The 68,781-nt window shown below is 36.8% G+C and overlaps 2 protein-coding genes across 2 annotated transcripts; one reads left to right on the forward strand and one right to left on the reverse strand.

Annotated features, from left to right (window-relative positions):
• Positions 1-2,170: 2,170 nt before the first annotated feature.
• On the reverse strand, positions 2,171-33,621 carry LOC124541761 (eukaryotic peptide chain release factor subunit 1). The gene is made up of 9 exons (XM_047119708.1): positions 33,141-33,621; positions 26,907-27,082; positions 25,745-25,983; positions 23,500-23,730; positions 21,533-21,688; positions 21,011-21,111; positions 19,696-19,789; positions 18,740-18,887; positions 2,171-2,395 (listed from the first exon to the last, which is right to left on the reverse strand). The coding sequence occupies exons 1-9, from the start codon at positions 33,221-33,223 to the stop codon at positions 2,310-2,312; spliced, it is 1,314 nt and encodes a 437-aa protein (XP_046975664.1). The 5' UTR covers positions 33,224-33,621; the 3' UTR covers positions 2,171-2,309.
• A 1,281-nt stretch (positions 33,622-34,902) lies between these two features.
• On the forward strand, positions 34,903-59,229 carry LOC124541760. Its single transcript, XM_047119707.1, has 9 exons — positions 34,903-35,336; positions 41,279-41,394; positions 43,319-43,437; positions 52,766-52,932; positions 54,174-54,473; positions 54,883-55,047; positions 56,399-56,479; positions 57,737-57,931; positions 58,331-59,229. The coding sequence occupies exons 1-9, from the start codon at positions 35,079-35,081 to the stop codon at positions 58,430-58,432; spliced, it is 1,503 nt and encodes a 500-aa protein (XP_046975663.1). The 5' UTR covers positions 34,903-35,078; the 3' UTR covers positions 58,433-59,229.
• Positions 59,230-68,781: the final 9,552 nt, after the last annotated feature.

Genomic DNA, 68,781 nt, shown 5'->3' on the forward strand with positions numbered 1-68,781 from the left:
CTATATGTGCTTAATTTGTGTTTATAATTCATCTTGTGCTCGGGGGTGAAGGAAAACATCGTGAGGAAACCGGCATGTGTCTAATTTCATCGAAATTCTGTCACATGTGCATTCCATTAACTTGCATTGGAACGGCGTGCTGGAATATGTTCCAAACCCTCTCCTTAATGGAAGAGGCCTTATCCCAGCAGTGGGAAATGTACAGGCTGTTACTTTTACTGCTTGCCTGGGTTTGCAATCATCGATCAAGATACACGTGTTCGTCACTCTGCTCTTGTTACAATTGAGCTGATATTTTATTTTGTGAGTAATAGTTGAATTTGGATCGAAATTAAATCGGGATCATGAAATAACTAGAACAAATATTTTTGTCTTGTTTGAAGGCCTCTAGTGCACTCTACATACCGAGCTGAGCTCTTGGGTTTGCTCGCAATAAATTAACGAGACTTCATTCCTTCCCATTTTAGCCTCTCATCTTAGCCTAGCCTTTTAACATACATATCCTTCTCTGAGACTATCACTATTGCACCTAAATCGGTTCAGCTGTTTGGTCGTGAACGAGTGTAGTGTAATTCCAGTAGTTCGGGATGGCCAAAATAATATTATCGTTTTACAATGATGCTCCAATCTCTCTATCTTTTGTTACAATGCCCGCTATCGTCCAATTGTTTTCTATTGACAGCTCAATCATATTTAAAATAAGAAACAGTGTTACATGCCAATATTAAATGCTATACCATATATATAATATTAATTACAGTTTTACCAATTATTGATCAATTCATTACAATAATAATTGTATATAATAAAGTAAATTCAATAGCCCCTGCTATATTCATAATATGCAATAATAATGTGATATAAATTATGATATAGAATCAAATGTCATAACACCGTGTTGAAGGCTAAGGTTACTCTCGTAACAATAGATTAATATGCTGTACCTGTACCTTCGTACGGGAAAATTCAAAATATAAAATTAAAAAAGGCCGAAATATTCCTATAAGAGTCCAGAAGGCCTAACTAACAATTAAATTACTTTACTTAAAAAGTGAGTTTCTTAAAAATGGTGTTTTGCATTGGGCATATTCATTTTTGAGCCCTAGCTGGTTTCATAATCTGGGGTTTTATTACTGAAATAGATGGATTTCCAAAAACACGTTGAGCCGTTTTCGATCACCCATTCTTGTTGACATATTAGAACAGTTCTTGATTGTAAACCTCTCACAAAATAAAAAGGTTTGATATATTTAGGAAATGTTGCAAAGTCTTTGATTCGCTATGATAAATCTCTTTCTTTCTGGACTTACCTGTTCCCGTCCCAAGCTTCTATCATCAAAGGTCCGTGAGACACAGCTTTATTTATGGAATAGGTTGGCGGACGAGCATATGAGCCACCTTTATGGTAAGTAAGAAATATTGACTATTCCTTACATCGTCAATGCGCCATCAACCTTGAGATAACCTATGTCGGATCGACAGCGACATCAGTACGATCGACAGACATCATAGGGGCGTGTTACTAGGGAGATCGAGCTAAGAGGAACACCTTTATATGAATACGTAAACCGCGAATACAGGAACACCTTTATTCAACGTTTAAAGTATTCAATACACTAATTCAGTATCACTACACAGTTGACAACGAAGCGAATGACAGTTCCTAGGATGGAGGTACTGATCTTCACGAGAGCGGAATCGTAAGTGAGTCGTCTCTGAGCGCCTCCACCGGGTAGGCTCCGTCGTAGCGCGGAGTTAGTCGCGTCGTGACGTCATGACAGTGCTGCTGCCTCGCGGGAATCGTGCCGCGCTTCGTTACGCTGAGGTATTCGTGACCGTCTCCGACACATAGTACTTAGTATAGATTAATCAGAAAGCAATCCGCCTTAAATTTCACTTCCAAAATTGCCAGACTTACCCTCATATACTAAAAACAGCTCTCGACCAATGAGATCGCGTCATTTCAAGGTCAAACTTGTCTGTTTGTCTTCGTGACTAAGGCACTAATCACGTCTAACTGTCAAAACATTTAACCAATCAAACTTCACTATAAAACATGATTAAATCAACATTACCAAAAAAGAATAATTTATTCCGACAATTATATTATATACTGTAATCGCCCAAACAAACGTATAACTTATTAATAAATAAATAAATAAAAATAAAATACGAAAACGGACTCCTTTAATACATTTCACTTTGGAAGAACAGAATAAACCAAAAAAAAAAACATTTTTTTTTTTTAATTATAAACTTTTTTTTTATTGCATAAGCTCGTTCTCGGATCGCACGGCGCCATGTTGTTCCTAGTAATCATCAATGTCGTATAAATTGTCTATTTCCTCATCGTCCAGCTGCATCGACTGGAAATCTACCTTGTAACGGAGTAGACCTGCAACACCACAGATTATATCATTAGATATATCATATGTTACATATAAAATCACCTAAACTTCGATAATATTTGTTTAGCTATATATAAGAAGTGTTAAGGTTCGTTTAGACTAGGCGAGTGAAAGTTTCGTAATCAGAATTAATAAAGGAATTGCTCTATTTATTATGCAATAGGCCTAGGTTAGGATAACTGCGACTTTTTACATCGATAGGCCCTTAAAACCATTGCGCTATTCGCTTCCATAATGAAATTCCACAGACATTTATAACTTTGCCGTTTCATAAATTTAAATTTGAAAAAATTTCATACAAGATTATACAGACGATAAAAAAGCGTGGAATTAGTACTTGTTGACTTCCAGGCTGGATATATTACATACATACATAATTGTATTTAACTAACATCTCTAGTCTAAACCCACCTTTAAAAAAATAAACAAAAATAAGTTCGATCATAATTTCCTTAATTATCACAAAAAAAAACGAGTGTTTTTATAAATCGACGTTATTCATACAACTAATTACATACAAAGTTCAACCCAGATTAACAAACAAAGATTATCGATACGACATAAATTGAAAAAAGAAATCGATTCCAAATCGATAATCGAGTTAAGATCTTCGATTATAATTTTGAAACTCGACGTCGCTACTAATTAAGGCTAATCGATAAAAAAAAAATCAATTATAATTTCTCTTGAAATCCTTGACAATAAAAAATAAAGATTAGTTTGTGTCAAACGAAAAAGGAGCAATATTAAAAAAAAAAATACCCGCCAAATATTCGAGGCGATTTTTTTTTATCATCGAAACCTTATATCTCGATAATTATAAAATTAAACGTATTTCCTGTGTGTATATATTTTCATTATAATATCAATAATACGACAACACGGCGTTACCTTTTTCCCTCGCATTTTTATTTCTGGTCTCTTTTTTAACGACCACTAATTTTATTATGTTATATATTTTTTATTTTACTTTGTTTAAATAATCTTTATCGGTTGCGACCGTATTTTTTATCGAATACTTTTTATTAAGGACGTTTGCTCCTTTTCCAAATTACTCGTGTCAATCATTAAAAAAAAAAACAATTCGAACATATCGTTCGTTTTTTAAAACTAAATCTTTTTTATGCAACGGCAACACTGATTTACTTAAATAATTTTAATAAATAAAAATTTGTATTTAGTCAACAAAAATATTAACTGTTTTAAATGCCAAAAACCGACTACGTGTGATTTTTCTTTTAATTACATTAGCGATAATTAGCAGAGCGAGTACATTGTCTATAGACAAAATTGAACATGTACCATCAAGTACTACCATTAGAAAAAAAAATCTCATAAATCCATAAAAAAACACCAACGTTTTACACTTATAAATAATAATTCAATATCTATACTACATAAATTCAATTTTAAAAAAAATCAAAGACATAATACATAATCTTTAAAAAATACACATGCTTGAAAACGTGATAAATGTAACTATACTAGGCTGTATGACAAAAAAGAAAAAAAAAAAATGAACAATGTAAATAAAATCGTAACGATTACTGACTAAAGTTATACATACGACATAAAAAATATATCACTAAAAACACTGCAAGTAATATAAAATTAAAAAAAAAAAAAAAAACACAATTTATTTAATCTGTAATACTACTTTAATCTACGACACACAACAGTGACGCTTCAAATTGACAACAATTTCAACTGATTTGACAACACTGAGAAATGTTGCCATTTTTTAAGCAAAATAACTTGATCACTAAACACTTCTATTAAGACCGATTTAATTAGTAATATTATTGTATTGTATCAATTTTCAATTAGTAATATTATTATAAGTTAATTATATCTAGTGGTCCTTGTTTGGCTTTGAAACCGTAAGGTTATGGCAGTAGTTCCCAAGCTTATTTTTCTCTTGGACCACTTTCAAAATTGTATATACAGTATTGGTTTCGGTGGAAACTGCTACATTTCTACCACATTCTTAAAGTCGCCAAAAAATAAAAATAGTGGTAAACTGAAAACGAAAAATAGTACATTTTCTTTTCTTATTAAAAGAATAGAATTACAAGAAAAAATTAATAAGGTAATGTAACTATGCCTACATATTTGCTCTTTACTATCAAAAGCAGATAAATTTTCGTGGACCCACATTAACATCTTATGGACCCCCATTTTTTGCTCACGCCTACGTAGACCCCCATCATGTCACCCGTGGACCCCAGGTGGTTCACCTGGACCACTTTCGGAATCACTGGGTTAAGATATACGCGCTCTAACCACTGGGTAATCTCGAATCTTTATTTTTTTATTTATTTATGATTCATTGCAACAACACTTGATACTACATTATACCAAAGGATTATCATTTACAAAATCTGCACGATTGCAAAAGGCGAGCTTATCAATAAATTAACAATCTTTTATTCGAATTTACTATAATTACTTATTACAAAACAATGTAGCTTACCGCTGTCTGTCCCTATTTATGCTTACCTACATCTTTAAAATTACGCAACGGATTTTGACGCATTTTTTAAATAGATAGACTGATTCAAGAGTACACAATACAAGGGCAATATAATAAAGAAACAAGAAAAAATCCTGCAGTACATTTAGAATAAGCATTGCACCCGTGCGAAACCGAAATGGGTTGCTAGTGATATAAGTTGATATTGTAACCAAGATACAGGGCACAAAGCACAACCAAGTATAAACTATTAAAGAAACAAAACATCATTCAAACTACAGAAACAAATGGCACACAAAGCTAAAAGGACCATGCACAAGCTGTGTTAGATTTACCTTATATTCCTGATTTGCTTGGAAGAGAAAATTTCATCGCTAAACTTATAATTATAAAAGTTTTCCTCAATGTTACAATTATGATATGAACTTAAAATTTAAACGATACTATTATATAATAATAAATACAATTATTAAATATGTATGGTTTTTTAACGGAATCCTTTTTTTAATAATAAATAAATATTGTACAACATCACATATTACTCTGATCCCAATGTAAGTAGCTAAAGCACTTGTGTTATGGGAAATCAGAAGTAACGATACCACAAACACCCAGACCCAAGACGACATAGAAATTTGAGAAACTTTTTCTACATCGAACTCTGGACCTCGGATTGGCGTTCCCAATTATGTATAATAATTAATACAATAACTAAATATACTTGATTTTTGAACGAAGTTCTTTTAAACGGCTTAAAGTAGTATTAGACATTTTTAACTTTGCCGTTTCATAATTTCAAATCATTCGTAATACATTGGTAAAGAAGGCATATTATTCAATACAAGGTTATACGGGCGATAAAAAAGCGTTGAATTGAAGCCTTATTTTGTTATTAATTGCAAATCTCTTACAATTAATTAAATATATATTTAACTTGATATCTAAACATGAATATTAAAATGAACTTTCCTATCCGTGTAGCGATTGGTCAGATCGTTTGACGTTAGTTAGTAGCGTTAGTAGCGAAATAGACAATGTTATTTATTAATTTATGACAACATTTTAAACCAATGCGGCGATAATTATTCATGCAATGTTTTCATCTGGATTATAACTGCAGTACCGTTAGAAAAATATGACAGTTATGATTTAAACATACGTTTAAGAGTTAATTTGCTTAATTATTTTATTGAGCTAAACTGTATTTAAAACAATTCTGTTAAAAAATGTATTTTTTTTTGTTTCAAATGGGAATATTTTGGTAATTGTTTTGTTATCATACATACTTCGTCTGACTTAGAATTAACTGACAGGTTAATATTTATTCATCATATATATTTCACTACATGTATCCGATTGTTCTTCTGACACTACTCTTTGTAAAGAAGGAAAAAAATTAGACATTACCAATTTTTTTAAAAGATTCGTTACTATTTATTTAAAATTTATTAAATTTAGTTCCAAGTTATTTATGTTAGTGGAAAGGATGGGTCGAAATAAATAAGAAAAACTAACCGCGATCGGATAATCAGCGGTTCGAGAAACATAAAAAAAATATATAAATAACCAACGCCTTCGTATTGCATTGCTAACATTTTCTTTATATATCGGAAAAGCATACAATATCAATCCAGTTACATAACTACGATACCTAAAAACTATTAATCAATATTTCGTTCAAACTTATAGCTAACAACTAGCGCACACCGGTAACATTTGTCACGGCGACTGTTTCGTCACTCTTGTCGAGTCCGTGAATATGTATGGATGTGCGCGCACGTTACGACGTGACATTTGTGTCCGCATCTGTGCAAATTCACGGACTCGACAATAGTGACGAAACAGTCACCGTGACAAAAGTTGCCAGGGCGTGCTAGTTCTATATTTAAAAAAACATTAAAATTAAAAAAAAGGAAACATCCAATATCACTCGAAAACTTAACCAATACGCTTATAAACGTCAAATAATTAAAAAAAAAATAATTAAACATTTCACTCAAAGCTATAAGCGGAGTTTCGTTTTCGAGATATACGAGTACGTACCGTGTATAATATCACTTGATTTTAATTACTCAAATCGTCTGGAAATATGAATACTAGAATAGAACACTTGAAAGACTGCGCAATTCGATTCTCTACGACAATATCCTTATCAAAATCGATTTAGGCAATTAGACATCAATCTGAATTGTCATTGGTTGTTTACGAACGATAACGTCACGGACGACCAATGAGCGTTCAGTATTTATCAATTCAAGAAACCGATGCTTTGTCTATGAAATTAATCATATAAGGCATTACAATATGGATACTAAGCAAGTACAGTCAGCAAAACAATAACTTTTTGCACTTTGTATTTGAACCTACTGTCCTTAAGAGCGACATAAAGACGGCGAGTACTAAGACTTAAGTCGAATGAAAAATTAAATTAACTTCATTAATTATGTAATGACATTACTTTTTGTACACGAATACAACGATATTGGTTAAAAAAAAAATAATATGCAAAAACGGCGCTGAAGAGCGCACAGCGTGTTTGCGCAGCTTCGAGCGATTTTGCTCACGTAAACTCGAGTAAGCGACAATATCGTTTAATTAAACATTGTCTTTCAAATGTCAGTTCGTTAGACTAATAGCTTGTAATATTAACTGTAATAATATAATTATTTCTTCAAGTAGTGTAAGTATATTCTAGAACATATTACACTACAGTCTAGTAATACAACTTTACTACATCTTGCGCAGTCCATCATTGTCTATGGTACGCGCACATAAGTCGCATTACAAATGAATCAAGAGCCATAGAGATTTCGATATTGCCAATTACGCCTGCCAATAACGCCAAGTTATTCGTAAAATCAGGGATTGTTGCCAAATATAAGTTACATGTAAATAAAGGCACGGAAAATTCATCGAAGACCTATCGGGTACCGTTACGTTACTATAAAACTTGTAATATATATTTTTATTACTTTCAAAAAATATATTATGACTTAAAATGATATGTTTGTGTTCGAAGTGTATGTGCGAATGTATGTTTACAACTGATACACAAATTGCTGTCAATAACTTAGGGCAGTTAGACTTTTTCTTATTGTCGTACATTTTAAGAGCATTGACGATGAAATTACGGCGAATTATATCTACTTTTATTTTCTACAGACATTATGTATTTATAATTGAAATACTCAAAGATTTTTGAAAAAATTACATCAAAATAATGTCATGACGGGCGGAACCCGACTGGAGGCATAAGATTAAAGAGTGAAGAGTTACTTTTTCCTTTCCGGGAAGGCATATGACTCCACACCACCTGATGGTAAGTGGAAGAGCAGTTCAGAAGACGACCAAAATTACCAACTCTCATGGATGGTGAGATGAGATAAACTTAAATATATCCATCTATCACCTCAATCGCTAAATCGAGGTCGGTCATTGGTCGGTTGCATTTGTTGACGTAATTTACAACCAATCAAATTTCTGCATTCTCATTACGAAATCTTTCAATGAATTCCAATGAAAAAATTTAAAAACTTCAGCTGTATTTTAAAATATATGATATGTTAATAAACAAGAGCGTTTCGAGTCACCCATTGGCAGACATAGAAGTGGTAAACAAAAGCTCAATTACGATTGGCCATTTAGATGCGACTCATGTGTGCGTTTACGTATACATGTATATAATACTTATATTTATATAGACGTAATTTAGTTCATAGAACGTTTCATTAAGGCATATTGTTATTGCTTTATATAATAATAATGTTAAATCATCTCTTTTTAATTAAATGATTATTATATATTATTATTATATTGATATATAGATAAACAGATCAATTATTAATACGAATAAACTACATATACCGTGTATAAACTTTAGCCTGTTAGTTGATTTGTCATTCCACTGGGAATTAAATAAGAAATGGGGAAAGGGTGAAGGGACTTAAGAAATCAATAATATATAAACATCCACGTACTATATAACGTTGATTGATCATAGTCTTATATCGATACGTTATGTAAAACAAAATACATGATATATTTTTAAATAAGAACACAGGAATCTCTTTACATCTAAACAAGACTACGTTTGATATTAAAAGTAAATGCTACATGTTATAATTTAATACAAAGGGATAAAAATGAAGCGTTCACTCGAGTAAGCGCGAAGTTATCGCGCGTAGTTGAGCAAACAAGTTTGCGCAATTACGCAAATACACTGCATGATTGTAGCACGCAAAATTTGTTTATCAATGCAATGCAAAATTTTTTAATATTCTTTTGTTTAAGTTACGATTATAAATAACACAAGACAGCGTTTTAATTATACAGAAAATTGGTAATTAAACTGACAAATGTGAAATTATAATAAATATTAACACAGTTTATTTGCTACACATAATGACACACACTTATAAATAATTAAAAGTATATATTACTATGAACTTGACTAAATTAATCGCAATTTTAATGAAGAAATCGTTTAATATTTTTTTCATCGAAATTAAAAGGACGTAACTAACTCTATTGAGAATGAGATATATATCCAATAACTATTAAACGTAGAATAAATTTAAATATACGCAAGTATGAGTTTATTTCAAAGGTGGGAGGAATACAGCGAAAAGTAAAAATTTGACCTTGAAATGGCGCGATTTCATTGGTCGAAATATTGACAAATCTTTTCGATTGGCGCTTCGAATATTGAATAAATTTGTAATTGGAACTTTGAACTTTAAATTAAAGTGGATATATTCATGTTAAATTAAAGTGACAATAATACCTTTTATATAATATGAGTTTTATATTTATTTTGTGCGAACTACCTAATCTATTACAAATATTACTTTTAATTTCACTAATACATTGCATAGTTTGGTAAATATCGTATTTGTTCCGGCCTTCTAAGCAGTCTATAATCGTAACCATATAAGGGGCATTTCACGTGTTACGTAAGCACCAAAAGGGGCCTTTGTTTATGCCTATTTTTAATATCATGATTCGAGTTTGTCTTCTATTATTTTGTCTTTGACTAAGTTACCTTTACTTGTCTATGCTCGAAAGTTGGGAGCATGTTCAGGGATTCCCCGATGTAATTGAGTATTGCTTACTCGCTCTCAAGTGGTGTGCAATAACATCAAGAACTTTGCTCATTTCCATAGACAAGCGGTAACTCTGTTTAAGTAAGATGTTAAAAGGCCCCATAGACTAGAATTAATCGATTTTCATAGTCTAGGCTCTAAATCGTCGAACGAAACTACCGTCTTATGGGATAATATCGTTATTTCCGGAGTTATCAATTTCCGTTTGTCAGCCTTATCATATAGTTATCATACTGCAATGAAAGCCTCGTGAACGCAAATTTGCAAATCGTAAATGGTAACATAAGATATATATAAATATTGGACAACGTCACATACATACATTACTCTGATCCCAGTGTAAGTAGCTAAAGCACTTGTGTTATGGAAAATCAGAAGTAACGAAGGTACAACCACCCAGACCCAAGACAAGATAGAAAACTTTGTCGGACCTCGCAGTGACGTAGTCATGAAATGATTTCGTCATCAATTTTGGGCTCAAGATGTTATGCAGCCACAGTCTGTAGTTACACTGACTCACTCACCCTTGCAACCGAAACAATTACCACTGATTGTGGTGCAAGTAGAATGTGTAGGTGGTAAGTAAACTGATAATTCATTGCTATTTGCATAATTTCTACCATTCCACGCGGTCATGATTTGAACAATTCATTTATATACACCTGAGGTCTTAATATTATTAATTCTTATGTAAACAAAGTTTTAATTATCAATGTACATATGTATTAACAATATATTTTAATTACACGAGGCTTTTACTGCAAGACGATATATTTATACCACGGGTCGAACTCCTTAGCTATGAATTAATGGCACGTCATTGGTCAATGCGCTCGGCTACAGATAAACGCAGCCAATGAAACGACTTGACCCGTGAAGGTCACGCGTATCAACCAATCAGCGCAAAGCGGCAATATCCTTTTGAATATCATTTGAGACATCGACTTCCGAAGAACGGGAATTATATTAAGCTACGTTCAGACATTCTATATGTTAATCGACGAACTTTATGCATTTCTCTTTCGATATCGGACGTAGTTATACAAAACATGTGGTACATTTCGTTTACTTTGCATAACTCCATTCAATGTCTATTCCATAAAACAATTAATCGATTTACAGACCGATCGAATCGACCGAATCGATTATTCGAATCGGAATCGTCCACGTTTAAAAATGTATATCTGTCGCAGTCATCTCGTTGAATCCGGTATTTCATTGTATGACCAGCGCGTTAATTGAATGACGACGTTCAATTAAAAGACTAAAGGACAACTCAAGTTGTTTTATGTAACGTTAAACGTCTTGACTGTGATTTAACAGTCGTTGAATGGGATATAGCTGACTTTTTTATGGTACAGGTTGGCGGACGAGCATATGGGCCACCTGATGGTAAGTGGCCACCATCACTCATAGACAATGACGCTGTAAGAAATATTAACTATTCCTTACATCGTCAATGGGCCACCAACCTTGGGAACTAAGATGTTAATTCCCTTGTGCCTGTAGTTACACTGACTCAGCCTTCAAACCTGAACACAGCAATACTGAGTACCGTTATTTGGCGGTAGCATAACGAGTGGGTGGTACCTACCCAGACGGGCTTGCACAAAGCCCTACCACCAAGACTTGGTAATGTTTGGTTTGGTTAGGTAAATTTCAGGGCGTCACGGTAGCATGCGTAAGCACCCGTGGCGGCCGCCGAAAGCCGGAGAGGGTACCGCTGTTTTGATTAGTGGGTGGGTTGGACCGGAGCGCACTCGGAGTCTATGAAACCGGGAAGTCACACACGGTGAAAAAAAAGGGTTAGTTAAATCACAATCACCCGACTGATTTTACATCCGGTCTCTTCAAAGGGCTGTTACAATCAGCTATCTAGCTGGACGTTGAGTGGCGCTCGTTCAATCAACGTTCGGTCCCAGTCATTCAATTAAATTTCTTCATTCAATTAAAGCGCTAGTCATACAATCAAATAGCAGTTTCAACTTCACTACGACATATCTATCTCATTTATCAGCGTCAATATCAAACTGATACTGTATCTTCTTTAAATTTTATATTTAGTACGTTTGGAGGCACTTTTATTTTGACCATCGTTTTCAATTAACACATTAAGCGATACACCATAAAGTATTCTATAAAATACGTTCTCTATTACAATGACATAGTTTGTTTCCGTTACATCCCATAACTAACGCATGGACCAGTGGTTAGATGCGTGCATCTTAACCGATGATTAACGGGATCGAACCCAGGCAAGCAAACACTAAATAATCATGTTCAAGGAAAACATCGTGAGAAACCTCCTTATATCTAATTTCATAGAAATTCTGCCACAAGTCTGTTCCACCAAACCCTTTTTCAAACCCTTTTCAATAGGAAAGGAGGCCTTAGCCCAGCAACGGGAAATTTACAGGCTGTTACTTCGCATTGTAATACCGTGGTGGAATTAATTCCAAACCTTCTCAAAGGGAGCCTGTCTGTAAATTTCCCACTAATGGGTCAAGTCCTGCTCTCCCTTAGAGGAGAAAATTTGGAACATATTCCCTGAGCCTCTCCAATTTTAGATACAGCGTAATGACGTCACATCCTGATCCATATACCGACATTCGTTAGTTATGAGATGTATACTATATTCATATTTCCAGACACGATTTAACTTTCAATATATGTTATATGTTACAATATTATGACCACATTCGTTTCATATTATTTAGCCTGTAATGATGCCGTTTATAACGATGGAATGATGCCTCACATTGTATATTCTGATGTGAAACAGCCATATGAAAGGAAAACCAGTTGGATCAAGAAACATGGCGGATCAACCAGCATAACTAACCATCAATATTAAAGACAAAAAAACTGGCAAATCTCTACACTAATTCTGACTAGAAAAATAGCAGCGCCAAAATCCACATAATTTTCAAACAACAATAGTAATTATACTCCTTTATTTATCACGAACATAAGATAATGGAGTTTCATTTATGTCCTCTTGGGTACAATACACTACTTTTCTGAATTGCGCTAACGTTTCGTTTTAAGCAAGTGTATATATAGCAGACCGATATTGTGTACCATGTGACGTCATCCCGAGGATATCTCCTATGGTATCCTCGGATGAGGAGGCACCGACTTTGTTCTGAGTCAAGATGTGGTCCCGTAGGAGACTTACTCAGGACGAACGTCACTTTCAAACCCAAAAGGGTTCCAACTTCAAGGCCGAGTCTAGTACTCGCCCTAACACCCAGTGACGCTGTCAAGGTCATTTGGGCCATCAGCAGACACACACACAGCAAAAGAATACCTTGTCGATGTGTGTAGATGTATGGGGAACGCTAGTGTGCGTTAGGTTACTATGAAATTAGTGATTTTATCATTGAGAGCACACTTTAGTAATGAAACGATCGCCTCCTGGCCATATCTATTCATAAACAATTTCATAATTATTTCGACAATAAAAAAGGATCCACCGAGTTTCTTTCGCCGGTTTTAAGGTCAGGGTGTTTCCTTCTCCGAACTGGTGGTACTGTCTGACTTGACCATCAATATGTAATAACAATGCTACCACATCGAATTTGGGTTTGAGTTTGAATGTGGACATCATTCCATCATTACGTTACACTTAAATTAACTTTCAAAGTTTGAAATCTTTCAAGCGTCCAATGGTTCCGTGCGAATGCGATGGCAATATAGATTCATACGCGTATGACAGAGACAAACGATGGGTCAACGCCCAAAGCTTTTCTCGCTCCGACGAGAACTATTGCGAAAGGCAATATTGGTGGTTTGACGCGGAAATGAAAGGGGGGTTGAGGGGGGTTGTTGATAATAAAGAGGGGGGGTTAGATAATTATTAGATGACGTAATCAAGGAGATGTATTTAAGATGTTAAACTTAAGTTGTTTTAGGTTCGATTTTCATTCATAATAGGTATTTTATAATGAAAAAAATCCTTCTCGGTAGATTTTACACTGCAAACCTTCATTTTATTTTTCATTTCGTGTATTTATGGCATCTCCTTGTGACAGACAGAGACAGAATGACAAATGACACTTTGTAATCCAATCAACCCCCAGAACATCTAACCCCCAAGTCAAAATCATGTGCAAGAGTGAAACGATTTTGGAATATGAAAAAGATTATTAGTCACTGATTAAAAAAAAAAACAAATAAAAGATAGACAAGAGATAGATATGAAACGATGTCAGACGAAAGTGGGGGGTTGCGTACGGGCGGGTGGAAAGCCTAATTTTTTTTTTTCATTCTATTTATCGTACAAATGTATTAACAAAATCAATTAAAAAAACACACACAAAACGACAACAAAACAAAAACTAGGTTAGTCACAATTATAAAAAAAAAAAAACAAAATCACAACTTTCTACAACTTCAGATTAAAAAAAAAATCACGTCGATAAAAAAAACCGCCGCATTCCACCCGCCCGTAGACCGCTCTAAATGAACCCCGCTCATATCAATGAAAGCGTTTCCCTTAACACTATAGTGCATTATTTTCGCGATTGACCGCTCTAGTAGTCGTCGAGGTCTACATCGTCCAGTGGTTCGTCTAGCTGAAGCGATTGAAAGTCCACCTTGTACCGCAATATACCTATCGATTTTATTAAATATAATCGATATTTAATCGATTTTTATCAATCGATTAATCCAGCGGCGTCCGAGCAGCGGAGAAATGGGAGGAAACAATATAATTAGTAAAGACATCTCTATTCATCTATCGTGCTTTGGGATTATATCGTTTTGTAATTAATTTTGAACAACACTTGCTGATTATTAACTAATTAATTAAGTGTCAACGTCCTGACTTGGAAATCGACTTTAAGAACTAACGCGCACTGGTGACTTTTGTCACGGTGACTGTTTCGTCACTCTTGTCGAGCCCGTGAATATGTATCGAGGTGCGCGCACGTTACGACGTGACAATTGGGTGACATTTGTGTCTGCGTCTGTCTGTCTCACCGTGACAAAAATCACCCGTCCGCGCTAGTTCTTATAGTCGATTTCCATGTCAGGACGTAATAACTATGACCTTCAAATGACGTCACGCCATTGGTTGATATGTTTTGTAACTATTATATGAATAATATAAAATAATATTTTACATATATCAAAACTAATATATTTCAATGGCAGATCGATGAGATAAATATCATTAGTACTAACAAATAATATATAATATATTACATACAATAAAACTTATAGAATCATTTTTACCATTCACAGTGAACAGTGTGTTGGCAGTGGATCGAGCGCCTCGAAAGATATACAACATATACTTTGATCAACGTCATTTTAAACGCAGTAAATAATTTAAACCCTTAAAACATATATACAAGACTTACTCGCTTCGTATGTTATTATAGTATAGTATAGTATACTTATTAACAGCAGTTACGTCTTAGGCAAGCCGTTTAAGTTAACGAAAGCCAGCACATTGGCTATTAATGGCCTTAATGGCTAAAAGAACATTTAAACGACTACAATGGCAGGAGTATACGTACAAATATAACCTCGTATTGACGTAACATTAGAAGACATAAATAATAATATTTATAATCTGTAATATTATAAATACGAGTTCTTGTTAAATACTTCCGTTTAATACCTTCACGTCATAACTTGGAAAGGAATTTACCGATTTCTTTTTTAAGTATGCAAACCAATGATATTATAATAAACAGATATGTTATACCCATACTAAACAACAGAAAAAAGTGTGCCGCGCCGGGGACCGTTTATTTTAGTTTATGTTACATTTCGCTAAAAGTAAAAAGGATAGCTTGATAAGAACAATAAGTAAAAGGAATAACTAGATGTTTTAATTACGCAAAACGTATTACTACGTAATCATGATGTATTATAACGTATTACTACGCAAAACGACTGAAGGCAAACGACCCAATTAGGACGTTTTCTAGTCTTCACTTTTTGCGCGTTAATAACATATCTGTTTACTAAAACATCATTGATGCAAACACTTTATAAAAGATAATTTTAACGCTAAACTTTGGAAATATTCATCAATCTAAAAAAGCCTTTATATATGTATATAAAAAATTATCAAACCCGACATATATACATTCAGGGCATGTCACAAGTCACATATAAAGATATATAAATCAAGAACTATCTGTAATACATAACATAGGAGACCTATTAGCAAATCGTATGACATATATCCCTCTGAAGTTTACATATTACCCCTCACTGCCACTGTAATGTAATATAATCCATTGTAACTTTCATTGTTATTTATAATCTGTATCGTTACATAACGCAACTCTCTTGAATACTAACCTAATTGTCTTCTAGCTCAAACTGTTTCGTTATTTTACCTATTCTTGTAACATTCATATATATTTTCATAACAAATATGACTATATATATATATACAATATAAAAAAAAACTGCCTTATAGGTTAGGTCGTTTGAAAAAAAGAAGTTTAACTATGCAAGGTCCTTGTAGGATAATGGGTCTTATTAGCGTTCATATAGGGTTGAAATTAGCAATTATTAACTGGCAAGTGTGTCCAAAAATACATACAAAATAATACAGATCCCATAACACGTCTAGCTTACATCAAAAAAAACATTATCATTACATTACATATTATACAGGATACATCATCAATGTTTATTTATACAGTAGGAACAAGTCTGAATCGCGCTATCGTTTGGTTCAAAAATATTGTATATAAGTCAAAATATTTTCAGATAAGACATGTATACTCTACATAATGTTTATAATCAAAGTTTATATATAAGGGCGTATTCGATTAACTAACTTACTGAAATAAGGAGTTATACACTAGCTGTGTTTCATGTTTGAATTTAACAAAAGAAAGTTATTATTGTAGCCTAAGTTACTCCTTATTAAATCAGTTATCTGCCAGTGAAAGTCCCGTCAAAATCGGTCCAGCCGTTCCAGAGATTAGCCGGAACAAACAGACGGACCGACAAAAATTGTATAAAAAAATGTTATTTTGGTATATCTACCATGTAATTGTATACATAGTTATGTATTGAGTAAAAAAGGGCTATTTTAATATTACAAACAGACACTCCAATTTTATTATATAGATTTAGTAACTAGTACGCCTCTTGATTATCTATTCATCATCTTCTCCGGTCAGGAACTTTATCCGTCTCCGAACCGGTGGTAAGTTTGACAAATATATATATGACATATTTAAAATGTTAATAAACACAATTCCACAAGATATAATTCATATATGTCAATACATATTATATGTATAGCAAATATACATTAACAGGTATCTCTCACCGGTCAGACATAACTCTGTCTATGTTGATATTACGTCTTACATATATATTGTTAATTGAAAACATTTTCCAACTAACTTTGATTACAAACTCATTATAGAAATGTTATTTAGTGTTGATTCGTACTTTGTAAAATAAACATTGACGATATATTATTCAAACACATACCGATACCAAGAGTACTAGATTCGATTACCGCTGTAACACTTTGATATGATTTTCAAAATAGAATCTACTTTCCGAACCGTACAAAATAAACTTAAATTCACATACAAATTAATAATCATATCGAATGTTTCACAGTGGGTATCGAATCTTCTTCCATCAAAGCAGTGTTCGATAACTTTTATGTATAACATATATTACAATCCAATTTAACTGATTAGAATATTTAAAAGTACTTCAAACTTAAGACATAGACAATATTAATAGTTGTTAGTTTTATTTATTTAAAGCACTTTTCACCCTACATTAAAGATTTATTTCTATATTGCAAACTTTTAAAAAACGTTATTATTAAACACCATTATGGAATATATCGACATATTTTTAAGTATATACTCGATTAAAAAACAAATGTTACTACAGAATCCATGTCATAAGTCAAAAGTACAGAATGTTGCCAGTCAAATATAATTTCACTAGCAAAGAGATCTGACTGCAACATATACATTGTATATATCAGATATTATGTATATATGTTATAAAATTACAATTATTTTATTACAAAAAAAATCCTAAACATTTGTACAGTTCGAAACTATACAACCCTTATGATTAAAGCAAACACACAACCCTATAATTAGAAGATATTATGTACAGTCGGGGTAAGAAAAGGTTCGTCACCTTAAGATCTATTTTCGTGTGCTCAGTACGAGCGATAATCTGCTTCACCGATCGAGAATATATGACACTGACAGACATATTTTGACAATTCAGTAGAAAACATCACATCTAATTTGAATTTGTAACGACTGATTACGTCATCAGAAAGGTTTCACGTTGATATAAAACTAGACGCAGTCCAAAGATGTTACGCTATTTTGAACCAAGTTATCATACTGTCAAATATAAGTTGGCGTTCATGTGGCACACCTTTGTTTTGCCACTTTTTTGTTTATTTTACCAATATCTCCCTAGAAAATAATTCTCTACGTCTAATTTTTAATAGATTTTGGGTAAGTTTTCTTAATAAATAAAACAAATAAGATATAAATGAATAAAAAAAATTAGCACATGTTTTTGCCACACGCCAACTTACACTTGACGCGCTATATCGTACTGTGTAAGTTAAATTTTATATGCATCTGTCAGTTAAGTGCTTTAGTTACAAAAGGTACTAAGAGCTTAAGACTCGATAAAGGATAAAGGAATTAATTTGTAAACTGAAAGTTTTCTTACTCCGACTGTGTTATACGGGGGTTGTAAAGTGTAAACAGTCAACTTACCGCCAATTCCACCGAATCCTCGCACGAACTGACTGCCCTCCTGACTCTTGTCCGTGATGATCTCGAGGGTCGCACCAAACGACTTGTAGTTGTTCGCAAGCCATTCCAGTAGCGGCTGACATTCTACCAGCTCCAATTCCACCCCGGTCTGAAACAGAGAACACACCCAATCAGTACTCTTCATTAATACAATCTTAGATAATATTTGTGTTTATAATTCATCTCTCATCAAGGAAAACATCGTGAGGAAACCTGCATGTGTCTAATTTCAACGAAATTTAGTCTGTAGTATGATTGCGGGTTCAAACCCAAGCAAGCACCGCTGATTCATGTGCTTGATTTGTCTTTATAATTCATCTCGTGCTCAGCGGTGAAGGAAAACATCGTGAGGAAACCTGCATGTGACAAATTTCATAGAAATTCTGCCACATGTGTATTCCACCAACCCGCATTGGAACAGCGTGGTGGAATATGTTCCAAAACTTCTCCTCAAAGGGAGAGGAGGCCTTTAACCCAGCAGTGGGAATTTACAGGCTGTTGTTGTTGTTAGTCACATGCATCCACTCCAATGCGGGTTTATTGGAGCAACGAGATGAAATATGCTGCAAACCTTTTGACGACCTCCTTGGTCGAGTGGTGTGTACACCGGTTTTCATGGGTACGCCACTCTGAGGTCCCGGGTTCGATTCCTGGCCAAGTCGATGTAGATTACCATTAGTTTTCTATGTTGTCTTGGGTCTGGGTGTTTGTGGTACCGTCGTTACTTCTGATTTCCACAACACAAGTGCTTCAGCTACTTACATTGGGATCAGAGTAATGTATGTGATGTTGTCTCATATTTAAAATATTTATTTATATTTATTTAACCTACTCCTCAAAGGGACACGAGCCCTTAGCCCAGCAGTGGGAAATCTACATGCTGTTAGCTACAAACATTAAGTTTATTCGAATCTCACCTCTTTATCGGTGAAATGTGATTTATCCTTCTCTTGCTCGGGCGTCAAATGCAGAATAGTCTCTTGGTTGGTGGCGTGTGATTTCAAGACATATCTGAAACAGTACAGAGTTGATTATAGTATCGGTCTGTTATTTGCTGATGTTTAGTAAAAAATATAAAATGAAAAAGGCCAAAATGTTTAATATAAAACGTAAAAAAAGGCACGGTCATCTGGGAGCCTTTATACATATATATATAATATATAGTGTCGGTTACTGTTTAAAATAAACAAGGATTGCTAAAGTTTTACATAAGGTAACAGCTGATAGGCTTAGGTATATCAGCTAGATATTGTGGATATGTTGTTCCTGTCCGAACATTACTGGAGATGATTGTCAGGACAATTGGGTTCTGAGAGTGAGGGTACACTATTAGAGTATTAATTCTTGTTCAACGTAGGGATGTATTATTGAATCTTTACAAAAGTAACAACAAGTTGATCATTACCCTTGCCCGACCCTGTATCAGATGAATCAGTGGCATTATTACGGTTATATAAAAAGTGTCTCCGGGCAAACAGTGTATCTAACAATATGTTTAGTAGCTCTTAAGTTGATATATTATGTGGATACTCAAACACAATACTGACTTCGATAAGTCAGGATATAACTCTTATCATACAATTCGCTACTTATAAGGTAGCTTAAGTTTTCTAATAGACATTTTTGACTCTTTCCTCTTAAAATTCTTTGGATGCCAAGACTGGCAAATGCACATATCTGTATACTCATACATATCTGTATATCATACAGAAACATCATTATCATGCTTATAGACTTTAATTTCAATTAAAGCTCAGCACTTTATATGATTTATGACTTAAATCAGCGGTCGGCAACCCGCGGCCCGCGAATATCTTCCTTGGGGCCCGTGAATGTTTAGTAAAAAAGTTGACAAATATATTAAACATACAAATAATAGCATCTCAAATGCAACCTCATCCCACTAAAATTTGTGTAAAGTCAGTTTCCTATTTAGGTCGTTTGTGTACGAATTAAACTCTGTATCTTTTAACAATTTTCAATAGCATTTTTCTTTTATCTATGGAATATGACTAATTAACACTAATTGTGCGTAGGTATATTGGGCTTCTAAGGTTAATATCATGACTGCGGCCCGCCTTTACTTTATTTTGCCACCTTGTGGCCCTTGCCTAACAAAAGGTTGCCGACCGCTGACTTAAATCGTTCCACGAGCTCGGGGCAGCCAAGGCATATAATTTGACTTCTGACCAACGGGCATATAAAGTCCAAAGATAATGGGTTACTCATCACCTCTGTATATCCAGATTTTCCCAGCAAATGAGCGTCTCCACAGCACCCAGCTCAAGCGCTCGCAACGTGTCGTCCACACCGAAGCAATACTTGCCGGTATCCTGAAACATTACAGTATAATATTGAATGACAATACTACCATCTAACTTTAAGCCGGTTGGATTTCTTCCATCGAGATGTCCAATGGCACAGATTTTGAAGATTTTGTAGATGATAAAAAAGCTTAGAATTAATACTCGTTGACTTACAAGCAGGATACATTACATACATATATAATTGTATTTAACTAATATGATTGTATTTTGTAAATGTTGAAAAAGAGTAACTATCAGTAGTTACTCTTTTTCTTGGCGGTTCTCGGTAGAATCTACTTTCCGAACCGGTGGTAGCTTCACTTAATTGTAAAATGACGATTCAAAAGTGCTTGTAAAACCCTACTTGAATAAAGTATCTTTTGATTTTCTTGGAACTCAAACTTGTCCTTCAGAAATGATAAAAGACTACAAATAAAGAGAGATGTACCTGTGAGATCTCATCAAAGTATCTCCCAATCAGTTTCTTCTCTTGGATGAACTTGACATTCTGCAACGATTCAGCGGCCAGCTCGATAGCTTGGTTGAAACCATTCTCACCACCGTAGGACACATCCACCAGTTTGATGATTTTCGTTTGGAGACGCTGGAATACACAAGGAATTATTTAATGATGATATAATTAGTAGCTATAGTAAAGTAAAGTAACAGCCTGTAAATTTCCCACTGCTGAGATAAGGCCTCCTCTTCCATTAAGGAGAGAGATTGGAACATATTCCACCACGCTGTTCCAATGCGGGTTGGTGGAATGCACATGTGACAGAATTTCGATGAAATTAGACACATGCAGGTTTCCTCACGATGTTTTCCTTCACCGCCGAGCACGAGATGAATTATAAACACAATTAAGCACATATATATAGTGGTGCTTGCCTGGGTTTGAACCCGCAATCATCGGTTAAGATGCACGCGTTCTAACCACTGGGCCATCTCAGCTCTTGTAGTAGTAGCTATATATTATTATTAAATACGTAAATGTTCTTTTTTCTTTATTTCAAGAGCTTTGTCGCTAAAGTGACTATGTCGCTCTGTTAGTGCACAAACGGTGTGTATACATTTCTTAGTAATAAGTTTATGGTCGTTCTATCAAAGCTTGGTAAACTATCTCATACAATTTTTTTGCAGAGTTTGAATCAGAAACTGATAAAATGCTATTACACCAACGTTCATTTGGAATAGTATACTGCTAAAAAATTTATCGCTTATTTTCGTTCCGAACACATTCCATCAAAATATGGTAGACGTCTTACAATACCACAAATGGAACAATAAGGGTTGGGAGATTTTCCCATCATATGGCGAAATTTATTTAATGGAATGTACCAGGTCTTAGGGTGTCGATCCAAGGTATAGTAATAGGTTGTAACTATATATAATATATATAACTAAGAGGTATGGTCCTAAACCAGATGCCTTTATCTTTCGACCTTTTCCTACTTCCATTAGAATAGTCTATAGCTTACTTAGTACAGTACAGTCAGAGTAAGAAAACCATCGTCAGTTTTCAAATTAATTCCTTTATCAAGTCTAACTCTTAGTACCTTTTGAATCTAAACATCGAATCACTGCGACGCAATACGTCACTCTCGGTCGGTAAAGCAGATTATCGCTCGCACTGAGCACACGAAAATAGATCTTAAGGTGACGAACCTTGTCTTACCCCGACTGTACAATAATTATATCAATAATAATTGTGAATGAATTATTGTAAATCATTATTTAAAGCCACTATATTACAACCGAATAAGAGTCGAGATATAATATAGTACATATATTACGACACAACTTAGATGTAGCATCGGCAGAATTCGTAAAACCGATCACATCCGAATTGAGTACGCTCTCCCAAACTATCAATCTTTATTTCTCATGCGAATATGATCTTTGCACAAACGTAATAACTTGTAATATTATATAACCTAATATATTCGTCAATTTGACGCGTCGATTTACGTGCAGTTGCTTTCTCTGACGCGTGAATCTATAGCGACGAATAGCGTCGAATAGCGCGATAGGGAGCTATTTCTATTGGTTGTGTAAACCGGCAGTAATCGGTTTTATTTTCATTCCATTGCATTTTCCGATGCTACATCTCTTTTGTGTCGTACACAATCGTATACATCTTATTGTTTTGTTGTCATTTTTTTTATTATGATATAGGTTGGCGGACGAGCATATGGGCCACCTGATGGTTAGCGGTCACCATCACCCATAGACAATGACGCTGTGAGAAATATTAACTATTCCTTACATCGTCAATGCGCCACCAACCTTGGGAACTAAGATCGTCCCTTGTGCCTGTTACACTGGCTCACTCACCCTTCAAACCGACAACATTAGTACTGTGCTCAGTGCACGCGAAAATAGATCTTAAGGTGACGGAAACAAAGCTCATACCGGGTCGAACATATCCGACTGACTGAGCTCAGTCTTGAAGTCAGCCGAACCGGCCAGGATGAGACCGGCGACGTTCGGCCGGTCGGCGCTGATGAAAAGCTGGGTCGCGACCTCGGCCACCTTCCGCACGTAGTTGTGACGCTTCTCCATACGGAGACGCGCGAAACGGAGGGCCGACTGACCACCACGACCGTGCTTCTTCGGCAGATCCACGGTGAACTTGTGGAGGACCTGGAATCAGTTTATTTATTTATTTATTTAATGTATTAATATTAAAGTGTATTTTATTACCTATGTCATATACGTTATTATATATATTAGGTTTGTGTGTCCATCTTATTCGATTGTTGTATATATATATATATATATATATATATATATGACGACCTCCGCGGTCGAGTGGTGTGTACACCGGTTTTCATGGTTACGCCACTCCGAGGTCCCGGGTTCGATTCCCGGCCGAGTCAACGTAGATTATCATTAGTTTTCTATGTTGTCTTGGGTCTGGGTGTTTGTGGTACCACATAACACAAGTGCTTTAGCTACTTACATTGGAATCAGAGTAATGTATGTGATGTTGTCTCATATTTATATGTCACCGTGAGATTACAAACATACTTAGATAAAAATCTATCTCGTGAGATTGTAAACTGTCGAAAGATTGTTAACGTTTATACTTACAATAAAACACAGACAATTTGGATAGTTCATAATAATTCGGTTAGGTTAGAGTTTTTATAATTTAACTGAAATTTACCTCAATAGATTACAACCTTTTTTTTTACGCACTTCCCGCACGTCATAGAAAGTGGGGGGGGGGGTGTGTGGGAGTAGTGGTCGCTAAAACACTGATCATAAGCTATACAGGTGGATCGGCAACCGTTCTTAACATAGATTAAAACATAGGGGACGCCTTGCAATGTACGTAATTGATGCGACATATACGAACAGGATGTATATCATCAGGATTTCCGTGATTTATATATTCCTAGAGATAGAAATAGTCAATTTATATAATACTACTACATACTAGAATAGTAAAGCAGAAAATTACGTAGTTATATATGGGATTTCTTAACGCTTCTCTGAGGTCAGAGTATTTCCTTCTCCGAAACCATAATAGTGTTTAATTTGGCAAACAATTCAATGCTTTCTATATTTAAAATAGGAGTTTGATTTGAGTTTATATCTTTAAGATTAAGTTGTTATATAAAGTACTGAGTTCCTTGCCGGGATTTGCGGTAGAATCTACATTCAGAACCGGTGTTCCCTTTATATTTAATATCATTAATTGTCTTTTAATCGAAAATATTTAGCTTTAATAAATATTAGTCTATTCTTGGTACTAAATAAATTTTAATTATTTATAGTTGATTATGAATTTAATTTAAGAAAAAGAACAGTTCTTCTCGATTAAAAAAAATAAATAAACATTCATAAAAACAAGCCATATAAATAACAGATTCTAAAGCGTACTAGCATAAAAAAAAAATCACTCAGAAGAATATCATTCAAAGTCACTGTGAAGACAGTGCATAGGCAAACTTATCAGAGGTTTTTACTGATCATTTTTAATTTATTATTCTGGCAAACCCGTTCTCAATACTGAGACACGTTTATATTTATGTACTGCCATCCGTAATTTATATTTTTTCCGATTATAAAATTCATCAAACATCACGAATAGTGAATATCATTTTACATGTATCGAACTAATCATCACTACATAGTACAAAACAAAGTCGCTTACCGCTGTCTGTCCCTATGTATGCTTAGATCTTTGAAACTACGCAACGGATTTTGATACATATAATACACGAACAATATAGTTAACTCACACTGATAATATAAGAATATCTAATGTGATATACGACTATATAAACATAATCTGTAGTATATTTAGTATCAGCGTTACACCCTAGCGAAGCCGGGGCTCAAAAGGGGGGGGGGGGGTTATTGTCCGTGCTTTCTCTAGTAAATTATCTTTACTAATATTATAAAGAGGAAAACTTTGTTTGTTTGTTTGTAATGAATAGGCTCAAAAAGTACTGGACCAATTTAAAAAAATCTTTCACCATTCGAAAGCTACATTACCCACGAGCAATATAGGCCATATTTATTTCTAGAAAAGATAAGGAATTCTTGCTAAAACTTAAGAAACGTAACCCAAGGCGTAAAAAATCTTTTGTCCACCCGTGCGACGCTGGGACGGGCTGCTAGTAAAAAAACATAATCTCAAACTCACCTCTCTGGTGTTACCCTGGAGTGTACCGAACAGGGCTCCGTTACCGTCCATCACGATGAAACCGAATTTGTTGTCATCGGCGAGTAACGCCGTCAGGGCTTCCGTATGGAACTTGTTATCGCAGAGGTAGAGCGACGTGTTTATGGGTTTGAATGGTTCGAAATCGATGTTCACCTTCTTCTCTTTGCCCTCCTCCGTGACGATGGTACCACAATAGATTACGAGGCCATTCGGTGGTACTGTGGAAAGAATTTATTTATTAGGTTTGCTAGCGATTTCACATTTGTCTTTCTAACACAAATATACAATTAGATGATATGCATACAAACATTATGTAAAATCATTTAAAAGCAAACACTACGTGCTAATTTAACTATTAATTACTATTACTCGCTACAACAACAAAAGTGAAACAAAAAACAATACAAAACGAAAAATGAGCAGAAGAAAATATGTATACACAAATTTTGGCTTAAATATTACTTTCATACATACACAGACATTTGCTTAGACTAGTAAAAAAATAACAAGATTAGATTAACCTCCTAAAATACAGTTATAACGGAAAATACAAAATCAATTATTTTTTTTCTTTTTTTTTTTATGGTGTAGATTGGCGGTACATATGCCGAAATATTAACGAAGGAGGATATTAGTCATGAAAAGGTAAAGTGGTCAGAACGCGTGCATCTTAACCGATGATTGCGAGTTCAAACCCAGGCAAGCACCAGTGAATTCACGTGCTTAATTTGTGTTTATAATTCATCTCGTGCTCATTGATGAAGGAAAACATCGTGAGGAAACCTGCATGTGTCTAATTTCATAGAAATTCTGCAACAGTGTGGTGAGTCGAGATGGCCCAGTAGTTAGAACGCGTGCATCTTAACCGATGATTGCGAGTTCCAACCCAGGCAAGCACCACTATATATATGTGTGCTTAATTTGTGTTTTCTAATTTATCTCGTGCTCAGCGGTGAAGGAAAACATTGTGAGGAAATTCTGCCACATTTGTATTCCAGCAACCCGCATTGAAACAGTGTGGTGGCATATTTTCCAAATCTTCTCCTCAAAGGGAGGGGAGGCCTTAACCCAGCAGTGGGTAATTTACAGGCTGTGTATTTGTATGTGTGAGGCCTCGTTGCACATAAGCCCTTTCAATTACCTTTAGTGTACAATTTCAGTCGATGCTGTACCGACGTGATGGCCCCGAGAACGGACAGACGGTTCACGCGGGACTTGATATTGGAGGCTGTACCGAACTCATCAGCTAACATCTTCGACACCCGTGAGATCTGATCCTTCGGCGGTATTATCAGCGATATCATCGATGTACCATTCCTGAAACGAAAAAAAATACATCATATACCATCATATACCTTATATTTACTTGGTGGTAGGGTCTTGTGCAAGCCCCGAGTAGGTATAGTAAGACACAAATTAGATGTAGTATCGGAAAATGCAATGGAATGAAAATAAAACCGATTACTGAAGATTTACACAACCAATAGAAATAGCTCCCTATCACGCCATTCGACGCTATTCGTCGCTATAGATTCACGCGTTAGACAAAGCAAGTGCATGTAAATCGACGCGTCAAATTGACGAATATATTAGGTCATATGATATTATAAGTTATTACGTTTGTGCAAAGATCATATTCGCATGAGAAATAAATATTGATAATTTGGGACAGCGTACTTAATTCGGATTTAATCGGTTTTACGAATTTTGCCGATGCGACATCTAAGTTGTGTCGTACTATACACTCATCAGATGTTCAACCGTCAAACTTATATAGTACGACACAACTCAGATGTAGCATCGGCGAAATTCGTAAAACCGATCACATCCGAATTGAGTACGCTAGCCCAAATTATTAATATTAATTTCTCATGCGAATATGATCTTTGCACAAACGTAATAACTTGTAATATCATATGACTTAATATATTCGTCAATTTGACGCGTCGATTTACAGGCACTTGCTTTCTCTGACGCGTGAATCTATAGCGACGAATAGCGTCGAATGGCGCGATAGAGAGCTATTTCTATTGGTTGTATTAATCGGCAGTAATCGGTTTTATTTTCATTCCATTGCATTTTCCGATGCTACATATAATTTGTGTCGTACAATCTTTGTTGTTCATATAATTATCATTATATACTTTATATTAACTTAGTACCTTGGTATTGTTACTAGATACCACCATCTCATCAGATATTCAAATCAAATCAAAATAAAGTTTATTCAAGTAGGCACAAAGGTTTTACAAGCACTTTTGAATCGTTATTTTACAATAAGGAGAAGCTACCGCTACTATTCTCACAACAGTACTTTGTTCTTTGGCAGTTTGAAGGGTGAGTGAGCCAGTGTATATACAGGCACAAGGGACATGACATCTTAGTTCCCAAGGCTGGTGGCGCATTGACGATGTAAGGAATGGTTAATTTTTCTTACAGCGCCATTGAAATATAACTAATATTTTAAATGTTAAAGTAACTCTGTCTGTCTGTCTGTCGATCTTTCGCGACCAAACCAATGGACCGATTTTTTTTTATAAGGCAACATCACATACATTACTCTGATCCCAATGTAAGTAGCTAAGCACTTGTGTTGTGGAAAGTCAGAAGTAACGACGGTACCACAAACACCCAGACCCAAGACAACATAGAAAACTAATGGTAATCTACATCGACTCAGCCGGACGAACCCGGGACCTCGGAGTGGAGTACCCATGAAAGCCGGCGTACACACTACTCGACCACGGAGGTCGTCGAATTTTCGTCTAGAAAATTTTGAAGGTATTTCGTGTTGAGCAAACTTGAACTCCAAAGAAGGCCATTGGCTACTTTTTTTGCCAAACTCGTGACAACATACACCCTGAAACACGAACGAAAACGCTGGCGACAGCTAGTATCATATAAATATAGTAGGCAAATGGACCTAATGGTGAAATAGTCACTACCGCCCATAAACAATAAACATTCCTTGCGTTACACCCATTCGTCACCGACCTTGGGAACTAAGATGTTTTGTACATTATGCCTGTTGTTACACTGGCTCACTCATATATACTAAGTATTGCTATTTAGCGGTAGAATGTTATATGTAGAATGTTCTAATATAGGCAGTGGAGGATTTAACAATAGGCTAAATAGATGCCTAGAGCGGCAAATTTAGCCCAAATTTGAAGATTCTTACAGAAATTTAAAATAAATCTGTAATTATATGCATACACATTACATCCGTAATCCGTATACTAGTCACCACATAGCGGGTTGGAAAAATAATCTAGTAACTGACAGAAATATCACCTAGTTTATAATCATACTAATAACGGGAAAAAACCGATGTAATGAGGACCATAGAAGACAAATCATAAGTGTTGCAAAAAAAAAGTAGGGGCGGCAAAAATTGAATAGCCTACTAGCCTACTAGCGGCAGATTTGTAAATCCGCCACTGAATATAGGCATTGCAAATATTTTGCTAGACGATATCTGAAGTAAAATGTCTATAGTAATATTATAAATGCAAAAATAGCCCAATCACTTCTGCCTATCCACTCTTTCACGGCTAAACAACTAAACATATTATGAAAATTTTAAACCACAAAGGCGGACATAGGACCTTTTATACCTAACACTCCCCCCCCCCCCCCCTCAAAACGTAATCGAGGACTAGTATCACCCGTAATGACAGCTTGTAAAATATATAACGAACATGAGAACGCTGTCAGAAACCTTATCTATTGTATGAAATACGAAGACGATGAATTAGTATCCAAATATTACACACAACAAACGCAAGACCTAAGACACTATCTTGTATGTGTTGAGTGTTGACATTGAGCGCATACATGACATAGTCGCGATCTTTTCAATCATCCATCACACTGCGGAACTCTAAAGACCTTGCTGCTAAAGATTTGATTAATTTGATAAAATTCACAGGAACATACTAATTAATTAGAGCTGAGATGGCTCAGTGGTTAGAAAGCGTGCATCTTAACCGATGATTTCGGGTTCAAACCCACTATATATAATATATATGTGCTTAATTTGTGTTTATAATTCATCTCGTGCTCGGTGGTGAGGGAAAACATCGTGAGGAAACCTGCATGTGTCAAATTTAATATAAATTCTGCCACATGTTCATACTACCAACCCTCATTGGAAGAGCGTGGTGGAATATGTTCCAAACCTTCTCCTTAATTGGAGAGGAGGCCTTAGCCCAGCAGTGGGCAATTTACAGGCTTTTACTTCTTACTAATTAACTGCTGTAGGCCTGTTTGATCTACATTTTACATCAACTCACACCTACTCTGCCCCCTTGGGCATAATCAATACTATCAATACTATCTATACTTGATATTATAAATGTCAACTAATACTGTTTGACTGTCTATTTCTCCTTCACATCAAAACTGCATGAAAAAATGAACTGCAATGTAATTTGGCATGAAGCAAACTTGAACTTTAAATATGATGACATAAGGCTCTTTTTGCATGACAACCAACCGCTAAAACGTGAGCTAAGTCACGTACAGCAACTAGTTTATTGTATAGTATAACTATCAATTGCAAAAATAAATTTCTCAAATATATATAAGATTGTAAATTAAAAAAAAATTAACTCCACTTCATCTTTACTATATTAATGAACATGACATATATCATATATTGCAAGTTTCTAATCCTAACATGTATTGTCGTACAAGTATACATATTATGCTAAGTCCTTTTAGTACATTTCTAAACGGATATTATTACATTACATTCCATTCAATACATGAACAATAACAGCCTATATATCTATATAGATATATATGTGATTTGTTAACAATACAAAAAGATACAATATTGCCTATCAATTACATATATTCAATGTCGTGAAGCACTTAAGCACTGTATCCATCCAATCTCCTGACGTATTAAAGAGATAATTTGGAAAATCTGCCAAAAACGTGGTCTATTGTGATCATGACAGATAGCCATAACATATCAAAAAAAAAAGTATAACTACATATAAATAATCAAAGGGAAAATGATTCAGAGGCTTTCTCTTATAACACATTGATTGAATTCATATATTTTTCTCAAATATTCAATATTGTACAATGTTATCTTATCTGCAAAACATTAAATATTAGAATGCAAACTCCTTTGTCTTTTTTAACTCATGAAAAATACATTTGTAGTTTTATAATAAATAATATAATATTCAATGTTTACTGTTTTGTATAACTTTTCCACTTTTTATGATTGTATTTAAATATTTTTTGCTTAACCGAATGAACTACGCCTATGATTAAAAGAGCATGCTTAATGCTAGTAGTAAAACTTATATTATTTAATATTCAGAATATATATTTAGTATCCATCCTTGGAGGCTTGTGAATAAATAAATAAATGTATGGCCTCATTTGAATGATGTGTCAAAATGTGTATAATAAATCAAAATATGAATAAGGAAAAAAAAACAATAAATTGAATATGATTCAAGAGTATATACTAATTAAATTAGTTTTAACTTCTTAATGTAGAATATTGACAAGTTAATAGGAATTCAGAAAATAAGTTCATTGTAAGAAAAAATTCTTTAAAAACAGACAATTATTTAGATAATGTTGTGTTAACGCTATAGATGTTGAGGAGTTCCAGCGTCCGGACCAATGTATAGAATCAAATTATGTTTACTATCAAAACTAACTGTCATCCTAGCTGAACTACTAAATAAAATATCAACTTTGTGAAAAAACAAAACACAAATAAAAAAGTCTCAAAGAAAGCTAATACTATCAATTCTCAGATAAATCAGACGACCCAGTCAGTACCTGGGAATCTTAAAGAAACACTTGGTAATAGGATTTATGTAGGTCTTCTTACAAAGGTAAACATTCCTCATATCATATATTCTACTAGTCAAACTGCAATACTTAGTACTGTTAAATCTGTATTTAAAGAGTAATGAGCCAGCTACATGAGGGACATAACATCTTAGTTTCTAAGGACATTGGTAATGTAACAAATGGTTTATATTTTTTACAGATCCAATATATATGTATATATCAGCTGGCCCACTTCTTTACTGTTGAAAGAACTTAGCTTTAACTCGGATATAAAGCAATGTAGTAACAATGTTGGTAATTAGAAAATATGTTTATTATCAATGTTATATTCAATACCCAATAATGAAATATCTAAAAATGTATCGATTTTCGAGTCATGACGAGCAATATGTCATTGCCTATGTTGCCAGATTCATAAGATAATATTATAGTGATTTATATATAAAGACATAGCCACTCATCTGTAATACATAGGTAATAACAATTCATATCATATTTAATATTGAATATTACATATTGACTACTTTCCTAAAGAGTGTTTGTTTAAATAAAAAACAAGTAAATACAAAAATCAACGAGGACTCACAACAGTAACACATAATATAACACATTAGTCTATTTTTCATAATTGTATATTACTGTATTTTGTAAATAAAAATATAATTATTTAATTCTTTATAGGATTGTATATCGTCCAAGCTCTAGTTTAATTGTTACCTAGTTAGTAGCCTAACCTTGGCTAGTGAGAGCCACTAGATAATTTGTTATTTATTATGTTAATTTTTCATCACAATATATTTGTTTTAATTTTATTTGAATGAGAACAAAACAAATTCTTGTGAATGTTTCATATAAGAAAACAGAGGGAAACAATGCGAGGTGATCACTGGTATTCCAGAAACACAAAAAGGAACCATGGTAGGACAATACACAAGATGGAATGAGGATATGACGGTAAAAAACATTGGCCCATGCTAAGAAGCACTCTGAAACTAGACCATAGAAACACAATGTATATATTTTATCATTACTTTGGTTTATATCGAACATTACACAACATTTATATCTTTGATATTTGGATTATATCGAGAAATGTATGTTATAAAATTGTAAGCTTCCATTTTTAATTCCGTTTTTTTTTTTAAATTAGTGACAAGAGTAAAAATTATAATGTCTAATAAAAAGTAATCAACAAATACCGTAATGCTTTTTGTTCGACAGAACTAAACGTCAATAGAGTTCAAATTAGTTCGCCGCATAGCTGTCTCAGCTAGGGTGCAATATATGCAAATATAGTCTTAACGTGTATATAAATTTAAATATCGAATGCGAACAATGGAAGTGAAATTCGACAGTGCGCATTTTTCTAGCCATTGCGTTATTCTGAGGTTATTTAACGCGCATGCAACTTGCGCATGTGTCGATGTCTAATGACGCAGCCTTGTTGGCAATTTCGCCCAATCATGTGGCCAAAAAACTTCGCGCCTTACTAATACGAATCAAAAATGATACGATAGTATGAATAAATTACACAACAATAACTCACCCCCTCGCCATTTCCAAGCTCTTGATCAACTTTTTGATCTTCCATATTTCGACATTGCGATCTGCTGACGACTCCTCAGACATTTTGGAACGGATAAACTTGACTTTTACAACAAAAAAAGTTTACAAATAACAGTAAATAAACTGTTTAATATCTATAACACACCACTAAACTTTTCTAATAAAGAAAGCAAGGGAAAGGGAGCCCGGCTCTTGGTTCAAACTGCTCAAATCCAGATCGAACCGGACGGACGAGACACCTCGCGACTTCGTTCACACACTTTCTAGTTCACATTTAACTTTACAACTCTAACTCGTACTTTTCTTCTTGTTCGGGGATTCTTGGATTTTTTCTTAATTCGGTTACCCCTAAGCATGTGTGATACAAAATTCAGACATTAGAAATTAAAAAAGATGACGTGAACGTAGCTAAGCGATCGAACTAACGCCACCTCTCGTAGTCGATCGAGGAAATGAAAGAAAAAATTTCAGTATTGCCACTTAAAATATACATCAAGTTTTTATTAAAAATAAAATTCCAACTGATATTACTATAAATTATCATTTAAATGCGGGTATTTTAATATATCAGCTTTTTCGTTATTATAACTAAAAATATATATTGAAAATAATATTATAAATGTCGATATTATAATATTCCATATTCCATAAATAATAACAGAAATACACATTCCTATTAGAAATAGATATATTTTATGAAAACTATTTACGACCGTATGTACGAAGATATATATTTATTATTTACGAAAGATAACATTTAACTTTAATAGCGTATCAAAATTAAAAAGTTTAATTTTTGTTTACTAGTAATATGTTATGTAATTATATTAATTCATTTCATACATGTTATCAAATCCACCGATACGAATCAGCAAATACACTTGAGTATGTCCTTCAGGCAGATGAACCAATGACCTAAAGATAATGATAGGATCCAAATAGATAAAAAAGCAATGGATTAAGAATGCTTGACAACAATGTAATCAAAATTCATTAAGTTTGTACGGTAAAAAAAACAACTCATTAAATGTGAAATAATTACTTACTCACAAAAGAAAAAAATGTATTATTAAATTAGAAATTTGCTTATGTTTAGGCTAAAAATAAGCTACGTTAGTCTAAAGTTCTTATCTTATTTTTATTAAAATAACAATGCAAAAAATGCTCCATTTGATATAATATTTGACTCACAAGAGTCAAAACGATCAATGCTATCTTTAAAAAAAAAAAATACAGTTAAAGTCAAATGTAACAAACTCTGATAGCGATTGAGGATTATTTAAATTGGTCTTCTTTATCATACGAGCTACAAGAGCAATATAGAAGTTACCGGTGACAGTTTATTTGGTTACCCTCAGTATAAGACATTACTCCTGGCTGTTTCTATTCATATACAATAATGTATCTTATTAATTTGACCAAAAAAAATCGCCGGTTCTTCTCAAGTCAGGGTGTTCCTTTTTCCGAATCGGTGGTAGCGTTTTATTTGACCTTGATGGTCAAATAAAACGCTAAGTAAGTGTAAAGCTTTTATGTTGAATAAAGGAATTTGAGTTGAGTTGAATTATCAACGAAGATAAGTCCGAACATATGCATTGTGTACTCTTCATTAACTTTATTTCTGTACTCGGATGGGATAGTTATCCGAACTGAACGAGTGCAGCACAGTAAAAACTAAGCTAATGTTGATTTTATAAAAAAAAAATAGGTTACATAATTTGAAATGGCAACACCATGAACAGCTGTCAACAATTATGATTGACACTCCAGAGGTTATATTTCGCAATCGTCCTTAACTCGCGTTCATGATTTTTTACGTAAATGAGATACAAATAAACTCGAATATAGAACGTACGATGTAATCCCGATGCTAAATAAACTTAGTTAACAAAACCGGTATCTGTATAAGCGAGTTAGTATGTCTACGACGAAATTTAGATTCATTTTGAGAGACTTGGGAGTTATGCGATTATGGAGTGCCTGGACTCATAAATACATATTCAGTACTGTTGTGAGGAGGTGTATACGTGACCGTGGCGTTCGAGAAGTGATCCAACGTTTCAGACACACGATATTACGTCCGAAACGAACGCTGTTGTTGTCCGCAACAGCGGCTTATAAAAGTCACGATGGTTCGTTCAGCTGCGATCAAGGGATATCCGACGGTGAATTACAGGTGATAAATGTGTTTTTTTATTCGTATTATATACTACATATATAGTAATATATGTTGATTCAATAAAAATTTAATTTAAATAGTTGTTGAATGACTTTCTATAAGAAGTTAAAAATAAAGAAATATCCTGTTATTACTAGCTTCTTTGTCTGTGGAAAAACAACAGATTGCAACAATGTTATTTATTATCATAACATATGTACATTATAGTTTGAATGTATGTGTGTGTGCATACAAATAAAAGCTTGTGATATGTCATTTTATTATTAACTTAATTATTACTTTTTTTTTTTCACCTATGTGTGACTTTACTTGTGTTTAGGTGTAAACAGTAACAAAGAAAAAGACCGAGCTACTTACTATATTTAAAATATTAGTATATTGTATTGCATATTATTGCATTTACAATATTAGTATAGTTTTTTTATTAATTGTTCACATTACAATTTTTACAAAAAGAGATGATAAATAGGAACAGATTAACAAAAAAGGCTTTTGTCAATAAAAATTATACATATTTTACAATTATTGACATTGGGATATAATTTCTTGTCTCATGAAAAAGATATTCATAGATAATGTCAAAATATCAAGCTCCACCGAACAAAAATAAAAAACATGGTAAATATCCCATAGTTAATAATTGTAATAATAAAAATAACTATGTTAATATAGAATCTTATTATACATTTATTTTTAAAAACAGAACAAAAAAAGAATCATATCAATTAATACCATAACTATTATCAAAACAATGAGTTAATAGTATCAAATTAATATAAAATAAACCGTAATGACTTCTGGTTAGAAGATCTGGAAGAGTGGAAATCTTAACCAATGATTCTGAGTTCAAACCGGCATATCTCTAAATTTTCACTCACTTAATCTGTATTTGATTTATTTTACGCTGGTTGTTGACGGAAAACATTGTAAGGAAACCTCTATGTGGAGGATGATCTTCTACATGTATATGACGAGCATTGGAGTAGCATGGTCGCAAGTTCTAAAACTATTCCTTACAAAAAGTAGCAGAGTTGTTAGCATCATAGTGTACGGCTAACAACTCTTCTACAGTACTTTTGACTTTTAATTTTAAATATGCACAATCATCAATACAAATATGATACATGCTTCCTGTAATTGGAATTTCAAAATATACATTCATAATTAAATGTTAACTAAAAATATTTTATAACTTAATTTTTGTTATGTTTGTAATGAATGATTAATTAATATTATATGATTGTGGGTAGTTGTGTACTGATTTGACAAAATAAATAGTTTAGCTTTGATTCTCAAATATGTTGTATCTTTTAATGGCGACTGTGGAAAATTAATAAATTTTTGTGGAAAATGGCATCGAATATTGCTAATATAGTGTTTCCCGGACGGTTTAACCCTAAAACGGACAAGTGGTGTGATTATAAAGAACAATTATTGTGTGCTTTGGATGCCGCGGGTTATGAAGAAACCAACCTTGACAAAGCGCGTTCTTTGTTTTTATCCCAATGCGGGAAGGAGACTTATTCATTAATTGCATCACTATTGGTTCCAAATCGACCAACGAATGTGAACTTTAGCGACATTCTTCGTGTTTTGGATCAGTTTTATGAGCCGGAAGTTAACGAAATTTTACAAGCGGGAAAATTTCATAAACGTCAACAATTACAAAGTGAAAGCGTGCAAAATTTTGTTTCGGCGATAAGTTTACTAGGCGCTAAATGTAATTTTGTGGATTTAAAACGTCAGTTAAGAGACCGGTTAGTGTTGGGTGTGCGTGATGACCGCTTAAGGCGTGAATTATTGAAGATTAAAGATTTAACATATGAGACAGCTGTACAGACGTGTCTTAATCACCAAGCAGCATTACTTGATTTGTACCCCGATGCTAATGAGACAAAGCAAACTCCGTTCCATGTTACAGAACCCATGGATATTAGTAAAATCAGATCCAATGATTGCCGACACTGTTCGCGTGCACATAAGCCAGGAGAGAAATGTCCATTTATAAAAGCAAGATGTTTTTATTGTAAGAGATTTGGGCATATTGCAGCTGTATGCAATAAACGATCTGGAAAGACGCAGGATATCTCTAATATTGAAAACAGTGGGGAGGAGGCAACATTTAGTGATAGATCTATGATGGGTATATATGTCTGCTCCGAAAATTATCGTCAGCCGATAACAGCAGATGTTATGATTGAAGGTGTTAAAGTGACTATGGAAATTGACTCTGGAGCATCAAGAACTATTATTTCTGAAGATACATACAATAAATTGTGGTCAATTCCTCCTTCACTTAATGCTACTAATATAAAACTTGTAACATGGACTCGTGAACCATTAAAAGTACTCGGTGAAGTAAATGTACATGTGAAGTTGGGTGCTAAGGAAGCTCGATGTGACTTGATAGTGGTTTCGGGCAAAGGACCTAGTCTCTTAGGTCGAAATTGGTTTCATGGATTAAATATTGAAATTGTTGGACTTTGTTGGTCTGAAGATAAGATAACAAATTTAGTGAATCAGTTTCCTGGATTATTTGCTAGTGAATTAGGAGAATATAAGGGACCACTGGTGTCTTTACATGTACGTGCTGATGCTACACCAAAATTTTTAAAAGCCCGAGCAATTCCGTTTCCTTTAAAACAGCAAGTTAATGAAGAATTAAATAAAATGGTGGATCAAGGAATTCTAACTCCTGTAAATTACTCAAATTGGGCTACTCCATTACGCATAGTGAAAAAGGATGATGGGTCACTACGGATTTGTGGTGATTACCGAGCTACAGTTAATGCGGCAATTGATGTAGATTCTTTTCCACTTCCTAAAGCGGTGGAGGCTTTTGTTAAGCTGAGTAGTGGTCGTGTATTCAGTAAACTAGACCTTAAACAAGCTTATACACAATTAAAAGTGGATGATAAGACAGCAATGCTTTTAACTCTGAACACACCTATTGGATTAATGAAAATGAATCGCCTAGCATTTGGTGTAAATGCAGCACCGGCTATATTCCAACGGGTTATGTCTACAGCCTTTGCTGACAAGGAGGGAGTTGCTTGTTTATTAGATGATATAGCAATTATGGGCCGGAATGAAGAAGAGCATGAACAGCGATTGTATGAAGTTTTACATAAATTGCATGATATGGGTTTTCGCTTAAATGTATCAAAATGTATATTTGCAGCTGAAAGTATCACTTTCCTTGGTCATATGATTGATGCTAATGGCTTACACCCGGCACCAGCTAAGGTTAAGGAGATTCGTGAGAAACCAGCACCAACAAATAAAGAAACTTTACGAGCATTTTTAGGCCTGTATAACTTTTATGAAAAGTTTTTACCCGATAAGGCTACACTTTTGGAACCACTGTACCGCTTGCTAGATTCTAAGAGACCTTGGAATTGGGGTGAACCTGAACAAATAGCTTTTGATACGGCTAAGAATCTTCTATCTTCGGAATTGACTTTGGTAGGATATGAGCTGGATAGAGAATTGCTTCTTATTTGTGATTCATCTGATTATGGTTTAGGAGCAATCATTGCACATGTAATGGATGATGGTTCTGAAAGGCCAATTATGATGGCATCGAGAACTCTGCAGAAACATGAAAGACGTTATGGACAAATTGACAAGGAGGCTTTAGCAATAATATTTGGATTGTCAAAGTTTCATGAATATTTAGCGGGTCGTCAATTTTCTATTATAACAGACCATAAGCCTTTGGTTGGTTTGTTTAATCCAGATAAACCAATACCAGAACAGATATCACCTAGAATGTTGCGTTGGTCATTAAAATTAAGCTGTTATCAGTATATTATTAAGTACAGAGCAGGAAAGTTGATTGGTAATGCTGATGCTCTTAGTAGATGGACTGTTCCTACGGCCTCTGTGGAGGAAGCTCCTCTCAAGGATGTTTTATTACTGGATGAGACTCCAGATGGTTGGAACTTAGATGCTAATAAGGTAGCATCGGAGACAAAAAAAGACCCGGTTTTACGGAAGGTTATGTTTAACATGCTACATGGATGGCCACGTTCAAACTCCGATCCTACCTTACAACCATTTTGGCAGCGCAAAGAAGCTCTATCACATAGTAAAGATTGTTTACTGTGGTGCAATAGAGTTGTTATCCCTAAAACCCTCCAGGAGGATGTGTTAAAGTTATTGCATGCTCCACATGCAGGAATTGTGCAAACTAAGGCTTATGCTAGAGGATATGTTTGGTGGTATGGAATGGATAAGGAGATAGAGAGATTAGTTTCTGGATGTCATCAGTGTCAAGCGGTAAGAAACAACCCACCAAGGGACCCGCAGACGTGGATTGTATCTGAAAAGCCATGGAAAAGAGTGCATATAGATTTTGCAGGCCCATTCCAAGGTAAAACTTTTCTATTATTAATTGATAGCTACAGTAAATGGTTGGAAGCAGAGATTGTTACGTCTATGAATAGTACCAGTGTAACAACAATTCTCAGGAAAATATTTGCATCTCAGGGACTTCCTGATGTATTAGTTTCTGATAATGGTAGGACTTTTGTTTCTGAGGAGTTTAATAATTTCCTAAGCAAAAATGGGATACAACATTTGTATTCTCCACCATATCATCCAGCTTCCAATGGCCAAATTGAAAGGAGTATACAAAGTTTCAAAAATAAATTGAAGAAATTGTCTGAGTTGGAGATACCATGGAGTGAAAAACTCCCTAGAGTTTTATACTATTTGCGTACAGTACCTTGCACTACTACTAACAAAAGTCCAGCTGAGATGTTAAATGGGCGTAAATACAGAACAGCAGTGTCTAATTTACACCCAGAGGCTGTACCAAGTCGTACTGAGTTACAGTTGGATAATGCAGCGCAAACCTCACCAAGAAGAGCTTTCACAGTGGACCAACCGATACTGATTCGTATGTATGGACCAGGTGAGAAATGGAAGAGGGCTGTAGTAGAGATGGTAGAGGGTCCCAGCTCGTATCTGGTGAGGACAGAAGACGGAGTATTACAACGTCGGCATGTTGATCAAATTCTGGCTCGTAGTGTTGAGGCGACTAGACAAAATGACGAGCCTCAAGATAGAACCATGCCTCCTGTATCTTTATCACCTAGATCAAACTCTGACTCACTACAAACAGATGAACCTATTGAAATACCGCCACCAGAATTGTGGCCGGATATAATTGGCATACCAAATACTACAGAATGATAGTTAATTAATTTTCAAATTATTTTATTGTTGTAATTGGGCAAATCTTTACATGTAATAAATAACTTAAATGTGTGAGGGGAAGGTATGTTATGTTTGTAATGAATGATTAATTAATATTATATGATTGTGGGTAGTTGTGTACTGATTTGACAAAATAAATAGTTTAGCTTTGATTCTCAAATATGTTGTATCTTTTAATTTTATTATAGTAAAGTAAAGTAAAGTAACAGCCTGTACATTTCCCACTGCTGAGATAAGGCCACCACGCTGTTCCATTGCTGGTTGAATGCACATGTGGCAGAATTTCGATGAAATTAGACACATGCAGGTTTCCTCAAAATGTTTTCCTTCACCGCTGAGCACAAGATGAAATATAAACACAAATTAAGCACGTATAAATAGTGGCGCTTGCCTGGGTTTGTACCCGCATTCATCGGTTAAGATGCACGCGTTCTAACCACTGGGCTATCTCAGATTTGGGACTTTTTCAACTTTGTGAACTAAGATGTTATGTCCCTTGTGCCTGTTGTTACACTGACTCAGCTTTCAAACCGGAACACAACAATACTGTTGTTTGGCGGTAGAATAACTGATGAATGGGTCTTACCTACCCAGACGGACTTGCACATAGACCTACCACCAAGTAAATACTGAAGTTAATACTATGTAGTGATGGTAGTTCCTTGGTACTGAATGTTAAAAAAATGAGGTTTAATATGTAATTTTTCTTTCAACAGGACTTATTACTGGAATTAGATAATGCCCAGGATCTGATGCAGATGACGCTGTACTGCACGAGGTGTGGTAAGCGTCTCGTGATCGACAGGAAACAGGCAAACGTTATATATTGTGGGTAAGAATGCTACAAAAACTATGTATATTTAAATGGCCGAGTAGTGTGTACGCCGGTTTTCATGGGTACGCCGCTCCGATGTAGAAAAAGTTCGTTAAATTTCTACGTTGTCTTGGGTCTGGGTGTTTGTGGTATCGTTACGTCTGATTGTCCACAACACAAGTGCGTTAGCTACTTACATTGGGATCAGAGTAGCGTATGTGATGTTGTCCAATATTTATTTATTTACTCGTATATAAAATATTTGTCATAAGACTTTTATTTTTGGAAATGGGTGACGATATTCGTCTGTATCGAATTGATTTGTTAAAAGTGTAATATTTTCTTTATGTAATTGTAGATCAGATAGGCAAATGATCCAACTCATAGTAAGTGGTCACCACCCATTCCTTACATCAAACCACTGGTACACCAACATTTGGAGGTCCCTTGTACCTGTAGTTACGCTTTTTCCCTCACCCTCCAAATCGGAACACAACAGTCATACTCAAATTCAAATAACTTTATTCAATGTAGAAGCATTACACTTTCTTATTGGTGGTCATATTCAGTGGCGGCGCAAGATCGAATCTTAATGTGGGCAAGATACAGTTTGCGAGGCCTTTTTTTTACAGTACTCTGATCCCAATGTTATGTTGTACTTTTTCAAATTTCGGGCGCAAGGCCCTTTGCCCCGCGTGGCCATGTGCGGTGGCCCATACCGCCCACGCCTTACGCCGCCACTGGTTATATTAAACACTACCACCGGTTCGAAAAAAGGAACCACCTGACCTGAGAAGAACCGGCTATACTGATTGCTTTATGGCGGTAGAATATCCTAGTATTTTACAATGAGAACGATGGCAGACCAAGATAATGTATTGTTGCTATTAATAGACATAACTCGGTAATGACAAGGCCAGTTATATAAAAATTTCACGGTTAAGCGTTTTTCCAATTAGTAGAGAAGTGCATATAATAAGCGACAGATTGTCAACATGGCCTCCATCGTACTGCGATCTCGACAGAGATTAGAAGAGAGAATTAAAATCAAAATAAACTTCATTCAAGTAGGCTTTTACAAGCACTTTTGAATCGTCGTTTTACAATTAAGTGAAGCTACCACCGGTTGTGAAAGTAGATTCTACCGAGAAGAATCGGCAAGAAACTCAGTAGTTACTGTTTTTCAACATTAAAAAAAAAACAGTCATGTTAGTTAATACAATTATTTAAATTAATATATCCTACGTGGAAGTCAACAGGTATTAACTCCACGCTTTTTTATCATCTATAAAATCTTGTATCGAATAATATGCTTTTTCTACCAATGTATTTTTTTACAAACAATTTGAATTTACGAAACGGCAAAGTTAGAAATGTCTGCGGAATTTCGTTATAGAAACGGATGCCTTGCGCCAAGAAGGATTTATTGACTTTGCGGAGTCGGAAACTTGGCGTTATAAGCTTATCCTTACTTCTAGTGCATATACAATGATTATCACTGATTTTATCAATTGCCATCGTAATCCCAATATCGAATACTTCCCATAAAAATTTCATTTGAATGTCTGATCAATTTCACTTTAAAATCAACAACAACAACGGTCTGTAATTTTCCCACTGCTGGGCTAAGGCTCTCCCTTTGAGGTGAAGGTTTGGACATATTCCACCACGCTATTCCGATGCGAATATGTGGCAGAATTTCTATGAAATTAGACACATGTAGGTTTGCTCACGATGTTTTTACGAGATGAATTATAAACACAAATTAAGCATAAAAATATTCAATGGTGCTTGCCTGGGCTTGAACCTGCAATCATCGGTCAAGATGCACGCGTTCTAACCACTTGGCTATCTCAACTCACTCGGCTTTAAAAACGCGTCTAATGAAATACGTTTGCAAGATAAATGTATGTTTACATGCAAAACAATACTTTTTTTTAAGATGTAAAGAACCCAAAAGAAGAGACTCGTCCGAGGGTTGGGTTCCGTATATGGAGACAGATGACGTCATCATATGGAGGAAGGAGTACAAACCAGGGAAAGGACTATACGCTTACAAAGGTATAATTATAGCTATTCAATACTAGCGACCCGGCTTCGCACGGGTGCAATACTGATACTAAATATACTACAGAATTTGTTTATTTACGACATCACATTACAAACTTCTAAAATTAGCTTTTATTATTAATATACTAGCTGTGCCCGCAACCTTGTACGCGTTTAAATTTAACAAAAAAATATATTGTAGTAACCTAAGTTACACCTTATTATATCAGTTATCTGCCAGTGAAAGTCCCGTCAAAATCGGTCCAGCCGTGCCAGAGATTAGTCGGAACAAACAGACTTACAGATAAAAATTGTAAAAACTGTTATTTTACTGTGTATACATACATATGCATTGAGTAAGAAATGGCTTTTTTAATATTGCAAACAGACACTCCAATTTTATTATATGTATAGATTGTCTATGTATTACATACAAAAACCTTACTCTCGAATCACTGTTTTAAAAACCGCATCGAAATCAGTTGCGTAATTTGAAAGATCTAAGTGTACTGACAGCGGTAAGCGACTTCGTTTTATACTATATAAAGATATTTATAAATCATTTGTTTTATTTTTTATATGAGATTAAAATTGACCAATAACTATTTATGTATAAATTTCCACTGGATTATGTAATATGATTACTTTTATCTCTTATCATATTAATTATAACACGAGTGACATACTTTATAACTTACGTAATATTTTATCTGTGGTATGTAATGTCAAAACAAAAGCGCGGGAAATGTCCTTGCCGATTTTTTTTTTTTTACGTTTTTAATAGTCCGATTTAGTCTCATATTTTATAAGTCGCCCGCGGTTTTGCTTTAGATTGTTGGTTGTCATGTTTTAAGCAAAAAAAGGAGGTGATAGGGGTGACTATTTGCAATAATTTTACCCCCATATGCCTAATCAAACCCATGTGACCCATTTTTGAGTTATCACGTTTTTTAGCTTTTTATCAATCGATTTTTGTCTCCTACATTGACCCAAAAAGATACAAAATAATATATGTTTTTTAATTTTAGAAAAATTAAATTGTGTTCTAACTTCGAAAATAACTTAAGGGGGCCGTCCTTACAGAACGCTAAAATAGCACTTACTAGTTTTTAAATATCTGAAAACTGGAGCATCGAATATGGATAAAAAATTACATGCAGTATCTTAATAGATATGTCTCAAGTTTCACATCATGATATATCTAAAATATACATCAATAACCTAGCATATTCATCGCCAACATGACTCCAAACACTGAAATCGACCTTTTTTATTTAGCTTTACTGAGCTATTTAGCTGCTAGTTTATTCATGTATTTTTGCTTAAAAAGGGTCTCAAAAGTGCAAATAATAAGTGTACCACATTAAATTTTTATTATATTACACAATATTTTAGTATTTTTTATTTAAATATTGGTTACTTTTTTGCATTCGTCGTCCATACATTTTAGTATGGAGAAAATCATTTGACGGTTTTGATTTTTTATTCGACATCGCTGTCAATAAATCTTCAGTCCCTCCCCAGAGCTCAAGGTGAGAGCACGTCAATTTTATTTCGAGCCGAACATTATTATTACGCGAAACGTCTACGCACACATTGATAAGCGAACATAAGGGTGGGGCCCGAGTGTCGTGGGACGCAATTGTTAATTTTTACTTTTCAAGGAATCAGATGAACTGAACAAGTATGATTGCTAATCGGTTAATGTTTTACTTATCGTTGCTTATTAGTGCAGTCATTTCGTCGAAAAAAAGGCAAATAAATGACAATGAAAGGCCATGAATTCCGGGGCGCTAAGGCTGCCATCTTGAAAAAATGGTAAAATTTGTTCCCGGCAATAACTCGGCAATCCGATGAGATTCGAAAATTTTTTTTTTATGGAATAGGTGGCAAACGAGCAGGAGGCTCACCTGATGGAAAGTGACTACCACCGCCCATGGACATCTGCAACACCAGGGGGCTTGCAGGTGCGTTGCCGGCCTTTGAGAAAGGAGTAGGCTCTTTTCTTGAAGGTTCCCATGTCGTATCGGTTCGGAAAAACCGCCGGCGGTTGTGCGAGGCAGAAAATGTCTAAGAAATCGCGCTGTTGTGGATTTTCGGACATCAAGATGGTGCGGGTGAAACTTAGAATTTTGACGAGATGTCCGAAGGTGAAATTCAGCAGCCGGGATTAATCCGAACAATTCCTCGGAACATTCCCCGTGAAAAATTCGGTAGAAGATGCAGAGTGATCCAACATCTCTACGCAAAGCCAAAGGATCAAGGAGATCGGAAAGGGCTTGATCGTCGATAACTCGAGCCGCTCTACGTTGGATGCGGTCAAATGGAAGGAGCTGGTACTGGGGAGCACCCGCCCAGAGGTGAGAGCAGTACTCCATGTGAGGCCGAATTTGCGCCTTGTAAAGTATTAGGCGATGGGCCGACGTGAAATACTGTCTCGCCTTGCTGAGCACACCGAGCTTTTTTGAAGCCAATTTGGCTTTGCCTTCCAATTGACCGCGGAACTGAACGAGGCTCGAAATATCAACGCCAAGTATTCCGATACTACCTGTAGCGGCTATCGGGATGTTCTCAAATCGTGGAGATACGACAAATGGTGTTTTTTTAGCGGTTAACGCGCAAACTTGCGTCTTTTTGGGGTTGAAATGGACTAAATTTAGCCGGCCCCAGTTCGAGACCTCGTTTAACGAAGACTCGATTTCAGACACAAGTTTGTTCCGGTTGTCTTCGACGTTTTCCCGAGAAATATTAGCGCGGGCGGTGTATAAGCTGTCAACGGTACTGTCGTCTGCATAACAATGAATGTTCCCGATTTGCAACAAATCATTGATATGCAGAAGAAACAGAGTGGGTGATAGAACGCAGCCTTGTGGAACACCAGCATTGACGAATTTTAAGTCAGAGCATGCACCGTCGACAACGACCTTGATGCTCCGATCTGCCAAAAAGCTGGTAATCCAATTGCATAATTTCCCAGGAAGCCCATAGGACGGAAGCTTCGAAAGAAGCGCTTTGTGCCATACACGATCGAAGGCCTTCGCTATGTCCAAGCTGGCTGCTAATGCCTCCCCCTTGCTCTCAACTGCTTCAGCCCACCTGTGAGTAAGGTAAACTAGAAGATCACCGGCTGAGCGACCCCGACGGAAACCGTACTGGCGGTCGCTAATCAGCTGATTCTCCTCTAGGTACCGCAGGAGCTGGCAGTTAATAAGGGACTCCATTATCTTGGAGAGCAACGAGGTGATGGCTATAGGCCTATAATTGGACGGATCTGAGCGGTTGCCTTTTTTAGGGATCGGATGCACCAAAGCAGTCTTCCAGAAGTTCAGGACGACGCCTAATGCGTAGGATTGCCGGAAAAGACGCGTTAAGACCGGTGCCAACTCGGGAGCACATGTCCGTAGCACGCTTGGAGGGATGCCATCGGGTCCACTCGACTTGTGAATGTCCAAGGAAAGAAGTGCTTTCCGAACTGCACTTTGCCGAAATTTAACCTCCGGCATCGTCGTATCACATCGCGGGATTGATGGTGGTGACTTTCCTTGGTCATCCAGAGTCGAGTTCGACGCGAAGAGAGACCCTAAAAGATCGGCCTTCTCCTTCGCGGTATGGGCCAATGACTCACCGTCCCTGTGCAAAGATGGAAAAGAAGGCTGACAGAAATTCCCTAGGACAGCCTTAGCGAGAGACCAGAACGCACGTGTTCCTGATGGGAAGCGCACCAGTCTCTCGCCAATTCTGCCAATGTACTTCGACTTCGCCTCAGCTATCACGTTTTTGAAGGACCTGGAGGCAGAGTTATATTCCTTTCTGAATGTGCTGGTGTTTGTATCACGAGACGCCGATGCGATAGCCCAGTCCTGGTAGCGTTCCCATTTTCGGCGTGAAGCCGTCTTACAGAGGCGACCAAACCAGGGCTGGGACTTGCCACCAATGGGCACCGCAGAATATGGAATGAAAAGTTCCATACCCTGAAGCACCACATCATCGACAGAGTCAGCAACAACGCTTGGATCATCCATCGAGAAACAAACTCGCCCCCATGGGTAAGATGCAAAGAATTACCGCATCCCATCCCAATCTGCTGACTTGTAGTGCCACACGCGACGACAGCCCGCGAAACGAGGTCGTGAGTTTCGTGTAACTGGCACTGTACTCCGGACGAGACAGTAGTCCGACGAGCCCAGAGGGGGATCGACGACAATCTTATAGCCGTCCGGATGCGAAGTCAGCAGAAGGTCCAACAGGGAAGGTGTATGATTCTCCACGTCCGGTATTCGCGTTGGCGAGGTGACCAGTTGTGTCAAATCATAAGCCAAAGTGAAGTCGAGAACAGATCTACCCGCATGATCAGTGGTGCGTGATCTAAGCCACTCTGTATGATGAGCATTGAAATCGCCCAGAACAATGATCTCTGCGGATGGAGTCTGCTGCAGCACGGAATCTGTAGACAATTGGACGTGCTCAACCAGTCGGTCGGTTTCGGCATTACCGCTATGGGACCTATAAAGGCACGCATAGATTCGCGGATGGTCGTCGCAGTCTACGCGCAGCCATATAATTGATTTTTTTTTTTTTTTTTTTTTTATGGAATAGGTGGCAAACGAGCAGGAGGCTCACCTGATGGAAAGTGACTACCACCGCCCATGGACATCTGCAACACCAGGGGGCTTGCAGGTGCGTTGCCGGCCTTTGAGAAAGGAGTAGGCTCTTTTCTTGAAGGTTCCCATGTCGTATCGGTTCGGAAAAACCGCCGGCGACAGCTGGTTCCACAGAGTGGTTGTGCGAGGCAGAAAATGTCTAAGAAATCGCGCTGTTGTGGATTTTCGGACATCAAGATGGTGCGGGTGAAACTTAGAATTTTGACGAGATGTCCGAAGGTGAAATTCAGCAGCCGGGATTAATCCGAACAATTCCTCGGAACATTCCCCGTGAAAAATTCGGTAGAAGATGCAGAGTGATCCAACATCTCTACGCAAAGCCAAAGGATCAAGGAGATCGGAAAGGGCTTGATCGTCGATAATTCGAGCCGCTCTACGTTGGATGCGGTCAAATGGAAGGAGCTGGTACTGGGGAGCACCCGCCCAGAGGTGAGAGCAGTACTCCATGTGAGGCCGAATTTGCGCCTTGTAAAGTTTTAGGCGATGGGCCGACGTGAAGTACTGTCTCGCCTTGCTGATAGGTCCTGCCCTTCAAGGCTGCCGAGGCGTCGAGAGCAGAGCTCTGACGTAAACGCACACCCCAGCTCGTGGCACAAAAGTATGCTCCAATTTGTACCCGGGGTAAGAGAGAAAAGACGTATCGGCAGGAGAAGATATCTGGGTCTCGGTAAGAAAGAGCAAGGCCGGCTTCGCCGTCTCAAGGTGAAAGTGAACGGCATTCAAGTTGGAGTTGAGTCCCCTTATGTTGCAGAAGTCCACAGCGAGTGTGGTAGGGGTTGCCTTATGATGCCTGCTCCGCTTGCCCCGAACAGTGGCGAGTGCAAAATTGCCCCCCCCCCCCCCAGAATTCGGAGGGCAGCCTGGGCATCCCTGCTCAGGCGGTGTACGTCCTGAGCATGGATGCCCAGAGAGGGATTCTCCACCGCAGTCGCTGATGGTACCCTCCTGGGGTAATGTCACCAAATTCTGCATAACCATGTTTAGGGGGGAGAGGGATCGGGCCTCCGGAACTCTCACTTACCGGACGAAACGCGGTAGCATAGCTACCACTTCACGCCGATTTTAAGTGAGAGAGTGGTACTTCCCCGGGCGTGCCGGCCCATTCGACTGCAACCGAGAGGTATGCAGTGTGGCACTACCACTTAGATTTTTACGAGAACCGCTATTGAACCTTTTTTTGTGCTCTATAAAGATATCTTAATCATTTTCGCGTTCGTCGTTATCGTCATCATCGTCATCATCGTTATGTCGATCAAAAAAGTCAAAAACTCAGCACCAATTTGTGTTTTAATTTTTATTTTTGGTCATAAATATCGAAAAATTTGTAAGATGCATTGCGTAGCTCGATTGCCCGTTCGCTGGAATGGATATTCGAGTTGTGGAGATCATGTTGCACAAGTCTCGTGATTTTGTAGTTTGTCTGAGCCCTATCTGATGAAGTAGATGGATACCTCGTCGCTCCTGCATGAGCTGCAGAGTCTCTGCTGAAGGAATTTCTTGCCTTCATCTCGCAGAATTCCTACCAATTGTGCAAGTTTCTGGTCAACGTCGTTTGTTGCTTCCATGGCAGCGAATCGGTTGCTATCTCCGGCTTAAAGCATGTTTGGTCTAAACGTAGACTTCATCAAATAGGCACGTTCGAGCTTGAAACGAATATCCAGAGTGCCTCGTACGAGTTGGTGATCACTTCCGGTATTAAACCCGGTGACTAAAGAGACATCTCCTAGTATCCGTCGCTTGTCCTTTATGATGAAATCTATCTAATTTTTGGTCATTGTATCGAAGCTTTGCCCTGTCCACTTCCGTTGGGCTGTTTCTTAAAGAATGAATTCAGATTGCTCCTCTTTTTCTAGGAAGTTCCACTCCTGATATGCCTTGGTACATATTTTCCTCTTCATCATCTGAAGGTGTCTTGTTGGGTGCGTAACCTGTACAACTTTGAAGAAGTACGCAACCCCTGTCAACTCACTGGAGATTTCGACAACGTTATTAATGAGATTTAAAATTAACATGGCTATTTTTATCATGAGACTCATGCATAAGACATTCGTAGATAATGTCCAAATATGGAGCTGCATCTAAGAAATATAAAAAATATGGTAAATATCCCATTTGTATTGAAGTTATTGATGAGGTCCTTATGCACCAGAAACCCGGTCCCGCCTTGAGATTGTTGGTTTCCCTCCCTGAAGTTCATAAGAGGACCCGAATCTAAGTGATTTTGTCCTCTCCCTCTCTTCGGACTTCGCAGATACCTCATAGGTATTATTTTATATATTTCAGTTCCTCTTCCAGTTGCACCAGATGTTCATCAAACCTAATCGTTTGTTAATACGATAAACCTAAACCTAAGTTTAGTTGAGTCGAGATGGCCCACTGATTAGAACACGTGCGTCTTAACCGATGATTGCGGGTTCAAACCCAGCAAGCACCGCTGATTCATGAGATTAATTTGTCTTTATAATTTATCTCGTGCTCTGCGGTGAAGGTTAACATCGTGCGGAAACCGAAGAACAGCGTGGTGGAATATGTTCCAAACCTTCTCCTCAAAGGGAGAGGAGGCCTTTAGCCCAGCAGTGGGAATTTACAGGCTGTTGTTGTTGTAGGGTTAGTTTGTTTGTGGGGCCGTTTGTAACACGGAGTTTTAGTGTGGCCACCGCCGTAATCAAGAATAGTAGAATAGTGGGGCCGTGGACATTTTGGTCCCTCTTTTGGAGTAAATGCTATGCTCGCCAAGCTTGGCTTTCAGGCTGGAAATCGCAGGGCGTTCACGCATAGGTGACTATGTCTGTATCACTTATTTACGCTGTTTTAGATGTTCATCCTACCATCAATCGGTCGCCAGGGTGGCAGATCAGGGTGCACCACATGCAGATGTGGATGACTTGGGGCACTGAGATGAAGTTGCGCCCCTTTAGGTACACTTTTACGAGCAATTACAGAAAATCACAAATAGCAATTCGGCTTTTGGATACATGATTTCAAGCATCTTCAACTTTTAAAACAAAAAAAAAAGGATTTGCATTCTGAATTTACCTCTGTAAAATCTTAAATATTAATGTACAAAATTTGTAATTTCGAAATAGAAATGCAAAATTGTGAGGATGAAAATTGTGGAAACCTGAATATAAATGAGACTGCTGTGTCTGGTTTTATGTCGAAAGGTACTGGTTATGCTGGATTAAAACAGGTTTCTGCTTATTTTGCAATACCCTGTAAATCTAAAAATCTGTACGATTAATGTTATACATGGAATGGAAGAAGCTGCATAGGAATTTGATTTAGTGTTACTAGACGTCGCAGTAGACATTAACGGAATACCTGTGATCTCAGTAGTAACTCATACATGCTCGTCTAACAGATCATACAGAAAAAACTACACGGCTCTATCATTTAATGAAAGTCACTCTATCGTCATGTATTTTTAAAATTATATTCCAAATTATTATTATATTTCTCGGTTGACTTAACTGGAGAGTTTTACTGCTTTGGAGCTGCTGTTTTGTGGAGGATTTGCTGCCTCACAGTTGCCTAATTTTTTTTTCTAAATTCCAAATTTAAAACGAACGGTAACTCATACCATTGCTCCTGATGTTGATGACGTTAGTCTGCTTAATTCTTAATTATTTAACTGCTTTATTAATACATTAGTTAGTACATAGTGCTAAGCAAAAATGTTGATATACATTCCTCTGTATATTGATGCTTAGTACTTTTTATGACCAGATCCCGTCAACGGCCCAACCCCTTTATTTTTATATACCTAATATAAAATAATTTTAATTGAATTATTTCATAAAAAAACATTTTCTTGTGTTATTGACTTGTTTAACAAAGACAAAGATTTTTTATCCCCCATAACACCAAAAAATTTGTTTTATTTTTTTGTAAATGTATTATTAGTTTTTTCTGCTTCTGATTGTAACTTATATAAAAAAATTGTGTTAGATATTTTTTTCATATCGCTGTTATCGTAATAATTGTCAAATTATGCTGTTATCGTAATAATTGTCAAATTGTAATATTTTTTGTGTTTATTTAATAGATTTTAGTGAAATGAAAAAAAAAACAATATAATTAATATATGCTTCCGTTATTTTTATTTATTAAATATTAGTAAGCGATTATTTAATGTGTCTAAAATATTCTCAAAATAATAATTATTTATTTAGAAGCAACAAAAGCAGTTGAAAATCTAAAAATCATTAGGTATATTAGGCATCTTATTGCACTCGGACCGCACCCTTTGCTAACAAACAATTTAAAATTGATTTTGCGAGTGACAACCTCATAGCTAATTACATTGCTCGTATTTAAATGTATTTTTATAAATCCTACGTTGTGAATGCGCAATGAAAATATAATTTATTCGTTGCATCGACAAAAAGCAACTAAGTATTTCAGGGGATGCGTACGATACACCGAAAAATGCAAATGTATTATTGTAAAATACCTATGTGTGTGTTCGAAAATAAATTCCCACGCTTAGAGACTGCGCTCTTAAATAAATCACCAAATCATACATATTAAGTTAAATTACTTACTCAGTTGACGCGTCCAAAAAGAAAGAATAATGACAGCTTGATGCGGTTTCGCGCGCTTTTTTTTTTTTTATTCTTTCCAGCCAGTTGCATAGTTAAATGAATCTCCTAAATATATATATATTTTTGTTTCGTCAGTTTACGGTCGTTATCCGGAAGTGGCGGCGAGTGATTTCGCGGCCGTTCAGATAGATGGCGCTTACCGTCGCGCGTGGGACTCTGCGGTGGCAGCTCTGGCCGTCGTGCAGCGGGACGCTCGTGGCGTACCAGGGCAGGCGGTGCTCCACTGGGAGGTCCTATGGCCGGTGAGTGACCCGTTGGTCTAGTGGCTGGCCCATACAGCAGAAGATCTAAGATCCCGGGTTCGAATCCCATGGGATTTCAAAATTTTTCTGTACAGTTAAACTTTATGTATATAAATAATAGTCGAGAGTCGAGATGGCCCAGTGATTAGAACGCGTGCATCTTAACCGATGATTGCGGGTTCAAACCCAGGCAAGCACCGCTGATTCATGTGCTTAATTTGTCTTTATAATTCATCTCGTGCTCGGCGGTGAAGGAAAACATCGTGAGGAAACCTGCATGTGACAAATTTCATAGAAATTCTGCCACATGTTTATTCCACTAACCCGCATTGGAACAGCGTGGTGGAATATGTTCCAAACCTTCTCCTCAAAGGGATAGCATGCCTTTAGCCCAGCAGTGGGGATTAAAGATAGGCGCATACCGACGCGGGCCGCAACGCATAACAAAAATGCTCCTGAATCAGTTTCATACATTTTGTATGGGCTGTCGCACACCTCAGGCTGGCCGTAACGGGCCGCATCGCAACGCATCGGCGCATCGCTAGCCAGGCGTTTTGCGGCGATGTTATGCGGCCCGTCTCAGTGTGCGTTAGCAGACGCAACAATTCGACGAAATTAGTTCGCGAATTACCATAATTAATTAATAAAAATAATTAATAAAACAGAAACCGAATCATCAACAATATTTATTCAGGTATTTTGTTATAGTACTAAAGTTTATTATTTTCTTTAGTAGAACAGTACAAGGAATTGTACGACCTACAACATCCCAAATATGATGATGTACAGAGAAGGAATAATATGGGAAGAGAAAGGCGGAATCATAAAACAACATATTAAAAAAAAAGCTCTTCGTCAGAACTATCCATCTTCTTCGATTGCCAAAACCTGACTGATTATAAGATATTGGGTCGCGGTGCGGCCCGATGCGCCTGCTATTTGCTTTGGCGCAATTTTGCAATGCGATGCGTTGAGGCCCGCCGCGGCTGTAGTTTGCGCGAGCCTTTACAGGCTGTTGTTGTTTGTTTACATTTTATTTTATGTTCAACTGTTATTAAAAAACGCAGTTGTCTGTACATCGATTGTTTCGTTGTCAACACTTATGAAATTAAAAGTATACCATAACAATGGCATATAGTAGCGACAGCATCACAATTTTTTAACATTAATGTTTTTTGTTTTTATTGTAACTGTTTTGTCAACGCTTAAACTAAATTGTGTTATTATTGTTGATATTCCAGAGACTGTTCGCGAACCGAGACTACGTTTACATAAGACGTCACAAAGAGTTCGACATATCGAAGAATAAAACGAAAATACACGAAGCTGTGCCGACGTTAGAAAAGAGCGTTCCGGCGAAAGCTAAAAGGAAATCTATGGAGAGCTACGTGAAAGACAAGGACGGAGATATACAGAATAAAGTCTATATTATAGTTTCGAAGTCGTGCGAGCATCCTGACGTTCCTGAGACGAAGCACGCGATACGCGTCAACGAGTACTGGAGCCACATGGTCGTGAAGAGTGTGGACGGTACTGAAAAGGTACTTTTTGTATACAGTTGATAGATCACTTGTGACCTTTTGGAACTGATAAGCGAAGTTGTCTTGGTAATTGTAGCTTCAGCACAACTTCGTTTATTATTTCCTAGCTACTTAGTACTTCGCACGGGTGCAATGCTGATACTAAACATACTAAAGAATTTCTTTATTTACGACTGATAGTACATATTCTTTTCTATTTTTTAGTGTTTGTTATATTGTCTATGTATTATATACAAAAACTTTTCTCTCGAAAAACTCTATTTATCAGAAAACCACGTCGCATAATTGGAGGTATAATTGGAGGTCGCATTTAATATTTTATTATCTAAACTTGTATTTTTTTGTATTACATATGTACCTGTGTTGGAGTTGAATTCCGTATTAAATTAATAAATGCTGTGTTCCGCAGCCGGGCATGGAGTTCGTGCTGACGTACTACGACGAGCCCGGCGTGGGCGGCATGCCGGGCGGCGTGGCGGCGTGGGCCTCCAGCCGCGCCGCGCCCGCCTACCTGCAGCGCATGCGCCGCGCCGCCGCCGACTACCGCGCCTGGGCCGCGCGCCGCCCCGCACAGGTAGCGCCCTCTCGCTCCAACGCACCGCCGCTCCCCGCACACCTGCAGCTATCTCGCTCTAACACCAACAACGTACAGTACGACACAACTTAGATCACATGGCCGCCGCTCTCCGAACACCTGCAGCTATCTCACTCTAACACCAACAACGTATAGTACGACACAACTTAGATCACATGGCCGCCGCTCCCCGAACACCTGCAGCTATCTCTTTCCAACACCAACAACGTACAGTACGACACAACTTAGATCACAACGTATATACATTTGTGATGTCACATCGGCAAAACTCGTAAAACCGATCACATCCGAATCGAGTACGCTATCCCAAATTATCTGCAGCGCATGCGCCGCGCCGCCGCCGACTACCGCGCCTGGGCTGCGCGCCGCCCCGCACAGGTATCGCCCTCTCGCTCCAACGCACCGCCGCTCCCCGGACACCTGCAGCTATCTCTTTCCAACACCAACAATGTACAGTACGACACAACTTAGATCACATGGCCGCCGCTCCCCGAACACCTGCAGCTATCTCTCTCTAACACCAACAACGTATATAAATTCGTAAAACCGATCACATTCGAATTGAGTACGCTATGCCAAATTATCAATATTTATTTCTCACGCGAATATGATCTTTACACAAACGTAATAACGTGTAATATCGTATGACCTAATATATTCGTCAATTCGACGCGTCGGTTAACACGCACTCGCTGTCTCGGGTCGAACTGACGCGAGAATCTATAGCGACGAATAGCGTCGAGTGGCGCGATAGGGAGCTGTTTCTGTTGGTTGTGAATCGGCGGTGATCGGTTTTATTGAATTTGCCGATGCTACATCCAAGTTCTGTCGTAGTATACATACAATTTTATTTAAAAAAAGAATTAAGACTTTACTTACTATATGCGGCGAGTGCTGATATTACACATACATCGAGCTGCAAATGAAAATTCCACTTTATTTAATGACACTTTATAGTGCTCTTAGTTATACAATAATAACAACAGCCTGTAAATTCCCACTGCTGGGCTAAAGGCTTCCTCTCCCTTTAAGGAGGTTTTTAGAACATATTCCACCACGCTGTTCCAACGCGGGTTGGTGGAATACACATGTGGCAGAATTTCTATGAAATTTGTCACATGCCGGTTTCCTCACGATGTTTTCCTTCACCTCTGAGCAATTAAGCACATGAATCAGCGGTGCTTGCCTGGGTTTGAACTCGCAATCATCGGTTAAGATGCACGCGTTCTAACCACTGGGCCATCTCAGGGATATGTGCCTACACCAAGTTAATTGGGATAAGGGCAGGATGATAATTTTATGTAGATGTTAATCTTAATTATTTTCCCAGGACATCCCAGACTTCGTACCATTCGGGCCAGATCAAGTCAATAATGAGCAAGCTGTACAAATCAAAGAGCAGGATATGGAGGTAAGACTATGGAAACTACCAAAGAGGGTGGAATGTATACACACATCACATCATCAGTTTTGTCCACTGCTGGACATAGGCCTCTCCAAGTGGACACCACTGTGGTCTTTGTCCGGCTACTCGCATCCAGCTCCTGTCTGAAGTCTTGAGTATATCGTCACTCCACCGTGCCTGAGGACGTCCTACAATATGGACGATGGAATGACGCCGTTACAAAATCCCATAGCATTTGAAAATGGGCATATAAAAACATATTTAAATCGCCATATTATACTTGAATTAACTTCCACCATTTTTGATTACATTGTCAATAAAGTACCATTAAATGTATTGTTGGAATAAACTAGCAACATCTGCCTCAAGTCACACAACTTCCCTTAATAAAATGGCGGGAGTTATGCCGCTGACACATTTTGGATCGCCATTGTGAGCACTACTGTGTAGTGTGATTATTTATGGTTATTTGTGTTGTAGATTAAATGTTTTCTTTTGTGGTAGAGTGACTGGTATGGTAAAAGATAATTGTTTTAAAGGTTAGCCTATTGCCTACTTCTGGTTCTAAAAGTACTACCACTCATTTTTATCATTAATACTGACTGAGCCCGCGACTTTGTACGTATTTCAATTAAACAAATAAGTCATTGTAGTAGCCTTATCCATATTACGCTTTCACTGGCAGATATCTAAATATCTGCCAGTGAAAGTCCCGTCAAAATCGGTCAAGCCGTTTCAGATATAATCCGGAACAAACACACAGGAAGAACGCCTTACGTGTTTCATCCTCGTGAAATGAAACCCCCCCCCCCCCCCCACTAAAATATGTATACTGGAATCGTCGGTGCTCAGGACGACTAATGCGCCCAAGTACACCGAAATACTTACTTGGTGGTAGGGCTTTGTGCAAGTCCGTCTGGGTAGGTACCACCCACTCATCAGATATTCTACCGCTAAACAACAGTACTTAGTATTGTTGTGTTCCGGTTTGAAAGCCGAGTCAGTGTAACTACAGGCACAAGGGACATAGCATCTCAGTTCCCAAGGTTGGTGGCGCATTGACGATGTAAGGAATGGTTAATATTTCTCACAGCGTCATTGTCTATGGGTGATGGTGACCACTTACCATCAGGCGGCCCATTTGCGCGTCCAGCAACCTATACCATAAAAAAGTGGTACCATCTCCGATTCTACAGCATACCGTACGGTGGCGTTATGGCAGAAGCCTCATTGAACATTAATATGTTTATTTTTTTGTTCCAGTCGTCAAAACAGGGACCGGAAATGGAGAACGGCGTGACAACGCGCGACCAGGGGTCGCAGACTGAGGAGTACCTCATAAAAAACTATTGTATGAACAGTAACGCGATCGCCAAAGATGATATTGCTGATAAAATACACAAGAAAGAGGTTACAGCCCAGTCGAATGGGGGGGAGGATACTTCAAGGAGAGATAAGGTAGAGTAACATTCAGTTGGTTTTTTTAAACCTGCGGGTTACCTGCGCGAAATGTATTCAATACCTTACCCCGCTATGAGCTGAGATGGTCGCGTGGTTAGAACGCGTGCATCTTAACTGATGATTGCGGGTTCAAACCCAGGCAAGTACCACTATATATATGTGCTTAATTTGTGTTTATAATTCATCTCGTGCTTGGTAAAGGAAAACATCATGAAGAAACCTGCATGTGTCTAATTTCATTCAAGTTCTGCCATATTTGCATTGGAACAGCGTGGTGGAATATGTTCCAAACCCTCTCCTTAATGGAAGTGGAGGCCTTAGCCCAGCAGTGGGAAATTTACAGGCTGTTAACTTACTTTACTTTACCCTGTTATACAGAATGCTGTCCTCTTCCAGGATGCGTCAGCTCTGCAAGAGGGAGACAGCGATAAATCCCCAGAGGAAGAGAACAACGGTGGATGGTGGCGATATCTATATCCGTTCTACTACTTCGTGTGATCCGATCGATTAACAAGTGGCTCATTACATGAGACAGATTTAATGTTCGGATCACGATGAGTCGTCCGTTAAACGTAGTTAATCGTAAGTTTAAATATAGCTTTAATTTACGACGCTAAAGTTTTATTTTAACGAGATATAATAAAGTATCTTTTAATATAAAAACAATGCAAATATTCGACGTTTTTATTGACGATTATCGTTTTGAATTAGACCTTATATGTTTGAGAATAGAGGTCAAGATTGGATGGCAAGAGAACGATGAACCGTTATAATTAGAACCAGGGATGTTATCCGTATTCAAAATCTATTCGAAAGTGCAAACGCATCAAATATGGAATATCATTTTAATATTATTCTTGCACAGTGTTATACTTTAATAGTTTCTTATGTAATTATAATTGATGCTAATTAATATTTTTATTTCTTATTAATTAAACATGTATATAGTGTCCCTGGGATTTACAGAGCATTTGAGAATTTATAAATGATGGCATTTTTTTTTAAAGTTAAGTTATCGCGTTTGGTTAGTCGTACGTCAAGGAGTTATTTAAGCAAATTTTAGTGAAAGTAGTTTGAAAGCAGGACTTCCGCACTTAGAACGGGACGCGTGGTCATATTAGTCGGTCCAAAATTAAATTGGGACGCGTGGTCACATTAGTCGGTCTACGATTGAAACGGTAGGCCTGTTCATATTTGTCGGTCCGCGATTAAAACGGGACGTGTGTCCACAATAGTCGTTCCGAATTAAAACGGTACGCGTGGTCACGCTAGTCTATCTGCGCTTAAAACGGTACGTGTGGTCATATTAGTCGTTTCACACTTAAAACGAGACGCGTGGTCACATTAGTTGCTCCATAATTAAAACGATACGTGTGGTAACATTTGTCGTCCCCCACTTAAAACAATACGCGTGGTCACACTCGTCTATCTGCGCTTAAAACGGTACGTGTGGTTTTATTACTGGATCCACAATTGAAACGGTATATATGGTCACATTAGTCAATGAGAACTGCGGAACTATTCGGTAATTGAACTCTAAACTCACTCAGTGATGTTAGAGTGACATCTCGAATAGTGACATTGGGAAAATATAATAATTACTACATATATAGTTATTACGGAGCCTTTACTATATATGGAAGGCTCGTATGGCCTTGGACCCCGGAAGGCTATTAAATATTGCATATATTTAAAAATAAATACAATGAAAGTTAGTCGAATATTATTTTTATTTAAAGTTTGAAGCAGGGTTAGTTTTCCAGACTATCTGTCTATATATTTGGGGCATATATATCTTGTTTTATGACTATATAGAATATAGTGAAATCGTCCGCCGTTTATAAATATTTTCTCTATTGACGCGAGTTATATAACATATTAACGCTTCGATATACATACAGTTTGATGTATATGTCACCGTTAGATTATAACATTAGTTACATATACAAAACAACAGCCTGTAAATTCCCACTGCTGGGCTAAAGGCCTCCTCTCCCTTTGAGGAGAAGGTTTTTTTGAACATATTCCACCACGCTGTTCCAATGCGGGTTGAGGGAATACACATGTGGCACAATTACTATGAAATTTATCACATGCAGATTTCCTCACGATGTTTTCCTTCACCGCTGAGCACGAGATGAATTATAAAGACAAATTAAGTACATGAATCAGCGGTGCTTGCCTGGGTTTGAACCCGCAATCATCGGTTAAGATACACGCGTTCGAACCACTGGGCCGTCTCGACTCAACATTAGTTAGATAACAATCTATCTTGTGAGATTGTAATATACTTCGATAGACCGGCCAATCAGGTAGGGCTTTCGACAGTTGACTATTTGACGCGGGACAGATTGTAATCTAACAGCTTGACATCGATAGATTATAATATAGCGAAAAATAATGCGTTAAATTGCAATCATATTTCACGGTTCACAATAAGCCGACAGATTACAATCTAATTGATTTCTGTATATAGATTGTAATCTAACGTTGACATATATATAGTTTGATATCAATATACAGTATGATTTCGATGTCACTGTATTTTAATAAAGTCAAAAGTCAAAAACCTTTATTCAAAATGGAGGTGTTCACACTTTCTTATTGACTGTCGAAAATCTACCACCGGTTCGGAATATAACAGCTCAGACCTGAGAAGAACCGGCGAAAGAAACTCAGCGGGATCTATTTTTTTTTCTTTTTTTTTATAATGTCAATTTACATAAGCTTTTATGTTCATTAATATAATTTTTAAGTAAACTCTGAAGGTCCGGAGTTGCTGGCAAATTCTGGGTTAACTGGGCTCGATTATGCATTTAAGATGAATCTGTTTACCTAGGCGTACTAGGCAAATAATTATGTCCTGACTGTTTTATATGGCGGTCAATTTCAATGAATATTACATTACAATCTCTAATGTTACAATTTGTAATTTATTTTTATTAACACTTTACATGAAAATCTATAAGCTGTTTCTTATATTTTTTCCTGTTAATATACATAAATATAATATAAATATTATATTGTATACATTACTTTGATCCCAATGTAAGCGGCTAAAGCACTTGTGTTATGGAAATCAGAAGTAACGAAGGTACTTTAAATGTGTAGTACGACACAACTTAGATCATCGTTAAAATTCGTAAAACCGATCACATCCGAATTGAGTACGCTATCCCAAATTATCAATATTTATTTCTCATGCGAATATGATCTTTACACAAACGTAATAACTTGTAATATCACATGACAATATATTCGTCAGTTTGACGCGTCGCTTTACACGCACTCGCTGTCTCGGGTCGAACTGACGCGGGAATCTATAGCGACGAATAGCGTCGAGTGGCGCGATGGAGAGCTGTTTCTATTGGTTGTGAATCGGCAGTAATCGGTTTTATTGAATTTGCCGATGCTACATCTAAGTTGTGTCGTACTATATTGAAATATATTTCTTTAATGTAACTATTGTAGAGAGCTGTTAAATGATTGCTTGGTAGATCGTCTCGTGAATAGGAAACAAAGAATATAGATTTTGAAGATTAAAATTGGATCACTTGTGAAATGTTCCACGGTAACTGTTATTGGAGTTTAGAAGAGTTAATTTTCATAGTTACGGTGATTTTGTTTTGTCTATGGTTTAGACAGGTGGACGATAAGATGTTGTCAAGTTACCACCCATAGACAAAGACGCTGTAAGAAATATTAACCATTCCTTACATCGTCAATGCGCCACCAACCTTGGGAACTAAGATGCTATGTCCCTTGTGTCTGTAGTTACACTGGCTCAGCCTTCAAAGCGGAACACAACAATACTGAGTACAGTTGTTTGGCGGTAGAATATCTGCTGGTATTGGTATATTTTTTTTAATAATTACATTTTACGAGAGTAATGCCTTTTTTATGAAGAGATTTTAACCAATACAGCATTAATGCTTATCCAATTTAGTATGAACGGGCTAGTTCTAGGGCTAGCACACGTTCACTTAATGCGTCAGATGTCAGTTGTCAGGTAGATCGGAGAGCAATCGGGGTTGTCGTCAAGCAAAGAAAACAATATGTTTGTCAAGCCAACCGATACTACGGAGCGTCTTTATTACACTGAAAGTACATATAAAAATGTAATTGAGTGTGAGTCATACGAATTGTGTGACGTCAAGTGTCAAAGAACTTACAGGCACGTGTACAGCGCTAGCTTGTACTAAGTATCTTAAATACATTGTGCATTTAATATGGATCAATATGGCCTTATAGCATGTAATTTAAATGAATATTTTCGAAGATAATACAGATTTAAAAAGCAGGGACATAGCGGTTTGTATTGTCTTACAACAAAAAGCTGTGAACGTTGTAAGACATTCTGTAGTATATTTAGTATCAATTTTTTATCGCTTGAAAATCGGATTATGCACTTAGACCCCCCCCCCAGAGATGGAAAGTAGGGGGGTATGTGGGACTCCCCGGAGCCCTGGACGCCGAGTGCGCCCGAGTACGCCGGGTTTACCCACTAAAAAACCAGCGGTACCCTCTCCGTCTTTCGGCGGGCGCCACGGGATCGCTTACGCATGCTAACGTGACGCCCTGACAGTCGGCCCGCCTATACGGGCCTCCAATTCCTAGGGGGGATTACCGGGGGGTATGTTTAGTATCAGCACAGAACTAAAAAAAGCTAGGACGAGTCGCTAGTATTCTACTAATATTATAAATGTGAAAGTAACTCTGTCTGTCTGTTTGTCGGTCTTTCACGACCAAACCGCTGAACCGAATATGATGATATTTGGTATGAAGCAAGTTTGAACACCAAGGTATGACATAGGCTACATTTTTGCCTAGCACATGACAGCCACACCCCATAAACGCAAGCGACACAGCGAAAACCGACTTACTGTAACTATGAACATATCTCGCCTGGGCAATAATTCCTTTATCAAGTCTTAAACTCTTAGTACCTTTTGGATCTAAACGTCAAATCATTGCGACGCAATATGTTATTCTCGATCGGTAAAGCAGAGTATCGCTCGTACTGAGCACACGAAAATAGATCTTAAGGTGACGAACCTTTTCTTATATCGACTGTATATGTTGGAACATTTCAGAAGTTGCAGTCCAATTGGAGAAGGAAAAAGGGTAAACAAGTTTGACCTTGAGATTATATTAGATATTAACTAGTCCGTCTGTTGAGATAACGAGTTTTGAAGTTGAATTGATGATGTTATAGTGAAGTCATCATCATCATCATAATCCTCCTGACCTGTTCCCAATTTTATTCGGGGTCGGCGCAGCATGTCTTCTCCTTCCACACTTCTCTGTCAGACGTCATCTCACAAGTAGCATTCTTTCTAACCATATCGTCTTTCACACAATCCATCCAACGTTTCCTTGGTCGTCCTCTACCTCTATATCCATCCACATCCATGCTCAAGGCCTTCCTCACAATATGTTCACATGATGTTATAGTGAAGTAAGAAGATAAATATATAGTAGTCCACTAGTCATCCTTCTACGAACAAAGTTCATTTAAAGTACCCCCTCCCCATTTCGCCTTTGAAGCGAGTTTGTATGAGTGAGTCAGTGTAATAGGGGCATAACTCAGGTCCCAAAGTTGATAGCATATATATGATGTAACTAACAGTTGCTTACGACTTTGCATTATTTAAGCACTTTTTTGAATACCACATTGATATGTATTTCACCCCTTAGGGGTAGAATTAACAAAATCCTTTTCTTAGTGGGTACTAAATAATTCGATTTTAATATTTTACGTTCGGCGATAATAGATCATTCAGTCAGTACTTGTTATTTTATACATGCATATATTATGTTTAATATTCTTTGGTTTTCATTCATTTCTCTACATAGATATATAACAATATAATATGTAATATACATAGTTATGATTTTATTGTATCCTTAAGATAGTTATTAATATATAAATCAGTGCAATCTGATAAGATTTTTTTTGCGTTCAATTTATTATCTGTTCTAATTGACAGATGACGAAAACAAAATGGCTGCGATGTATTGTTAATGGAGATTAAACTGATTTAGTTATTATAGTTATTAATAACGAATTAGGTATGTCTTGTTCACGAGACCAGCGCCGTAAATAATTTCTGTGCGAGCTTCAATAACTGCGCCCTGTTTAAGCAGACCCTTTGCCTATTTTACTGCCTCACTCACTAAAACTTAAACGCATGTTCACTACTGCAAATGCGTTGCCCATTAACGATAAACACTGAACACAAATACGCTCGTACGCTGCCAAAAAAATGAGCGCGATGTATGTTTTTAATGATACTAGCATGTAAGTTTGTATTGCAATCGAGTACTAGGGGCTCAGCGGAATCTTAAGAGCAAAATAGTCCTGCCCAGTCTGTCTATTCTTGCGCCCCCGAGAGTCTACGCCCTGTAGGCACCGGTGGCAAAGCCCTATTTACGCCACTGTACGAGACATCAGAGTCTCGTGAACAAGACATTTGTATATTATGTCGAAATATCGAGCTCAAATAAATAACATGGCAACCATCCCGTTGTTAAATAACAATGCTAATGTAAAATCTTATAATAAATGATTTAGTTTAGCTATTAAACGCTGTATAATTTAAATCAAGGACTGTAATATTATGATACCAAAGGTTTGTTTACCTTTTTTCCTTCTCTCATTATCTCTTCACTCACGAAGGTTTTAATGAAATAAAATAAATTTATTACAATGTCATAGAAAAAATAATCTAAGTGCATTACATAGTATAAAACAAAGTCGCTATGTATGCTTAGATCTTTGAAATTACGCAACGGATTTCGATGCGGTTTTTTTTAATTGATAGAGTGATTCGAGAGGTTTTTGTATATAATACATGGACAATATAGTAAGCAACACTGATAATTTCAGAAGTTTCTAATGTGATGTCGTAAATTGACAAATTCTGTAGTATATTATATTGTGCGAAGCCCGGGTCACTAGCTGAAACATACTTTATTGTACAATACAAATAAAAATAAAGAAAGCTTAGGTTTAAACACAGAAAAGAGTAAAACAAAAGTTAGTAAAATATAAAAATAAATATTAATTAAGAGCGTTAGTAAAATGTGCGTACTTATGGCTAATTAGCCATCTTTTCCAGACAACCTAAATAATAATTGAATTGGGACATTCGTAAGTGAAGAGATGTATAGTAGCTACGTCACAACTTAGATCACATCGGCAAAATTCGTAAAACCGATCACATCCGAATTGAGTACGCTATCCCAAATTATCAATAATTATTTCTCATGTGAATATGATCTTTATACAAACGTAATAACTTGTAATTTTTTTTTAATAATAAATATGAGACAACATCACATACATTACTCCGATCCCAATGTAAGTAGCTGAAGCACTTGTGTTATGGAAATCAGAAGTAACGACGGTACCACAAACACCCAGACCCAAGACAACATAGAAAACTAATGGTAATCTACATCGACTCGGCCGGGAATCGAACCCGTGACCTCAGAGTGGCGTACCCATGAAAACCGGTGTACACACCACTCGACCATGGAGGTCGTCAATATCAATATCACATGACCCAATATATTCGTCAATTGACACGTCGATTTACACGCACTCGCTGTCTCGGGTCGAACTGACGCGGGAATCTATAGCGACGAATAGCGTCGAGTGGCGCGATAGGGAGCGGTTTCTATTGGTTATGTGAATCGGCAGTAATCGGTTTTATTGAATTTGCCGATTCTACATCTAAACTGTGTCGTACTAAAACCGTTTCAGTCATAATGGAAATGAGTGTGTTTATAATACGCGCGATCTTACTTGGCCGGTCTTAAGTTAGTCTGATGTAGGTTTTAAGAAGAGCTGGTTTTAGTTAGATATGTGACTATTATAATGACTTAAAAATTCACTCGAATCCATTGCTTACCTGTGTTCAATATCAGTGGAATTAAGATGGAATCTTGAAGCAATATTGAAACGCAGAATCATCTAAATGGTAAACAAAACAGTTACAAACGCACATTAAAAAAAAAATGGTTGTCCGTTAAGTCTTTTTAAAGAAAAGAGATGGCGTCACAAGCCGAACGCAGAGCATCTCGCCTCTCTATCGCTTGTTTTGCGCTCTCTTTCGCACGCTCGTCTCAGACGGAACGATACAATGAAATGTCAAAACATAAGACCTCTTTTGTAACACCTATATGAAACTACTAAATATAGATAAAACTTATACTAAGATGCTTCACGTTGTGGAGAAGGCTATGAAACATTACTATATTAAGAATTGATATTATCAACATAGAAGTCAGTATCGTATGAGTCTAACTTCAGACCGGCAAAGTTATATTGCGCGTTGTACGATAGGGCTGTCCAACTGATGTTTGTGTTGAATTAGTGATGTATCGTTTGTTTTTATTAATTGTAAGTAGTTTGTATAAATAGATATTATTGTTAATAATATGAAATCGGTTGTTGTTAATAAATATAATTAATGTTTTATTGTTTATGGTTATTTTATTTTGTACCCTTTTTTAGTAATAAGTTAGTAACTCTTAGTGAGTCACTTGGTGGTAGGGCTTTGTGCAAGCCCGTCTGGGTAGGTACCTCCCACTTATCAGTTATTCTACCGCTTAATAACAGTACTCAGTATTGTTGTGTTCCGGTTTGAAGGCTGAGTCAGTGTAACTACAGGCACAAGGGACATAGCATCTTAGTTCCCAAGGTTGGTGGCACATTGACGATGTAAGGAACATTTAATATTTCTTACAGCGTCATTGTCTATGGGTGATGGTGACCACTTACCATCAGGTAGCCTATATACTTGTCCGCCAACCTATACCATAAAAAGAATATATAGTTAGAATAGGAGTTTCTCGATGGCAATTTTCTTTATGTTTACTCTCTCCAACCATCGAATAGCTTTTTAGCTTTTTTCTTCGTTAAATCGCAAGAATTTAGTTAAAATTATACAAGAATGATCTTTATTTTTTCATGCCATAATTACCGAGATGAAAATCGGCTAACGTACTATTCATATGTAAGTTACACGAGTAGGTAACCCTAGCCTTCAATACGGTGTTATGACATTTGATTCTATATCATAATTTATATCACATTACTATTGCACATTATGAATATAGCACAAGCTATTGAATTTACTTTATTATATACAATTATTATTGTAATTAATTGATCAATAATTTGTAAAACTGTAATTACTATTATTTTATATGGCATAGCATTTAATACTGGCATGTAACACAATCTCTTATTTTAAATGTGATTGAGCTGTCATTAGAAAACAATTGGACGATAGCGTGGCATTCTAACAAAAGATAAAGAGATTGGAGCATCATTGTGAAATGATAATATTATTTGGGCCATCCCGAACTACTGGAATAGGCTATTTGAGTGGTTTTTAAAATCCATTTTATATTATTTAGTAGAGGTTAAGGAACCCAGTAAAAGGAACCAGTTGATTTTTTTATATCTAGCACATATTTGCCGAAAAATATCATATTAAAAATTCTATATTTAAATAACGCGCGAAAACGCTACTTGGACAATATGGCGCTGCAATGGAGTTGGTGACGTCACTTTGCAGTGTTTTAATCTGTGGTACGTATAGTAGAAAAGCAAGGTTTACAACAAAATGACTTCATCATAGGCCCGGCCAATCAGGTGCGTTTTGTGTCACGTGACAAATGTTTGAAAAGCGAGTCACCAGCACTGTTCCCACGGTCGAGAGCCTTGTTACCAGCATTGAGGGAGTCCACCCAAATGGATACCATACAATGCCATAGAGCGCACGCAGGCTGTTTCGATTTTTGACGAGCTTCAAGATGAGTTGGTCAAAATGTTGTCCGAGGCTCCTGGAAGGCGATAGACGCTACACGAGGGGACCTCAGCGAGGACCGTGGATTAGGAGGGCCTCCGTTTTAGTTACGGAGACCCTCAAGCCTAGCATCTCGATTCGATCCACCGTGAGCGATAATCCGACCTCAGCTAGGCCTAGCCCTAGGCCGCGTTCTGAAAGGTTCGCCCCGTCGCCGTGATGAGGGTGGCGTCACCGTAGGACAATACTACCATCACGGGCAAAGTCAGTACCCTCAGGAGCTAGTCAAAACAAGCCCAGACAAGCCCCCTCCCAAAGGATCAACCGATCCTGGATGTATGCCCCAACGGGCTTCCTAGATAGGAAGGCACCTCGTGATATCGAAGTACATCCCCTAAACAGGACGACGGCGAGCTTGAAGTCCAGCGAAGAGCTACTGATGATAAGGAAAAATATAAAACGCCAAAATGTATAAATGTAAAATATATAATAAAAGGCCATCATTACAACATCTACGGGCAGCTGTGACCCCTTAGATCTTGTACATTAAAGAAAAAAAAAAAGAAAGGTAGACTATTGAAGACGTTCACCACGTTTGGTGATACCGCTAGGACTACGTTCCCTTGGGCCACTGCCTCCGTTGTCCGGGTCTTCAGGGTGTTTTAAGGCATCGACCCTCTTCGGGATGTTTTTAACAGAGTAGGAATACTTACTGTTGCGTCGCAATATATTTACAACAATATCATGTATATTCACAGTAACATTGATCACTTTGATAAAATCAGTGATAATCATTGTATATGCACTAGAAGTAAGGATAAACTTATAACGCCAAGTTTCCGACTCCGCAAAGTCAATAGATCCTTCTTGGGGCAAGGTATCCGTTTCTATAATAAAATTCCGCAGAAATTTTTAACTTTGCCGTTTAGTAAATTCAAATCGTTTGTTAAAAATACATTGGTAGAAAAAGCATACTATTCGATACAAGATTTTGTAGATGATAAAAAAGCGTGGAGTTAATACCTG

The sequence above is a fragment of the Vanessa cardui genome, chromosome 28 (assembly GCF_905220365.1).
Source record: "Vanessa cardui chromosome 28, ilVanCard2.1, whole genome shotgun sequence".
Lineage (NCBI taxonomy): Eukaryota > Metazoa > Arthropoda > Insecta > Lepidoptera > Nymphalidae > Vanessa > Vanessa cardui.

Bases quoted from the DNA above. Each gene is read 5' to 3' on its own strand.
- LOC124541760 (XM_047119707.1), top strand. From the start codon at position 35,079: ATGTCTACGACGAAATTTAGATTCATTTTGAGAGACTTGGGAGTTATG. The intron at 54,474-54,882 runs GTACTTTTTGTA...TGTGTTCCGCAG, and splicing joins GTGTGGACGGTACTGAAAAG to CCGGGCATGGAGTTCGTGCT. The intron at 56,480-57,736 runs GTAAGACTATGG...TTTTTGTTCCAG, and splicing joins TCAAAGAGCAGGATATGGAG to TCGTCAAAACAGGGACCGGA.
- LOC124541761 (XM_047119708.1), bottom strand. From the start codon at position 33,223: ATGTCTGAGGAGTCGTCAGCAGATCGCAATGTCGAAATATGGAAGATC. The intron at 25,984-26,906 runs GTAATTGAAAGG...TTCTTTCCACAG, and splicing joins ACTGAAATTGTACACTAAAG to TACCACCGAATGGCCTCGTA. The intron at 2,396-18,739 runs GTAAGTTGACTG...GTGGTGTTGCAG, and splicing joins AGGATTCGGTGGAATTGGCG to GTCTACTCCGTTACAAGGTA.